This window comes from Mytilus galloprovincialis, chromosome 7 (assembly GCF_965363235.1).
Source record: "Mytilus galloprovincialis chromosome 7, xbMytGall1.hap1.1, whole genome shotgun sequence".
NCBI lineage: Eukaryota > Metazoa > Mollusca > Bivalvia > Mytilida > Mytilidae > Mytilus > Mytilus galloprovincialis.
Window position 1 is genome coordinate 74,592,614 of NC_134844.1, and position 72,089 is coordinate 74,664,702.

Below are 72,089 nucleotides of genomic sequence, written 5' to 3' on the forward strand. Positions count from 1 at the left end.
TGTGTTTTATCTTTATATTTTGCTATCTAATTATGGTCGTTTCGTTTTAAATTTTCATGATCGGATTTCAGTATTTTTGTGAATTACCATTTTGTTCATTACTATACTAGCAAACCTATGATATACATAATCGTACTTAACAGGTACTGGAGTTGTATGACGTATGGTTGATTAAATGCTGACATCTTGTCGAGTAGCCGGACCGTTAGTGGTTTTGATATACCAGACAGATTCAATATGGAGTTACCGTCACATAAATAAGTTATCAATCAGTCAGTTGATGACAAACATGTTTTTACAGATAGATATATTTATATAAGAAGTATTTGAATATGAAACTACATGTAGCTCTGTAGTAGATGTAAACACGATAAGAAACATTTACAGATAAGTTTTAAGAGCAGTCCCTCGGTATCTCTTCCAGCTAAGCAATTATTGCAACTGAAAAAACATTTAACCTAAGGTTGCACTAACACACAAAACCAATATGCAGAGACGATTCAAACCAAAAAACTAACGGCATTATTTATATATTTTTTTTAAAAGAAAAACAAATATGTAACACATAAACATACGACAACCACTAAATTACAAGCTCCTGACTTGGGACAGGAACATACATATCAATTTTCCTGGATTTTGTGAGTACATTTGAACCACGAAATTAATGTACAACGAAGAGCAAGTTTTCTATAGGCTTGTCTACAGACTTCTCCAAAACCACCAGATCGAATATTCACGAATATGTAAGTTGTCCTTTATCCACGAACATTGATACCCGTGAACATAAATGAATCAACAGTAGTTGAATAAATATTACCAGAAATATTTAGTTGGGACTTAAATTTTGGCGGACTATATATATATATATATATATATATTCAGATTTTCAAACAGATGTTTAATTCAGAAAATTATAAGGGAAGGATGAAGACTTCTCGTCATGACTAAATTGTTTTCCTTGAAGAACTAAAATCTTATAAACCCTAATAGTGTTTTGTAGTATGATTTTGCTTTTCTCAGTTCTTTTTTTTTGCCACATACGTACTTCTTTTTATAACTTTATACAAACATTGTGCATTTTGATACTGAACGTGTTACAACAGGGAGAGCGAAGATATAATTTGATCCATTACTCCTATAAAATTCACGTTATCAGAATTATAAGTAGTATGTACGCACACTAATTAAGTTGAATCACCATTTTCATTGGAAAATACCGGTACCTGTATCAGTTATATTGCAGTTGATTTATCTTGCTCTGTTGATTGATAGCGTTTGATTTTTGTCAGTTTTAATGGACTTCCAGGTTTTGAAATGCCTAGATGTTCGGTATATTTGCTGTATTTTTCAATTGGAAAGTAAAAAAAAAACTGTTGCTTCCAAAACAATTTTTCATCATTTTCTTTCTTCTTTAGAGGCAAATCTTATTTTTAATTGTCCGTTTATAAATTTTGAAATTATTAAGAAACTAAGGTTTCAACTCCCTTACATGAATTTGGCTATCAATTTAAGGTATTTTTGTCATACAGCTCTTCAACGGTTTCGGTACTTATATATACTCGGATTTCAAATATTTGGCTTTGATGATGGTAAATCCGGAAAAGTGCTTCGAACGGATAGAAACTATTAAACGTGTTTTTTTCAGGTTTTTTTTTAAACATCTGTTGAGTAAAAACTGAACAAGCCAAAGGTTTTTGTGTGTTGGTCTTACAATATTCGTCTTTTGAATATGTAGATGTGTGATATTCTGATGGAGGTGTTAAATCCATTTCACTGCTGGATTTATAATATTGGCAAAATATATGTTACGTTTACTATGGCGGCTTCACTGACGAAAGTAACTGTGTCCATAGTGATCTGCTTTCATTTTCTATTACATCGATGAAATTTTCTCACTCAATTATTCAGGGTTTTGAGACTGCCGTTGATTGTTGATTGTATCTAAGATAAGATTCCGTCTACCTTCCATCTTGAATTACATGTAAAATTGCTGTTTAAGGATGGCTGAATACTAAGCGCAGGGTTTTGCAATCTTGATACGGTTTAAAGTATCTGCTAATGTTTCCTTTCACATATTTTCTTTCTTTTGCCATGCTGTTTATAATTGTTTTGTTTGCTTGATTCCTTTACCTATAACTGTGTATTGTCGCTATGTTCTTTTCTGTGTGTTATTCAAATGAATGCTTTGAAAAAACAGTATCAAAATACATAACATATTTATCTGACACACATTTGAACCTATCAAGGAATATAATCGTAGATATTTTCGACACAGGAAAAGTTTTATATTTTACTGAAAAAATTGACTTAACCTTTTGATTTTTTATATATTTGTGTGCAGTTAGGTTGCTGTCACACTAATGTATAACTTACGTTATTTTTGTGTCGTTTTATAGTTATACAAATTGTTTTGCTATCCTTTTGACATTTATCCTTTGTATCTTATTTTTCTCATAGTTGATAAAACAAATGATTTATAACTTTTATTGATTAAAATATTACCTAAATCTTAAAACATTTTAGGAATAACTAATATTTTTTTTTCTGTCTATGAAGAAAAAACCTGAAAAACTTAATCTCCAAACATATATGAATAATATATTTTTTCTTTTATTTAAGACTACACAATCAGATAAAATTAACTTATTCAGTTTTCTATAAGCATCTTTTTATATCACTGTACAACTCGATTAAATATCATCTGAAATCAATCCCGAACGATTTGTGTACATTACATGCGTGCATGCAATCGAAAGTTCATGACAGCTTAAACAACAATGATACAACAAAAGTCTCCTTGGATCATAATATTTCATTAGAAGTATGAAAATATAAAAATGTACGCAAACTGCTCTGAATTTGTTACTACAAGTTGATTCCTCACTCTGTGAAAGAAAATTGCTGTTGGTCTCTCAATACCATCTTCTTTGGTCAGTATCTGTTTGTACTGTTTTCTATCAGTAGATATGATCAACACCTTATATGAACCAGCAACAATAACGTTCCAATATATATCCACGGCTATTCCCCGCGGATACTCTAAAATATTTTTAACTCCAAACTTCAAAACTAGTGCTGCACTGTACAAATATCAACTTACTGTGTGATTATACGGATTGGTGAAGAGAATCTTGTCAGCATGTGTTGAGACGTATGACATCTTAGATGAGACAGTGTTAGGTATTGTAGTGATACTGTAGTCTGTACAAGATATCACATGTAAGTCTTTACAATTAACACAACAGATCTATGACTTACCGTCATAAGTAATTCCATAGGGACTAAGATATAAATCGATGAACTTCTTTGCCTTTTTCTTAGTCAGATCAACAATACTGACGCCTGACTTTTTTCTTAAATATACAGTAGATACAGCTATTGTAGAGTCATCTAAGGCCGCTACATCAAACGCACTGTATGGTTCTCTAAGGGGAATTATATATACAACTTCACCATCTGCATTAATTGCTATTACTTTTTCGGTGTTAACTTCGTAATTTGAGAACATAAACTCACCTTTTTTATTAATGAAACATCCAACAGGTATTTACAAGTTGTGTTCAGTGTTCGTTTTGATACAGATTTTACATCGTATATCAATTGTTTTGCTTTGGGAACTATTATTTGGGCTTGTCGGTCTTTTTTTCTATTTAGGTTAATGTGAAAAGACGGACTTTTCCTGACTTTTATGGAAGCAAATCCATCAACAGTCAGAATATCTTTTACCTTAGCATCTATTACACTTTCAATTGTGATTTTCTCGTGATTTTGATTTTCAATACTAGACTGGAGATGCTTTTCGTATTCAGTGGTATTCGCTGCAATGTCTTTTCTAAATAGAAATGCTCGCAGAGCTGATGTATATTTCTGCATGTACTGAATTTCTGACCTCATCTGGTGTATTTCCTTTTCTTGATCTTGAAGTGAAGACACAGTCGATCGAATCGCGTTGCAGCAATTAAAATCAATTTTGTGAAGTTATTTTATGAACTCTTGTGCGAGTTTCTCGACATGCTAAATGATCTCAGTTTTTAAGTCAAAAATATGTGCTGTTATTTTTTTCTTTTCATCTTTTAGACTTTCTATATTGTACTTTCTATCTTTACGAATTTGAATGATACTACCAATGAGGTCGTCAAGGCTTTGCTCTATGTCAACGAAGGATGCAGAAGTCTTGATGTCCCTTACTACCTCTTCAAGTGAAATTATTTCCCAATATTTTCCATGATCCTTTACGCACTTGTTACATATTGGACTCTCGTGCTTAATACAATAAAGTTGATACATCTCATTGTGATAAACGCAATTCTGTTTGATGTCGGTTACAACAGACGGTAATAAGTGGTAATCTAAGATAGCAATGGTTTTGTGATTTCTTGTTGCATTTAAAACATTATGATGTTCTCTACAGTCAGAACATAATGGTTCTTCACACACATTATAAAACTTGACTTCTTGATTGCTTCAATTGCGTTGTTCATTGTTAAAATGCATTAATTCATCAAACGAGAATAATATTGAAGAAAAGAAATCCATTAATACGCACCGATTCTAGTTCCTGAATAGCTTTAATGACTAGTTCATGTTTCATACTATGATGACTTCATGCGAGAGCTTCTGATGACGACTGAAAAGAAGCTACTATTATCTTGAAACTTCGCTTTCTACTATATATGTTATTCAGGTCTCAGACAGGGTATATACTGTGACATTCCCGGCTTAGAGTTTATATCCCCTGAGCCGAAGGCGAAGGGGATATAAGCCCTAAGCCGGGAATGTCACAGTATATACCCTTTCTGAGACCTGCATTACACATATATTACGGATTGCCCCTGACTTAATGTTATTTTCCAGTGCAGGTATTTGTTGACAACATATATAAGTTAAAAAACCCAACCTGATATGTTCGGCATACGTGAAGGATTTTCTAATTTGCTGTGAACATAATTTTATCGTGTATGTAATAATTTATAATAACACTTTTAACATTAAATTTAAGTATCAAAAGTGTTAATTGCGTGATTTTGTATCAAAAATGTATTATTGACTGAAGCACGTTATTATTTTCCCTTTGTGAGCCTCCGACAGTCTGATAGCTTTTGACTACGTCACATAGCAACCGGTGTTATGATGACGTTTTTGAGGTTCCAATTGGGGACAACAACGTCGTATATACCCCGGCAGTTTCTTGAATATATACTGACATCTCTGTGTTTTTATCCAATCACAAACCTCGACACATTTGTAATCCGTAATATTATAGATTATGTCCTCTCACTGAATAGTGCCAAATTTGTGACAATATTGGACTCGTTTTTTCCATTGAAATTGAAAATAAAAGACTAAACAGATATAATTAGTTTACTCCATCACGTATCTTGAAATCGACTGTGAGGGTTGGTTGAGAACAAGTTTTACGGCAAAAGAGATGAGATCAATCAACCCATGAAAACACTCCTGACTACCCAATTATAAACTTTACATTTCTATGTAGCAACATAATAGCAATTCCTGCATATCTAAACTACTAAAGGAGAAGACCGATTTCAATGAGCCTCAACTCATCTGAAACAATAAAAAGTCTGAAATATTATTGATATGACGTATCAATGAAGTGTTTTGTATTTCCTAAATTTGTCTTTGCATGCTCAGTCGACGAAACGCCCACGAAATTAAATAAAACTCTTGATTTAAACACTTTCCCAATCGTTTTCGCGGCATCTTCTTGTGAAGTATATATCTCGTATCTTGTGATACAATATTCTAGAGCTTGCATTTACTTTCACGATTTTTGTGATAGTGCGTAACTGCTGACAATGAAGATATTAAATAAAGGCAACTATAGTATACCGCAAATCAATAGTCATTAATCGATTTACTAGTAACTTAAACAATTCCGGGTCACAAACATAAGCAACAGGACATATGCCACATGTAGAGCAGAATGTGCTTACCTTTCCGGAGCACATGACAACCCAGGTTTTTTGGAGGTTTTTTTTTGTAGGGTTCTAATGGTACAGTCTTCAGTTTTCAACACAATACTGTTTTTTCATCTGATTTTTTTTTCATTTTTTTTGTCTTGACGTTGTCAGTTTGTTCTCCTTTTGGATTCTTTTCATGCTTTTCATGTTTGTATTATTAGCTTACAACACATGCTGTTGATTTTGATATCAACTCTCTTTTAGTAACCATACGAATTGACGAAGTACGAAGCAATGATTTGACACTATGTCGTTTAAATTTATTGGGATCTAACCGGGAATATTGTTATATACATTTTGCTATTTCTCAGTATTTCAGTTTTATGTCTTCTCCCCATTACACTCCTAATATCAGGATGGCTTAATTATGTTTCTTTCATATTGACGTACACACTCAATCTCTAACTATTCACATACATGTAGTTCATTAAACAAATGATACATAACTGTTCATACGAAGAACCATGTCAAGAGATCTATCTAACTAGTAAAATTTTATATAAATAGATCTTATATCACAATTTGCATTTGACCTCAGCAGAAATGTCCAAATCAAAAAGAGTTGTCGCCATAAACGCGATAAACATACATCCAACAGAACAAGAAGAAAGGTAATGATAGACATTTTTACAATGATTCGACAAAAGTCTCCTTGGTTGAAACTTATCTCACTTAGACATAAGACACGTCATACATGTATGCAAACCGGTTTTCATTTGTCACTAATAGCAGATTCCTCACTTTGTCAACACAAATTGCTGTCGGCCCATCAAGACCATCTTTCTTGGTCAGTATCTGCTTGCACTGTTTTCCATCAGGAGATATGACCACTACATTACATGAATGATTTCCAACCACAAAAATGACTCCATTGTTGTCTACAGTAATTCCTTGTGGACTTTTGATAACTCTTTCATCTTTGAACTCCCACACTAGTGCTCCACTATATAAGCAACACGTTACAGTTTCTTTATCCGGAGTTGTAAAGAAAATCTTGTCACCATGCGTTGAGACGTATGAATACCACGATGAAGCAGTATTAGGGATTGTAGTGATACTGTAGTTTGTACAAGATATCAAATTTAAATCTTCGCCAACAACACTGGAGATCAATGATTTACCGTCATAAGTAATTCCATAGGGATGATTATTTAAGTCAGTGAACGTAATTTCTTTTTTCTTGGTCAGATCAACAATACTAATACCACACTTTTCAAATGAATATCCAGTGGATACAGCTACGGTAGAATCATCTATGTATGCTACATCAAACGCTGTGCATGTTTTTTTAAGCGGGATAGAATACTGAACTTTACCTTTGAAATTAATTGCTGTTACTTTTTCATTGTTATATTCGTTATCTGTAAACAGGAATTCACATTTATTTGTAACACAGCACCCTACAGGATACATAGAAGCTGTGTTCAGTTTTCGTTTGAATTTAAGTTTTACATCGTTGATCAATTTTATTGGTTTGTGAAGCACTATTTGTGCTTGTCGGTCTTTCCTTCTCTGTAGGTCAAATTTTTTAGACAGACTTTTCTTGACGTTTATGGAACCAAATATATCCACAGTCAGAATATCCTGTATCTTAGTGTCTATTGTACTTTCTATGTTGATTGTTTCGTTGTACTCATTTTCATTACAATACTGAAGATCCTTTTCGTATTCAGTGGTTTTATTATGAATCTTTCTCATACTTAGGAATGTTTGCAGATTTGATGCGTATTTCTTTGTGTTTTTGATTTCCGACTTAAACTGATTTATTTCATTTGCCGTGTCTTGAAGTGTAGACACACTAACACGAATCGGGTCGCAGCAATTAAATTCAATTTGTTCAAGTTCTTTTATGAACTCCTCTTCTAGTTTATTGAGATGCTGGATGATCTGCTTTTTCAAGTGACAAACTTCTGCAGCTATTTTCTTCTTTTGATCTGTTAGACTTTCTATATTCGACTCTCTGTCTTCACGAATTTTGTTAATGTTTGTAAATAGGTCGTCAAGGCTCTGCTCTAGGTCAACGAAGGACTGTGAAGTTTTGAAATCCTTTACTATCTCATCAAGAGGAAGTATTTGTCCACATTTCCCATGATCCTTTGCGCACTTGTTGCATATTAGACTCTCGTGCTTACTACAGTAAAGTTGATAATTCTCATTATGATAAACGCAATGCTGTTGGATGTCACTTACAACAGTTGGTAATAATTGGAAATCTGATATAGGAATTGTTTTGTGATTTCTTGTTGCCTTCAAAACATTATGATGTGCCTTACAGTCAGAACACAATGGTTCTTCACACTCAATACACCAGTAAGCAGATTGTGTAGTTTGGTGTTGAAGATCGCACACCACGCACACTGATCTACATGTAGCCATTTTCAATGTCACTGTCAAAATAAAGTTCCAAATTAAAAAATGTGTGTTGTTACGACATGTACACAGAATTGAATAGAACTAAACGTACAAAATTAGAAAGTGGGTACAAGTATTTTTCGTATAATTTATTAAAGTACCAGAAAAGGAAAATTTGTGTTTGAGCTTTTGATTTTGCTATTTGATTAGGAACTTTCCGATTTGAATTTTCCGCGGCGTTCAGTATTTTTGTGATATAACTTTTAACATACTGTAATGGTCACATTTTACAAAGGATTATAACCTGTATCTATGTTACAGAACACTGTTTAATCTTCGAAGTTAACATTTCATGACCACATAAATGTGCATCATTCAGAACTCGTCTTGACTATAGACATATTTGACATATACGACATGTACAATTACAAATGAAAAACAATACATATTGATGTACTTTATGATAATTCCTGTATTTCCCTAATCGAAATAAAATGTTTAAACTAATATGAAAGTAGAAGTACATTAATAACTACATGAACTAATCCATGACTCTGATAATGAACAATGTTTTATTTAAAGCCGAGAAGTAAAGATACTCATCAACACTATGAAAACTCACACGACCATTACATATTATTAGTTCTGAAGTTTCGATTATTTATATGTGACGTTTTCTTAACATTAAAACCAAGATACTCTATAGAGCCTGAGTCGTTCAACATGACTTATCTGCAAAACAAATTCCGCGATGTCTATTTTGAACTTTAACTGTTAAATAACATAAAATCACGTAAATGTTATTTCAGTACTGCATGCAACGAATGTATCTATCAATTAAGTTGAATTCGAATTTAGACTCGACCATTCTAGTTGAAAAAGGCTAGGTAAGTGGCTTTTTCACGTTTCGAGAAGTTTTCACGAATTTAAAGTCACATTAAGTCTAATGATAAGTTCATATTGATATTAATGATAAGACAAATAAGCTCTAACAATCCTAATGCCAACCGGGGTCTCAGATCTTCACATCCGTCTGTGTTCATATGTCAATACAATATTTTAAATGAATTTTTATATTTTCTTAACACTGCTCATTCTTTTTTTATCATTCTTTATAGGTCTTTCCCAGATCAAGTAAAATCACAAATATATCAAGAATTACATGAATTATAATATACAGACCTTCAATGTAAACTAATAGTGTATTTATGATAATAGTGAGATGTTACATATAATCACATGACGTTAAACGTGTGACTGGTCATATGATTGATAAGATAACGTAATATTAGTATTGACCAAGGTATTGTTGTACGTTTACGGTCGTCCATATATCGATGTCAACAGTAAAATTACAAAAATACCGAAATCCGAGAAAAAATTTAAACAGAAAGTCTCTAAGCAAATGGCAAAATCAAAAGCTCAAACCCATCAAACGGATAGATAACAACTGTCATATTCTTGATTTGGTACAAGCATTTTCCTATGTAGAAAATGTTGGATAAAACCTGGTTTTATAGCTACATTTTGTAACTAAACCTAGATAAACTAATTATACATATCAAATGCTTGTCTTGGATCTAAAGGGATTAACTACATACTTTTTACTGCATAATCACTCAATCATTTGATGTCATGTGTCATATATGTATCGAACGTTATGACAAATGTCAATATCCAGGTAACAAAAAACCTCCTATTGCTCTAAATTGATAATTTAAAATGATTGCGAGTATATGACAACCATTAGAGCATGTAGAGTAAACACTGAACTGAAACAATATATCTGTTCCGGACCATATGAGTATTTGGGCCATACGCGTATGGTCATGACCATACGAGTATACTCATATGGTCCGACCGTACGCGTATTGTTGGATCATGAGTATATACTCGCATGGTTATTAACGGACCGGACCATATGAGTATTTGACCATATAGGTATTTTTTTCATATATGCATCAAAAACGTTTCAATAATACAAAAGACATGACAATGTATTAATTTAAAGGCTACGTTAAATTAAATATTGATGCCAAAGTTAATTTTCATCGCTTATTATATTCTTGCATGTAGGCTTAAGGTGACATTTACTTCCACACGGTAACATAACTTTTTTTGCATGTACATTTGCACGTCATGGTTATGCACGATACTTTTCAGTTACACATTTTGTTTGCAAGTGAAAAGATAAAATTGAGAAAGGAAATATGGGGAATGTGTCAAAGCGACAACAACCCGACCATAGAGTAGACAACAGCCGAAGGCCACCAATTGGTCTTCAATGTAATGAGAAAATCCCGCACCTGGAGGCGTCCTTCAGCTGGCCCCTTAAAAAATGTGTATACTAGTACAGTGATAATGGACGTAATACTAAACTCCGAATTATACACAAGAAACTAAAATTAAAAATCGTATAATACATAAATAACAACAGACTACTAGCAGTTAACTGACATGCCAACTTCAGGCTCAATTAAACTGATTGAAAGATTATGTCTTCATCATATGATTATCAGACACAATCCGTCCGTTAGGGGTTTAGTATAATACTATCATAAAATATATGAAAGGAACATAACCCGTGTCATGCCAACAACTGTTTTTTTAAATAAATATGCTTAGTTCCGATGCAAAGACCCTATAAGTGAATCAATATTGCTTTCTTTGCAGCTGCGTACAGTGATGTCGAGGTTTTGGGTTATTACGATGTATCTACGGTGTTGATGAAGCTCTAGATTTCAAATATCGTAACAAGACTACAGTACACCATATTCACAAAACAACTTAAAAAAAATATGTTCCTTGCAAGCGACTTTTTGTGTAACAGTTTATTGAGAATTTTTTTGGAAGTTATCTTTTCAAGTTGACATATTGCTATTCATTTGTATTAACAAATCGGTAATGAACATCGGTATACAATGTGTTTATTATAGTTTTGACTAGGTAGTAAAATTAACTATGAGGACCTTCCTATTTTAATTCAGTTAATCTCTTTATTATAATACTAGAACACACCCGTGGTCACGGGTCTGTGACTGAATTAAAGAATATAACTACATGTATGCGTAAGCCTTATTTTAGTATTGGTATTGTCATCTGATAACGTCATGCCGATTATAAGATGCACAGGTTCCCTGCTTTCAACATCTTTCTGTTTGAACCCGTCCACCTGGAACTTATCAATTATTGGTATTATTAATTTTATTTGGTAAAAGGGCCTGGAAAGTATTTTTTAATCAACAACATTGTCCTTTATGAGTTATAAATAAAGTTGAATTCTTTGATTCGCTGTTTTACGTCATTCCGGCTAACAAATTGAAAACTGTACATGCTGTACCTATATACGCCTTATTTTAGGTCCAGATTTTTATTATTCGTATTGTCATCTTAGAAAGTCATACTGATTAAAGTACTACAACCGGGAACAATGTGACAATGATTGAATTTAGTAGTGTCAATCCTGTGATTACGACCCGTGTATATAGCAAAATCCTTTTGGTGGTGCACCTGTCAGATGCGGAACGTACAGATACGGTAATAGGTAACAGGTGAATATACTATTGGTATCGGTATCAGATTCGACCCGGAACTTCTTAATTATTGGCAATATTAATTATGTGGAAAACAAAAGGGTCTGGAGTGGTGTAATTTTTAATCAACAGCATTGTACTATATTAGTTATATAAAAAGTTGAATTCTTGGATTCAGCGTTTTTACGTGATGACGGCTAACAAATTGGACCTCGTTATTTTAGTATTATAGATGATAATAAAATTACCTATATGATAGCGTATTTTTAAGGAACGGTCATACCATATGAAGAGTTTAGAACTAAACTGTATTAGAGTATTAATTACCCCGACCATACGCGTACGGTCGGACCATACGCCACACGAAACGAAATATTGAACCAAAATAGTATTGAATAAAACATACACGACCTGCAAAGGATTTTGACTTGGTACAGGCACATAATGAAGAGGGTTCAACATGTTTTGCAATGTCTCTTTGACACATTACCCGTTTCCATTTTTTATTCTAAAGGTACATACACTGTAAATGAACGGGAGTATGGTGTGCACTTTTTCAATGTTATGTTGATCTTTTTACGATTTTGTATTTAGTCTGTATAGAAAGTATTCAAAACGTTTTTCTGAAAGACAAACTATACATCAACTACAGTTTCTCCGAATTTAGTACATTTGCAACATAGACTTAAGGTAGCACAATACAAAGATTTTATAACTCCAACTCCCAAGTTTTAAAATGCTGAAACTTTCCTAATAATGCTTGAAAATTTATAAAAGTGGTAGTTTTAGATAGCTTACAGATTACTCTTTCAAATTAATGCAATGTTAGTATTATGCAACAATTATGTAACCAATTATAATGTTAACCGTGTCTAAAATATTTTTCACCAAATTTCCACTTTCAAATGAAATTAGCTTCTGCATAGTTATCCCTAGAGGGTTAATTTTATTATATGTTGTTCCTATGGCCATTATCTACAAAAGAGTGTCTCAGATTTCAGATAGAATGTATAGAACACACCTGATTAAACATTATCTTCTTTGATGTGGTTACGATGTTTACACTAATTAGAGATTTATGAGAGAATGAAATACTAGTGCAGCAAATGGACTGCAAACGAGAACTAACACCAAACCAAACATCTGGAAACACAGTTGCTCTCTACATGATAGCTTATGATAGTCGCATTCTAACTTTTTGTGATGTTTTGCAAAGAAAATAAACGCCAGAAAGAGAACTGGTGCGAAGGTAAAGGGCATCACCAATGCAAACTTCGAAGTTTGTCCAATCGCAATGTAGTGTAGGAACAGGAACACATCCGACAGAGTATCAAACAGGTACAGGACATATGTTAACAAAGTCAGTACGATATGAATAGTTGCCTTTATGCACGAATCATGATAAGGTTGGTTTCCAGAGCAGCACATTCGGTAGCAACCCGCATACAAAATAGTTAACGTAACCATACCAAAAATAGCACAAACCATACTGATTATTTTGATTGTTTCACTCGACGTTGACAATGCATCTGAAAAAATAATTTTACTCTTCATTAATGGTTGTACCCGTACCTCATGAATTTGGCAGGTCCTGAGTTTTTGTCGTATTACAAATATACAAAGAAACAACAATTTGATTATATTTGGGATGACAGGGGTTCTGACGTCAATCAAATACATTGTTTAAACCAAGAGGAGAAGGAAGAACAATACGTATGGCATAGTGAACACAATTTAATTAGGTTTTCAGACATATTGAACATATTTTGTACTATATTACATGTAGCCATGTTAATTAACCAACCACTCATATACAAGTTTCATAATAATTATGTCCATAGGTAAACTGTTGTTTTTTTTCATACATATTTTGCATCAGAACTTTTAAAGCAACGCTGTGTTTAATTAAGTGCAGATTTTCTTTGATCCACAGATTTTTTGTGCGATTGTTTTGTTTATTTCACAACTAAACATTTAACATTAAACTACTTTGCGTTAGGAGAAGAAATCCTATCAAAATATCTTATATTTGATATCAACCGTTTCCCTAAATCCTCATTATGACATAATTACAGGAAAACTTGAATTGAAGAACTATAAGTATTGACAGTTGCGTACCCGAATAAAAATTTATGAGCAAAGTATTTCTTTATATTCTTCCACTTTTCATTCCCGTTTTTGTGGATGCAGTTTGTGTTTCTCGATCTCAAGTTTTCTATGTATTATTATTATGTATTTGTCTTTTCGTCGTGTAACGGCATTCGTCATTTGGTTTAAAGTTTTCTTGTTTTTTTTAGTTAAATGTTTTCATAGTACCTTAGTCTTTTCTTGTACTGAAAATGTAATTTTGTTCAGCTCATTGTATTTCTTATTTTTCAACTACAAACTTTAATATAAACTTCTCTATGCTACAAAGTAGCAGAATAGAAATACGCATAAATCATTGCTTTCAAGTGTGTCATCCTGAACTGTTTTTTTAGGTTTAAGATATGTAATTTTATGATAACATTTACCATATGTCGTAGTTTCAAAACTCTCAAATGGTGTTGTGATAGTGTTGTTTATGATTGATGTCCCAGTTTTAGTACAGTTCAAATAGTATGGAGTTGTGGTGAAGTCCCAATTGGATGCAGTTGTCATAAACTCCATATCTGTAAGATTCATATTTGCATTTAGTAACAACTTTAAATTTAATATTACATTTATCACTCATTTTCCTTTATATTGTGTACATCATGACTTTCTCTTTTTACAAGTCATTTTCTTTAGGTTATAAAAGTTAGGATGGAAATGGGGAATGTACCACAAAGACAACAACCCGACCATAGAGCAGACACCATTCAAAAGACACCAATGGGTCTCCAATACAGCGAGAAACTCCCAGACCCGGAGGCATCCTTCAGCTGGCCCCAACACAGATATGTATACTAGTTCAGTGATAATGGACGTCATACTAAACTCAAAAATATACACAAGAAACTAACATTAACAAGCATACAAGACTGCCTAAAGCCAGAAGCTCTTAAATTATGACAGGTGCCAAAATGCGGCGAGGTTTGTTTTTCTCTTCAATGTTTCAACTTTACTTTCTTTTTTAATTTGATTATTATTGAAATGAACTTAAAGAGGTAAAGAAATAGAAGATAACGCCTTTCTATCTCTTGAAAATTATTGATTGAAAGATTTTTGTTAAGCATCTATGTAATATTGTAAAACGTGAACAATTGATACGAAAGTAAGATTTTACGAAAAAAAAACGACGTCTCTTACATCTGAAACGTGTAAAAATTGTGCAAATTTGATATTTCAGCTTGCCAATAACATATAAGAGTTTTTACCTCTCCGGGGAACATGAGATCAACAACGGGTTTGATAGAGCTAATGTTGCCCAGTCTTTACTTTTCTATGGTGTGCTTTGTATTCTGATGCTTCAGTATATGTTTCTTTTCGTTTTTAGCAATGACAATGTCATTACTTTTTCATGTTTAAGACTGATAAAAATGAATTAAAAATATTAAAAAAAAAAAAAAAAAAAATGAATTATAATGCTTTTTAACTATTTCCACTGTTCCTTACTCTCCTCACATGCTACACGCTAATCTTCAGTCCATGGGCACATTTTTTTACATTATGCATAGTACAACAGTTGCAAAGGGAGTTTTAATTTGGGGGAGACTTGGAAAGTTTTGGTGATTACACGATAACTTAAGTTAAGTATCAGACGGTAGTTATTTCGTGAGAATCAATTGAGCATGCATCTATACTACACATTTCACACGAAAAACAAATATATTTAAAAATAAAAGTATGTGAACAATGACTTTCTTTTAAACGATATATGTTGTAGATAAATGAAAAAAGCATATTTAAAATTGCTAGTTTGAATACTTTAAAAACTAATTTGAAAAGACAATTAAAAAAATAAGTTTTAAAAAGATTTTTACAAACTCACTGATTATTAAAACCTGTTGTCGACAAAATCCGTAGGAATAGTATTATTTGAACTTCAAATCTTTAGAAGATAGATAACATAATCTGTCAAGATATCAGTTGATCTTGTCCTACTTTGTGAGCATGTGCACTGCATATCAAGAAGATAAATAATGTTTGTTATTGTATATCAAATCAATAAATATTTGATTTAACATGACTATTCTGCAATGTATGATACAATTCGATTTATGGTTACAATACCAAAAAAAATACATTCTTTTCCGTGACATATACTGTCAATAGGTTTCATTGTAGTATATGTAAAATGCAAAGAGACAGAAAAGATCTGTTTTCTTTTACTATATTTATATACACGCAAATTGGAACTCATAAAAATAAATAATGCATCCCTAACCAATATCAATACTGTTAAATTAAACTCTTGCTTAACATATTAGATACATGTTATTCTACTTTTTCTAAATAAACGTTTAAAACCTAGCATGATAATATTACTGTTGGGAATATAATAATATTCAAATTTATTGGAAAAATAAAAAAATAATCTTTTAATCTGGCAAGATATCAGTTCAGGTATGTGTATAACTTTGTTTACATGTCATCCGCATATCAAGAAGATGCATCATAATTTTTGATACAATCGATAAACCAAGTTAGATATATGGACCTGTTCAGATTATATTGACCGAGTAAAAAGTCCGAGTGTCAATATAATCTAACTGGTCCATATGCATCGCATTGACTGAGGTAAAGTCCTTTATTTCTATATTAAATGTGTACTTAATGTAGTAGGAAAATGGCGTTCAATGTTCTTACTGTGTATGTTTAAATTGTATTTTTGATGAATTATAATCTAAAATACTATTTTGGTCTGAGAGTTACTGATGAGTCTAATGTGGACAAAACCCGCATCTGGCGTAATGAATTATAATCCTGGTACCTGTGATCACTAAATATATAGCATGTTATTGAAAATATCATTTTTTTTAACAACTTCATAGCTTGTTACATTAGTCTCCTTGTAGTCTTAGCTTCTGCATTCAACATAACATTCTTGAAATATCCAGTGAAAAACTTGGAAATTTTAATGTTGGCTGCTGCGGCGCTTCCTTCCTAAATTTTATGCGTGACGTAATGACGCCATAAATCTTTTGACAACACATATACATATAAATAGAAATACAGCGTCGATACGCGTAAAAAAAGAAACAAGGCTATACGTTAAATAACCTTTGAAATACGTGATCTTAATATCCAATAAAAATAGTAGAATGCTACATGTACACCATATGTTAGATAGTGCAATATTGACCTTTTAACAATAATGTTGTGAGTTCGTATCCCGCACTACGATTTGCAGTTTTCTGTCAAACGTTTGTAGTTTTCTCCGTACACACCGACTTCCTCCACTAATAACAATTACTACTATGGAATAGCACAAAGTGTTATAGTCGTATTAAACATGTATTAACCAATCTGTCAATTCTACCCTTTGTATTCCTCTAGCATGTTTAATATTCGTAACACAACCATACATGAATGAATGGGATTTTTTTTACGTAAAAGCAATTGATGTATCTTGTTTTAGATATGGGATATATTTTTGTTATACATTTTATATTTTTAAGATCAATTAGGAAATGTTTTATAATCCGAAACACCGATTGTTTTGGCCATCTTACTATCTAACAGTTTGCAAAAGTTAAACTGCAAATATTACGCCAATAGTAAAAATATCAACATGACAAGATATCAGAAAATTTTCCGAAAGAGATGTCTGTGTTCTTTTTATGTAGCTGAATTAAAACTTTCGTTTCCTCGTTTATCGAGGAAGAAATTTTGCAGATGTCTTTGCAATTTGCTTTTTATAGTCAAATGCACTCTTGGTATTATTTCAAAAAGCGTATACATCAAAACGTTTTCATTGACGTGGTCAGTTTATTTGGAATGTCCCTTTGATATCTTTCGCCACTCTGTTCCTAACAGTATCGTGTTTTAGCTAAAAATAGTCAATATTGTGTTTAGTCTCGCTACACTCAAAAAATGTTTTTTAATTTGATAGAATACCAACTATGTATTGGCTTCCAAAACTACACAAAACCCCTTACAAATATAGATTTATTTCGTCTTCAAGCCATTGTTCAACTACTAAATTGTCTATTCTTCTTACCAGCACACTTGGTACAATTAAAAACCTTATAATAAATTGTTCAAATAAGGCCTTCGAAAATAGTGAAATAAATTACTTTTGGAGTGTCAAGAACTCGTTGGAAGTACTTGATAAATTGCATGCTCATATTGGTGATTTTGAATCTGTTCAAAGTTTTGATTTTTCTACCCTGTATACCACATTGCCTCACATTCTCATTAAGAAAAAATTCACACACCTAATTAAATGGGCATTCAAAAAATCAGAATGTGAATATATATGTTCAAACTCTTTTGGGTCATTTTTTAGTAGCAATAAACAAAAAAACTATGTTACATGTAATTGGACATGCTTTGATACTATATATGCCCTTGAATTTTTACTAGATAACATTTTTGTTCGCTTTGGGGATTCCGTATATCGGCAGATTATCGGAATTCCAATGGGGACTAACTGTGCACCACTTATTGCGGACCTCTTTTTGTATTGTTATGAGTTACAATTTATGACAAAAATAAGCAAAGACCCATCAGAACAACATCTGATAAACAAATTTAATAATACTTTTAGATATTTGGATGATATTTTGGCTCTCAATAATGACGACTTCAGTATGTATATTAATGAAATTTATCCTGCTGAACTTACTTTAAATAAAGCTAATACTAATAATGACCACTGCCCTTTCCTCGATCTTGATATCTATATCACTAACGGAAAGCTGAATACTAAAAATTATGATAAAAGGGATGATTTTTCATTTCCTATCGTTAATTATCCGTTTTTAGATGGTGACGTTCCCTTGTCACCATCTTACGGTGTTTATATATCTCAACTTGTTCGATTCGCTCGTGTTTGTAACAATGTTTTAGATTTTAACGAGAGAAATTTATGTATTACTGAAAAATTATAACACCAGGGTTTTCGATATCACAAACTAGTCAAAACTTTTACTAAATTTTATCATCGGTATAAAGACATCATTCGTAAATATAGCTCAACATGCAGACTTTTTATACGTTCAGGTATTTCACATCCATTTTTTTATGGAAATATTCTTTATAAAGCACAAAGGTGTCAGTATTCAACTCAGAAACTTACAAAACCTTTAAATAGACTGATTAAGAAGGGATATAATTACGATACTGTTGTCAAGTTATTAAAGATTGCATATTTTGGCGTTAATATTGAGTCACTGATAAGGTCTTTGCGTCGGAACTAAAGACATTTATTCTAAAAACAGTTGTTGGCATGACACGGGTTATGTTCTTCTCATATATGTTATGATGGTATGATACTAAACCCCTAACGGGAAGGATTGTGCCTGATGTTCATATGATGAAACCATAATCTTTCAGTCAGTTTAATTGAAGTCTGGAGCTGGCATTTCAGTTAACTGCTAGTAGTCTTTTGTTATTTATGTATTATTGTCATTTTGTTTATTTTCTTTGGTTACATCTTCTGACATCAGACTCGGACTTCTCTTGAACTGAATTTTAATGTGCGTATTGTTATGCGTTTATTTTTCTACATTGGTTAGAGGTATAGGGGGAGGGTTGAGATCTCACAAACATGTTTAACCCCGCCGCATTTTTGCGCCTGTCCCAAGTCAGGAGCCTCTGGCCTTTGTTAGTCTTGTATTATTTTTATATTAGTTTCTTGTGTACAATTTGGAAATTAGTATGGCGTTAATTATCACTGAACTAGTATATATTTGTGTAGGGGCCAGCTGAAGGACGCCTCCGGGTGCGGGAATTTCTCGCTACATTGAAGACCTGTTGGTGACCTTCTGCTGTTGTTTTTTATTTGGTCGGGTTGTTGTCTCTTTGACACATTCCCCATTTCCATTCTCAATTTTATCTTAAATATCTACATGTAGGAACCGACCCTAAAGGTAAAAATGGATTTGAACTGTGCAGTATATCTGAGGTAGTTAATGCACACCTTTGCTGTGCATTATCCAGATTATACCACAGTAAGAACAAAGAGATTTTACTCATGTCATGTGTTAAGTATATAAGGGGATGCGAGAGAGATCAGAGTAAAAGAAAATAGATAGATTGTTAGTTAGAAGTGTTGAGAGTAATATTGTGTTATTGAATTAGGATTATTGTTCAACTGTTTTATTATGTCAAACTGATATATACTTACAGATTACATAGTGATTTGATCTGAAACTTTGTGTTGTGGTTTGTTTTCCTTGTGCCATTTGAAAATGGATTTTACGTTATTTACGCTACCAAAATACCACATCGACAAACACGAATCCTATAAAAACGACAACGCTACAGTGTATACAAAAGTCATATAGTTACGTTTTGTATATACGTTAAATGGTACCAGTAGATATCTTATCAGAACTATTCATCATACAAGTATTTATAACTCTCTTTGCATTTATTCCTAATTGGATACTAGAAATTTTGCAGATATGTGACAACCCATATACTTACACTTAATTGTAGATGCGAAGAAGCTTCCAATATTACCAGACACATTGCCATGTGATTTTAAGACCTTGCCCAGATCATCGTTTGCCTCTGTTCGTTTAATGAAGCCATTCATATAGAAGGTACATGTATGTCAATATAAAAAAGAAGATGTGGTATGATTGCCAATGAGACAACTTTCAACAAAAGACCAAATTGACACAAACATTAACAAGCATAGATAATACAAGTAAATTAGGACAAACACTATGATCTTGATCAACCTCAACATCTATATTTATCTTAAGCCTCGGTTACACCTTACCGGATAGCTAGAACGGACGCCTAACGGATAACTTTTTTCAATCCGTTCTTATCCGTTAGACGTCCATCCATATCCGTTGCATGTCCGTTAAGCGTATGTGTTATCCGTTGACGTCCGTTCTGTTCGGTGGAAACTTTGAGCATGTTCAAAACTTTGAACGGATGAAATGTCCGTTGAACGTCCGTTTTGTACGGTACTCGTCCGTTTCGTTTCCGTTTTGTATCCGTTACGTACGTGTCCGTTATACATCTGTTGGAGGTCTGGAAGATAAATTCTTCAACCGACATCTACCGGACGTTTAACGGATAAAACGGATGTTGAACGGATGAAAAACGGACTCATACCGGACGTATAACGGATAAAACGGATGATGAACGGATCTAAAACGGATAAATGTCAAATGAAAATTTTGCGTTTGAAATGCTAATTACTAGTATTGGTATGTCAGACTTCTAAAGGTTCGTGAATTCTTAATATTCATAATCGATCTTAGAGTATAGGCACGTCTTAACAATCAAGCAGCTCTTATTCAGGCCAGACACTGCCCTCTGGCGGAATTTTGAAGACCAATTCAAAATTAGACAGAAACATTTTGAATATTTATGCGAATTACATGTATTATTATTGTCGCCTTTGATTTTTCCGTATATCTTGTTCGTCCGTTTTATCCGGTTCGCTTTCGTTAGGTGTCCGTTTTATGCGGTACTCGTCCGTTGGATGTACGTTCGACATCCGTTCTGACCGGTACGTTTCCGTTTCTCGTACGTTGCATATACGTTGTGTGTCCGTTAAACATCCGTTACGCGTCCGTTTTATTCGGTCAGTACATTGTACATCAACGGACTCACAACGGATAACAATTTTGTCAACAGACAACTTTTATTTTCATTCGTTAGGTGTCCGTTCGTGCTATCCGGTAAGGTGTGACAGAGGCTTTATAAACAAGGCATATTAAAAAATTATTAGTCGAAATCAAACTGACAATTTGATGCCACGGCGAAAAATTGAGCAAAGAGAAACAACAGTACACAAAACACAGCATAGAAAATAAAGCGTGAGCTGCACGAGCCCCTATAAAAATCCGGAATTATCTCAGTTGCCCTGAGTTGCCAACAGATCTTGCCAACAGTTAAAGACTGAACTAAAAGAGGGACGAAATATACCAAAGGGACAGTCAAACTCTAAAACAAACGGACAAAGCCATGGCTAAAAATGAAAAAGACAAACAGACAAACAATAGTACACATGACACAACAAAGAAAACTAAAGAATAAACAACACGAACCCCACTTTTACTAAATGTTCGCTGAGGCGAGACAAGCTTTTCAGAAGTGTTTATACGTGTACAAAAAGTAACAGTTGAAACAAAGACACCAAGACATGTCAATATGAACGAAGATTATCTGTGCTAAATAAACTCATTTAAGTTTCGTTTGATGCTTTCTAAAATTAATTATTTTGAAAGTTGCACCACACGCAGTAAACGTAGCCTTAATGCAGCATTCAGAACATGAAAACTTGTCCTTGTTACTCTATGAACGAACTTTTCTGTATTACTCCTGGCATATTTGACTATGGAAAGAAATTCGCAATAGTCAGCGCATTTAGTTTTGTAACCTTTAAAATACATGTATATGTTAACATTATACTTAATCAATACACCATACATGCAATCTTCTCATTACCTTCATAACAACAGATGTACATGTATTGCTAGGCCGTACAGTCTACATGTATGCATGCTAATTTCAAGCATAGCTCCATATACAGACATTATAGTGACTTTTTGTTGTGACAACAAAAGAATAAAAAGGTAAGCCATTTCATATTAGTTCGAAGTACACCATTTTTGTCCTTCGGGAATTTTGACTTGTTTTTGTTTTCTTGGACATTTTTCTAATACGAATTATTTTCATCACTTATTCTATTTTTCCTCTTTTTAACATTGACTCTCTGAAGTTTCCTCTTACATTAACATACAAAATCAACGTGTGTATGCGTTTATAATAGTTTAAAGGTCACTGTACATTTGTACATGACTAATAAATTCAAGACAGATATATTTATTCTTTGGGCAATGCATCAAATGAAAAAGGATGAAAAGTGAAAAATGTTGTTCATAAAAAAAACGTAACATCATTTAATGTGATGTTTCATATGTGTCTTCCTGGTAATTGATAGAATAATTGCGCTTGAACTTCAAAAAATTGCAAACTGCATACGAGTCAGAGCAAGGATTTATACAATACAACTGACATTATTTAATGTGCGCCCTCGGTCAGAGTATCAACATTTAACATTTTACGAACAAATATAATAAAAGAAGGTGTGGTATAATTGCAAATGAGACAGCACGACACACAAACTAACAACTATAAGTCACCGTACGGTCTTCATAAATGAGCAAGACCCATACCGCATAGTCTGCTATATAAATGGCCCCGAAATGACTATATATGAACTGTATTTGATTTACAGGAAATAAGCATTCATTTGTATTACACAAAGTAACTGACATAATTTCTTTTTATAAGATGTTGCTATCAAGAACTATTATTATGCTTTTGATATACTTTTTGAATTTGGCCATCTCGATTCCACATTAAAACACAACCCTATTCGATTTTTGATTCTGTACTATTTACATAAATTTAACACTTTTTTTTTATTAAATATACGACATTTGTCCGATAAACATAAATACATCTGTCTTGAATTCATTAGTCATGTACAAACTGAACATGAACTGAACTGCTTTAATCCTTCAGTGGGATAAACAGCCGCAACAACTGTTACATTGTTGTGAGTCTTTCAGATCAACAAGGTCTGTACCTCAAGTTGTCGCGGCGTTCCATTTTTTTTTTATCAATTTTCTTATCAATTTGAAATTGAATGACTAACCATTTTAAACGTTGAGTAATTTGAATATACTGCACTAATTATATTAACTACAAAAACAAATAGTATAGAGAACTATGCAAACATTACTTTTCTTCCTTAATAAAACATAAGTATACATGTACGCATGAAAACAGCATCAACAGAATGATGGATGCCTCCCTTGTCAACCATTGAGTCGTAAAGCTCTTTTTTAAAGTGTTGAATTGACAGATATTTAAGAATGTCTTATGCATAGTGTTTATATTTGTTATGTAGCAAACATGCTCCTGTCAGCTTTGGTAGTTGTTGTAACAACAAGCTTGGTCCTTGTGCAATGTCATGATTGTAAAGATTATGACTTATCGGCATCTGACCAGTCTTTTCTAATGAAGCATTATCTTCGTACAACTAGAAAAGAGGAAGGCATTTCAACAGGAAAGCCGGTTGCTTCAGGCATGAACGTTTAATATGTATAACCTATGTCAAGAAAATAGATTTAAAAAAGGATAATAAAACAAAACAATACAATACAAGACAAAGCAAGAACGAGAGAAAGAAAACAACAAGAAAAAAACGTATACACAATTTTATACAAAAGATTGAAACATAAAATTAATGTAAAAAGAAAAAAATGCACAAAAGATATTGCATCTTTTCAATAATAAAATATATTCTTTTAGATGATGACATAATGCAGCTGAACAAAACAGCTTTAATTTTATGTTTAAAATTAAAAAAGAAAAGGATCAATTTACAATCAAAGATCACCCACCGATACCAATTCCTGCCAAACAAATATTTTTTTGAATATCCACTTTGCTTGTGAGAGGAGGAGAGACATACAAAGTACATGAAGAAATCATCAAAAAAGTGGTATTCGTGCTTTATGAATCTGGTTGTGCATGCAATTTCAAATTTAAATAATTTCATTTTAATCAGATCAGCATAATGTATCATAAGCACGTAATTTTGAATTTTGAGGCGAAATTAATGATATATTTTGCAAATCAAAACACTTAACTATAACTGTTTATTTACGTACATTTGTAGGTGTAACATATATACGTTGGGGTAAGAAAGGATGTCCGAAAGGAGTAGATATGGTTTATACAGGTAAGCAAAAGAAAATAAATACATAATATACAGTTCTGATACAGGACCTATTTTCACATCTTTGTTAATCCATTGGGAAAATTGGGCTGCTAAAAGTATCAAGATTAATTTATTTTAACTAGCCATAATTTGTGTAAAAAAAAACGAGACAATAAACACTCGTTCATTTTGATTCTTAAAACGTCAAGCTGTAGATTAAACATGTAATCATGACCATTTTGATCTCGTTTTTATGAGGAAGGGGTCACTTGGTGATAGGTGGCATGGGTGACCCATTAGAACATGTCACTTTTTAAAGTTTTATAATATGTCATAAAGTCAAAAAATAAGATAAAATATATGACAAGGTAGACTGAATCATAAGCAACTGACAAATATTTTATGTCGATTTTTATTTCTAACATGAGACTACGACAGTTGAAAATGCATGTCGAGATATTTGTCAAATATATGTATCTGCCCTTGAAAGTAAGATTGCAAAAGGTATATCTTTTGTGAAAAAATAAATGATAGGGTATGCATTTGTGTTTTTAAAAATGTTTTGAAAGAATTATATATGTACTTAATCTCTAAATTGTTTACCCCCCCCACTACATAATGTACAACACGTTTGTATTGTTAACCGCCTCAACCCCCCTTTTTCTACCGTTCACCAAGTCTTTACTAAATTCATATATACAAAATTAATGTCAATGTTACACTACAATAGTACTGAATTATTTCGATGTTTTGTACTTTTCTTTTCATAATGAAAAATTGAACACATTTCTGTAACGTAGGGCAGGTTGGCGGAAATTACCATGGAAACAAAGCTGGAGGTGTCAACTATCTATGTCTACCAAATGACCCGGAAAATGGAGAGTCACAGAAAACTGAAAACGACCAATTATATGGTGCGGAATATGAGTTTGGTTCATCATACAAACCATCAGGAATGAAATCGGATATGCAAGAAAAAGAAGTACCATGCGCTGTTTGTTTCCAAAGAAGAAGATCGGTTCATGTGATGATTCCAGGTATAGTTGGATTATTTATTTTGCAGTTGATATTATTAGATTTTATTGTTATTTCTTGTCTAATTTTGTTTTGCAGTGCATCATATGTTTGTGTTTTTTTACCATTTTAAAATAGTCTAAATACGATTTAGATAAATAAGTTTATCAATGCTCACCACTTTAACATAAAACAGACAAAAAAAAATACAACAAAACAAAATCAAAAACTAGAAGTTACTGTACCTGTTGATTAGTGTTATCAGTAACACAAAAAGTTAAAGCTCCAACTTGAATAAATTTTGATAATCAAAATAATTGATAAATTAAAGAAAATTAGTCATTTACATGTGTGAACGAAGCAAAGCAGTGTTTAAAAAATCAGACGAAGAAATATCTGGCAAAAACGAACTTATAGCAAACACAATTGTTGTCATTACAGGAAGGCAAACATGCTACAAGGGCTGGACATCGGAATACAGTGGTTATCTTATGACGGATTATAAAAGTTACAGCAGTAAGGAGTATGCATGTGTTGACAAAGATGCCGAACCTCTCGACAATAAAACTGGAGACGAAAACGGGGCTTTATTCTATGGAATCAGAACCAAATGTGGCAGTTTGAGGTGTCCTCCATACAAAGATGCTACAGATGTACGATGTGTTGTTTGTACAAAATAGTTAATAAAATCACATAAACATATTAAATGTTTTCTTTTTATTTTAAACATTATACTGTTAGTATAAGACGATTGGTGAACACCATGACCAACTTTGAAGTCAATACAACTGGATGTTTCAAAGAAGGGCAACTTTGCTGTAGTTGATATTTAATTCTGAGTACAAGTTGTTTAGGAATGATTCTTAATTTACTTTTGTATTCAATGGTCATTTATTATTCAACGACTATTTACACGATATTCTTTGGTTATTTACAAATCCCCATCTTTAGGTTGGAAAATATCTCAGAAAAAAATAAACAAGAAAATAATGTGCACATTAAAAAGCTAAAAAACAACCTACCTGTTTATCAATGCAAAGTACAGCATCATTTAAAATTGAGGATGGAAACGGGGAGTGTGTAAAAGAGACAACAACCGGACCATAAAAAAAAAACAACAGAAGGCCACCAACAGGTCTTCAATGTAGCGAGAAATTCCTGCTCCCGGAGGCTTCCTTCACCTGGCCCGTAAACAAATATATACTAGTTCAGTGGTATTGAACGCCATTCTAATTTCCAAATTGTTCACAAGAAACTAAAATTAAAATAAAACAAGACTTGAGACAGGTGCAACAATACAGCGGTGGTTAAATATGCTTGTGAGATCTCAACCCTCCCCCTAAACCTCTAGTCAATGTAAAAAAATAACGCATTTGTCTCTTCATATGACGTAATTGATCATGCACATCATCCAATAAATCTCAATCGAGTTGTGTTCCAACAACACAGATATACAAAAATGCACTCATCAAGTTTCAAAATGTAAACATGCAAACAAAAATACAAGAGAGAAAATGTATTTCCTTTTTTAGTTAGAGATCTTTGATTTCAAGTAAACCTATAAATATCAACAGTTCTTAAGGTGTTATTTGAATATTTGTTGAATTGAAATATAATATTGCAAATATATTCTCAAATGCAGACAACTTTAGCATTTGATAATTCATTGATAACATTCTGGCGTATCACAAACAAACAACTTGTTACGTCTCTTTTCATTGGCCGAAAGATTTAAATACAACAACAATGTAGTCAGTGTGCACGTGAATTGACAGAGGTGACCAACAATGGAATTTACTATGTTACTACGAACGTAAACACAATAATTTGTATAGTTTACAAACCATTGGTCAAAAGAATTAAATAAATGTTTTGTTAACTTCAAATAGTGGGGTCGAAATATTATACTGATATTTTGTTTTAAGTAATATTCTAAGTTCTTTATGGATGCAGCAACTCAATTATCTTGTACCAATTATCTTGTACCCGTGATGATGAGAAATATAAGGATAACATAAAATACATGTGCCGCTTTTATACGGATGAATATATGAACCACTTTTAATTTCTTTCATACTGACGATAGGTTATAATCCTAACAATGTCGTAGTCACTTATAATACATGTAAGTATCTCATAATACTGATCCGTTACAATAATTAATGAGGGGGTGCACTGACATTCCTCTTTTATTATTTTCATGCTATAAAACATACACACAGTAGCTATAAGCGTACCATAAACGGAGAAAATTGTCCCCCAAAGATAGAAACAAAATAACTTTAAACGTATCATTTGTGCACCTGAATGAATTTAGTGAAGGCATGTTGTTGTAATAAATTGAAATGTTACATCGGCGAAAATTATTTCTTTTGCATGTGTGGAACTAATTACATAAAAATGAACGATCCATTCAAATAGTATCCCACTCCCAGGGTAGTTCCCCAGATGAAAAGGACAAGTGCGTGAACTGTTTACATTCCTTCTCTCACCTAATCTTCCTATGCCGGTATAAAATATTTGACAAGCAGTTGCATCCAAACTGCACACATTAGTTCCACATCACGATATGACGAAGAGACTTAAATCGGCGTACTTTTTTGGTAAAACGCATTTGTCTGTCTTGGCAGCCGACCGAGTCGTCCATATTTGTTTACCATAACTTTTGTTTCCGGATTTTCAAAGTTGGACAATTCATAGAAAAAATGAGCATTTACTCTATAGTTAATGGAAATATTCTTTAATTAAGCCTTTCTGATATTCTTATCATCATTTTAAAATCAATAACTTTATACTTTCGCTTACTAGGCAGAAAATACCGAGGTGTTGAAAAATTTGACACCTCGGTAATCTCCGGAAAATTTTCCTTAAACCTTTATTATGGGTCGGATACCTTAATTTGTATTGAATACACATAAATTTTATAAGTATCCATTGAAAACATGAATTTAAAAGAAGCGATTAGGAATTTTAGATTGCACTATATATGTGCGCGGACATATATTTTTTATACCTCGGATATCATTCCAAAACTAATTATTTTCTTATTCTTGCCCTCAAACGCAAATAAAGTATTTATGAACAAAAACTCAAACACTTATTAATGTTAACTTTTACCGCGACTGACCAGTCCGTGCTATCATACAAAGAACTTTAAACTCTTAACTTTGTTAAGGTGACTCATTGTTATGCTAAAATAATTTAAATATTATTGTAAACATAAACACATGTTCCCAACATAACAACAAAGCCATGTGCTATCGATAGTTAATAAATACATTTATATATGCATATATCCTTGTATGAATATTCAAATTAGGCGGAAAATTAGGCGATGGCAATACACCCGAGGTCCTGACGGTCCTCTGATGTAATAACAATGATAGTCTATTTGTGGGGTCAATACAGGATATATTGACCCAAACAGTTTATGGACCTCGGACTTCGTCTTCATTCAATATACTTCTTTTTGGTAAATACAGGATATATTGACCAAAATAAGTAGATCGACCGCGGACTTCGTCCTCAGTCAATATATCTTTGTATCGACCTCAAACAAAGGCTATCATTGTATAAAATTTAGAAAAAATAGTAACTGATCGACGCACTGCGGGATAAAAACAGATACATGTTCATTTATATTTAGAAATCCATTAAATGACTTGAATTACTCTGATTTTATCTATTTTATGTACATTTGTATCTTATTATTTGTTTCTTAATTTTGTACACTTTTTAACTGCAGTTGTAATACATTTTTGTTTAATTGTGATGTGTTTTATATTAGCATAAGTAGCATTGATTTTGAAAGTACTTTGGTTTTTATATTTTATCATTCCTAATTATGTATGACCAATTTATTGATTGTGAAAGTAGGTAGGTCACCGGAATTTTTGTTTTGATTGTTGTTTAATTATTTTTAAATATAGATTTTGTCAGAAGTTGAAAAGGTAAAACATAAATGTAGTCTTCTCTATAAATAAACAGATGATCGGTCGAACTTGGTTAAATACCATTTTTCTGAATATGGTATTATTCATACACACTTAGGTGTTTTCTATTTATAAGAAAATAAAGGTTACAAAGAATCATGGCGAAAAACATAAACTGTTGTTTTGCATTCATGTGGATTATTTTATTTGGACAAGATAATTTACTATTTGGAACATACTTAGATCGAAAGACAAAGACAAATTTTTAGGTTTTTTTCTGTCTTTCTAACACAAATTATATAATCAAAAGTTCTCAAACTACCACAATTTGTAAAAAAAACACAAAAACGACATCCGTTTTAGCTTTCAACATCCACGAATCACTACGAGGTTCCTAATCGTGACATATCAAAATGATATACTATAAATTTTATGCGATTATAACTGTTATTTACTTCCATGAAGGGTCGACCATTCAATACAAATGGAACTTCCCTAATCTTATTAGCATTGAATCTTAGCTCATTTTCTTATGCTTGGTCGCTGCTTGGCAGCTTACGAGAGTTTGGTTTGTTAAAGAAAACTCAGCTGCAGAAGACTGCGTAACAGGAGCATATTATGCACAATATAAGTAACAATATAGTTCATAAGACAAACAGTATACATTTTTAATAATACATCTTCAGAAATTAATCTGTGTGTATTACAGCTTTAAATTACACAAGCATCTTCTCTACCTTTAGTATAAAAATTGACAGCTTAGACAGCACATTTCTATTACAATATTTAAGCATGCCAAGTACTTTTTTTTATTTGGATATTTTTTAAAATATCGAGGTATGCACGTCCGCCTTGAATCATCAATTTCACAATAAATACATTTTCATATATAGTGGTATACATACCCAAAACTAGCGTTACAAAGAGGACAAATTATCTCATTTCGTGGTACATTTCTCTATCTTGCTGTTTCGATGAGAAACTTTAATACCCTTAATTTACATGTATTTACTCCATGACCCCGCCTTAATTTAAACAGATATGGTTCTAAGCAAACCTCTTCTTTAAAGTGTAAATACCCGCCCCCTTTTGAAGAGTTGTTTATATCAGACAAACATCAAAGTACTGTAGTACTGAACACCGGATGACCGCAAGATCTAGTGGGTGGTCACAATTAACATGTCTAAACCTGAAGGGGAGGTTAGTGTATTTTTTTGTTTATTCTGAGAAAAGTTCGTGCGTGGATGATAGATAAATGACAGGGAATTCAATCTCATCTTGTTAACTATTATATTACAGTGATACAAATCAGTATATTTTGGTTTGTTATCAGATGAGGGTAGTAATGCCCTTCACCATCAGGTTCAAACGTTCATATTTTTTACATCGTTAGCGTCATATTGGTTGAAATGTTACCGTGATTCATAAAAATATCCTCATTGTGATTCGTCAGCGGCTTCAAATTATTATCGTCAACATTTTATCGTCATGCACCAATAATGACCGTTAACGTCATTCGGCAAGAATAATCACAAATAGGCGACAGCAAAACATCGGAATGCCCTCACTGTCATCCGATAAAAGAAAGAGCGAGTGCGGAATTAAATTTTAATTAGACTGTCCGTCCACACAAAAAAACATTTTAAAATTCAGTTTCTTTATTCTGACACTGAAATTTTAGTTATTGACCAAACAAGTCGATTTATAAGATTTAATCTGCACTGGTCGGATGACCCTATTCAAACCAACAGACGTGGAAGTTCGGATTAAAGGGTCATCCCGATTTGATTTGCCAATAACTGCTTTAACACATGACGTCATCAATTTACGTCAATATTTTGGAAATATGCGGACGATATTCCGCAATCCACGGCTCCTAGGAAACTTTCCTGTAAGGCAAAGAAAGGGGAAATACGTTTTTATGTAGTTAAAGATTGATAAGTATTAACATTAAATCATTACTATTTCGTTATATTTAGGCTTTTTATTACATGATTTGGAGAATTGGAATTCGATGTTTAAAAGTGGTGTTAAAACGCCAACATTCAATCAATCATTTCTTGGACATAAATTAGGCCGATAGTTTTTTTGTGTGAAAAAGTTTATAAAGAATAGAGAAAAATGCATTAAAAATGTAGAACATGGAATTGGAAACTGAACTGGAGGACCCTCATTCAAACTATTTCGTACATTATGTGTTTAGGCTTTTGAAAAAGTACAGATAATGCCCTAGAATGTTAGATAGCATATTCAATTTGTCCATTATTGAAGAAATTATATTGAGCTTTCTGATATTATAAAGCACACTGTTTCTATTTTGCATCAGTCAACGTTGTGGAATATGGAAGTAAATGAAATAACAATTAATATGTTGTTTTTGTCTAGGATACAATAGATAGTATCTATGAAATTCTAACAATATCAAATGACGATTTTGATACAAATATGTTCGGAAATTCATAATGTGACAATTATAGTTTATTTATGAGTTCAATACAGAATATATTGCCCAAAGAAGTATATCAACCTCGGACTTCGTCCTCAGTCAATGTACTTCTTTTTGGACAATTTGTCCTTACATTATTAATTCGTATATTTTAATAAATTTTATTCGTTTAGGAATAGTCATATGTTTAACTATATTTTGAAAGGTAGAGAGAAACGGAGGATAGGAAAAAGCATATTGCACGGTTAATTTTAGAATATCTTAAATCCGATATACTTTGTGACGTCATTTAATGAATTTCTGGATATTGTTAAACGAATTGCCTTTTGATTTTTGATTTTCCTTTTTGAATTTTCCTCGGAGTTCAGTATTTTTGTGTTTTTACTTTTTGATCGATTATTTGACGAAAAAAAATTTCAAATACATAAGATGTCAAACAAACAAACAAAAATGAAATAACAACTAACATTTTTTTATTGTCAAGGAGACAACATGATATCTATAAAACTCCTACAAAATCAAATGACGATTTTGATACAAATATGGTCGGAAATTATTAATATAACAAATATAGCCTTTGTATGAGTCAATACAGGATATATCTATCCAAAGAAGTATATCGATCTCGCACTTCGTCCTCAGTCAACATACTTCTTTCTGGTTAATATATCTTTGTATCGACCTCATTCGAAGGCTGAATTTGTATAGTATCGACCTTAAACACAAGCTATAATTGTATGATATTTTAGAAACATATCAACTGATTGACGCACTGGGATAACACATATATGTACATGCATTGAATGACTTGTTTACTTTCAATTTATCTATTTTTTGTACATGCATATCTAATTACTTGTTTCTTATTTCTTTACACTTTTTACCTGCAGTTGTAACACATTTTTGTTTGATTGTTGTGTGTTTTATGTTTAATATAATGGCATAAGTGGAATTGATTTTGAAAGTATTTTGGTTTTTCTATTTCATCATTTCTAATTATGGTTGACCAATTTATTGATTGTCAAAATAATTATGTCACCTGAATTTTCGTTTTAATTGTTACTTAATATATAAATATAGATAGATGTTGGCATAAATTGAAAACGTAAACAGCAATGCTGTCTGCTCTTTAAACTAGCGAATGATCGATCAAACTTTGTTAAATACCATTTTCTGAATATGACATGATTCATACAAACTTATGTGTATTTTATTTGTAAGAAAATATAGGTTACAAAGAATCATGGCGAAAAATATAAACTGTTGTTTTGCATTTATGTGGATTATTTTATTTGGACAAGGTAAGTTACTATTTGGAACACACTCAGATTGAAAAACAAAGACACATTAGATTTCTTTTTCTGTTTTCTAACACAAAAGATATAATATAAAGTTCTCAAATATAACAAAAACATAAATGCGATATCAGTATTAGATTTCAACATACAAAACGAAATAGTCCAGAATACACAATAGTGTCGCGATAAATTGCTAAATAAATTCATTTAATGTAAAATACCGTCATGTATCAAATAGTATTTTTTTTTGACACCGTTAAGGTCAAACTGGTTACAATTTTACCGAGAATCATCAAAACCAGTCGATTTGTTTAATCGTCTAAATGAAAATGTATATTTTATCGTCATGAACCAAAAATAACTATGGACGTCATCGGCAAAAAATGTCACCATTATTCGCCATGATGGTACCCCCGTCACTACCTATAATATATATTATATTAATATATTACAGTTGCTTGTACAATGTTGTATATACAATTTTCATCCATTTGTATAGCATTCTATTCTACTATTTTAATTATAGTGAAGTGCATGGTGGACACTCTTCTATAATAATTATTTTTTTCTGATAGATTTGATTTTAGTAGGCTTTTCTCTTGAACTGAATTTTAATGTGCGTATTGTTATGCGTTTACTTTACTACATTGGTTAGAGGTATAGGGGGAGGGTTGAGATCTCACAAACATGTTTAACCCCGCCGCATTTTTGCGCCTGTCCCAAGTCAGGAGCCTCTGGCCTTTGTTAGTCTTGCATTATTTTAATTTTAGTTTCTTGTGTACAATTTGGAAATTAGTATGGCGTTCATTATCACTGGACTAGTATATATTTGTTTAGGGGCCAGCTGAAGGACGCCTCCGGGTGCGGGAATTTCTCGCTACATTGAAGACCTGTTGGTGACCCTCTGCTGTTGTTTTTTTATTTGGGCGGGTTGTTGTCTCTTTGACACATTCCCCATTTCCATTCTTCTCAATTTTATTCATCTTTACTGTTGCAGAGATAACGGTCTTTGAGAAAGAGCGTAGACCAAACACTATGCATAGGAGATTGCAAGTTATTGAGATATTCCTCCGCATGCATTAACACACTTTTTTTCTGTACGTGTTCAGAGATATATATTTCTAACAACAAAACATTTTCATATTATTGATGTATGTTCTTTAAAAATATCCATTGAACAAATGAATTTATAACAAGCGATGATGAATGTTATTTTGCTCTCCATAATGTATGGGTATTTACCATGTACAATCCCACCACGAAAATTAAGTGAATGAAGTTACAATTTAATTAAATTGTCCGTTCTCTAAACTAAACATTTAAGAAAATCAGTTTCTTAATTCTGACACTTTAATTGGAGTTATTGACCAAGCAAGTCGCTTTCTATGAATTAATCTGCACTGATCAGGTGTTTTAATTTGACCTGAACGACGTAGGAGTTCGGTTTACATGCCTCAGACCACAAATAATTCCCTTTGTTCGCGGTTTTTAGTTCCCAATTAGTATATGGGGTATTTCCTCCTTAGTAATATGTCTACTGTTGTTTTTTTATTTTTATTTTTACTATTCAAGTAGTCCTGATCAGTTGCATATATATTGAAATAAAATAAAACATGGGGGGAAAGTAATTTTTGAAAGTGAAAGAAGTGATTTGGCCGAAATGAAAGTAGGGTAAACATTAACTTTCATTATTAATTCAAGATTCAAATCGTAGCATTGGCATGTTAATAGGGCTCTTAAAAGCACTGATGAGTTGCCCTGGGACAAGCATATTTTATTAGACTATTAATGGTCAATAAGCAGTTCAACTTATTTCATGATTGAAACGGTGCAATTTGACATTAACCAAACAAAGCATTGTTGATATGTAAAGTCAATGCACTATTATTGTCTATGACGACTCTAGTTCTATACTTATCAAAGAGTTATATAACATTGTATTTGTTAATAATTAAGGTGGATCCCTACAGATAAAGCAATGTTTTTTTTCCCCATTGAATTTGTCTTATGAAATTTGAGTTAAAAGAAATATGTCACCAGACTCGTTTCCATGGTAACGGTCACCAAAGTTGGTACATCACGTGTATGCATAAATACATACCTGATGTAGAAACTCTGGATTTTGTTCAAGCCTTTGAAAGTATTTTGAAAGGTTTGTTCTTCATTTTATTACAAAATTATTTTTTTAAATGTAAATCTAACACAAATAATTGCAGTTTTATTCATTTCCATTGATTTCGGCTCCAATTTTATCAACACTGCTCCACAAAAAAAACACAGATTTTGTTAAAATTTCTATTTTTCTTAAAATTCCAAAAAAATGGTCCAATGAATATTTTTTTTAAATTTGACACAAGATGGTCATAACAATGAGCTTTAAAAAGAAAAAAAAGAAAAATATGGGTCACCAGACTATTTTTTGCCCGAAAAACGTTTTTGTGACCCCTAACGAACAGTGATCAACAGCAATTTTTTGTATATCTTTCATCATCGGTGATCAAAGTGTGACATATGTTGTCATATCCTTTGTTAAACTAACACAGAATAATAAAGTTTCACAAGGCAATCAAATGAAAAAAATTTTGGTTTCTATGAACAACGGTCATAATGGCAACAGGACATGAAGTTGGAAAATTCAAGTTTTTGCATTGTTCTGATGTGCAAGAGTTACAACCTAACAGACAATAGCAGATCAAATACCATGATTTCAATGCAACAACACATGGCTTCCATGTAAATGTAAACAAATATGATGATACATTGTAATGCAGCTTATATTAGCATTACTGTGGTCTTAAATGAGCAAAATAAATTACTCAGAAGTTAGCGAAAATCACCAAATATTTTTTTTTTAAATTATCGACTCATAGGTAACAGGAAAACATAAAAATGATGAAATTATTACTTGTTCAAAGGTTTTTCAACTTTCTTTATTTTGAATGCCTCAATAATCAAGCAAACATATAACTGTTATATTTAAAAATATGTAAATAATTTACTCCAGACCTCTGATTCAGTCAAGTACTGATTGATAGTCATAGCATAATTAGAGTTCACTTTGTTCTCAGTTAAAATTGTCAATCCTTCCATATTGAATAGTACATTTTGCTCTCATTCAATTATATCATATTACTATTAGTGGCAATTCTTTTCTTTTAAAATCTTTGTTTTCTGGATATCAGTTTGCCTCTCTTATTTCTTATTCATACTTTCCCAAATTTTCGGCGTAACTTTTCATGGGGAACATTATGATGCTGCATTAACCTGAAAGTTTAATTTATTTATTTGTAATGCAAAGTTGTAATGTATACTAATAAACTACTAAAACTATATAATTGTCGAGATTACCGCGGGATTACGACGTTCCTAAGTTTGTAGATCTTTGTACATTACCATTGGCGACGTTGGCGACTTCAGTGACGTCGCCGTGGCTCTTTGAGTTGTTATTAAAAGTTATGGCTGAACAGACGTATTTGTTTATATTAGCGAAAATATCCTACTTTTAACCTCCACATTTATGGTACCGTGACCAAAGGATTTAAGCAAGCTCAAATCGATAAGATCCGGGAACAGAAGTGCTGTTACAAAACTTTTTCGGAAGATAGATGCAGCGAAGCAAGACACAGATTTCGATCCAGAAGAATTGACAGCAACATTTGAAAACCTTCTTCAGAAGCAAAAAATACTGAACAATTTGAACGAGCAGATACTCAACCTAGCGGAAGCAGAAGATATTGAAAGTGAAATTATAGATTCAGATGAGTATTGCATAACGTTAGAAACCAAAATCAGACACATTAGAAATTTTGTTAGATATACTCATACCACACCAAAGACACGTCAGAGTGAAACTTCATCCCAGATATTAAATGTTGACTCTCAACAGTTCGTCTCAGCAAACCTCACAGAAAACTCATGCACGCAGTCGTCACAAAATCCGTTCTCTCAAGCTAGTAACCCAGTGAGTACTAATATAAATTCGTATACATCCGCAAGCAGTCAGAATCACTACTTACCAAAACTCTCACTTCCAATATTCACAGGGAATATATTAGAGTGGCAAAATTTCTGGGATTCGTATGAATGCGCCATACATTTAAACCCTTCATTGACCGATGTCCATAAATTTAATTACCTCAAAGCGCAGTTACAAAATGAAGCTTTACGCACCATAGCTGGTTTTGCGCTCACCAATGCAAACTATGCGGACGCCATTATTCTATTAAAGGAAAGATTCGGACAAACACACAAAATCACGCAAGCATACATACAAGCATTATTAGACATTACGTCACCACGAAATCATCTTATTAGTTTGAGACAATTCTATGATCAAATGGAATCTTTGGGCCAGTCACAAGACTCGTATGGAACATTACTTGTACCAATTTTTTTGAAAAAATTACCGAGAGAAATTAAAAAAAAACTTGCCCGTGAACATGGAACAGAACACTGGTCATTACGAGACCTCCGGAAAAGTATTTGCAATGAAATTAACATAATTGATGCGGGACAATTTACCAAGTACATCATCTTTCTTTACCGGAACTAAATCAACAAAACCCCGCCAAAATCAAGCTCTAAATACAAGAAATATACGCCAGAATTTAGACACTAAACCTTGTGTATTCTGCCGCGATGTACACGCACCAGCGCATTGCGCGAACATATCGGATCCAGCAGCACACATGAACATTGTAAAACGGGAGAAATTGTGTTTCAACTGCCTTGGAACACATCGTATACATGAATGTAAGTCAAAACACTTATGCCGAAATTGCAACAAAAGACATCACACAAGTATGTGTACTGTACGCCAATTTAACAACAAGAACTACGATAATGACAGAAGTAGACAAAGCGTGCAAAATACAAATTACAGCCAACAGCATATGAATTTTCATGGTAACAATGGACAAGCTATTCAGACATCTGTACATTTGGTAAATGACACGAATCAGAAGGAGGAGGACACGTCAATTTTATATTCATCGTCAGTCGAGGTACGTACAAATGTTCTTTTAAAAACTGCAGTAGCACCTGTATGGTCAGACCACTCATGTAGAGACACCCATATACTTTTTGACGAGGGAGCACAGAGATCATTTGTGACTGAAGTTTTAGCAAGAAAACTTAATTTACAGTCAGAGGGATCTGAAAATCTACAGTTATCATCATTTGGAGATAGAAACAAAAACGTAAGACATTTAGATAAATCGACAGTGTCCGTAGAAACAGATGCAGGACAGAAAATACCGATAAACGTTCTAATTGTACCAATGATTGCCGTACCTTTACAGAACAATATTCGCCACATCAACAGAGGACTGAATTATATGATCATACGGGGGAATGGTCCAACCGCCGTGAGGTCAAAGTTAGGTTTTTTACTTTCCGGTCCAGTAAGCGACAAGAGGGATAACTCATTGATGGGTACTAGCATTTTTAATATTCTTATTTCTCATAAAACGGAAGAGCATGATATAGAAACATTTTGGAGATTGGAATCTATTGGTATTAACTCAAAGGAAACAGACGAAGACGATACGGATTTTTTGGAAACATATCAAGACACTTCGATTGAACTCAGAGGTAATAAATACTTTGCAAAGTTGCCATGGAAACAGGAACATGACGAACTACCATCAAACTATACAGTCACAAGAAGAAGAACAAAGAACGTTATTAAGAAACTTAGTCAAGATCCTGAACTACTAAAGAAGTATGGAGATATAATCGCCGAACAGGAACGCAGAGGATTTGTTGAGACAGTAGATGAAAAAGAACAAAAAGGCGGGAAAATTCATCACATCCCACACCACCCTATACACAAGGAATCTAGCACAACGAATACTATACGAATAGTATACGACTGCAGTTGTCGTCAACCACCAAGTCATCCAAGTCTAAATGATTGTCTTATGGACACACCACCAAAATTAAATGATTTGACAAAACTCCTAGTACAGTTTAGAGCCAACCAGTTTGCTACATGTACTGATATTGAGAAAGCTTTCTTACATGTTGGATTTAGCGAAGAAGATAGAGATGTTACCCGATTTTTATGGCTTAGTGACCCTACAAATCCAGGAAGTCAGCTGAAAACTTATAGGTTCAAAGCAGTGTTATTTAGAGCGACGTCTTCGCCCTTTATACTCAACGCCACAATACAGAAACATTTGAAACAATTCGGAAACAGTGAAACAGCTAAAATTCTAGAAAGAGATATTTACGTTGATAACATATTGTCTAGTATGAACAAAGAGAAAGATTTACTTACGTATTTCAAAGAAGCAAGAAGCTTGATGGCTTGAGCTGGATTCAACTTAAGATCATGGAGTTCAAACAGTGCTAAATTACTAGAATTAGCTAAAGAAGAAAACGTCCTAGATACGGATAAGTATACCAAAATACTTGGAATGTTGTGGAACAGTCGTAGCGACGAGATTTTGTACCCTAAGCGTGATATTCCTACACCAGAACTACTTCAACATGTTACTAAACGAGAAGTTTTGAAATATTCTTCAAAGATTTATGATCCACTAGGCTTACTTAGTCCGGTTACAATTAGAGCGAAAATCCTGATACAAGAGTTATGGAAACGTGGATTAGATTGGGACGAACTAATACCAGATAATTTAAAGACTACGTGGATAGATTTTACCAAAGATTTGGAAAAGGCAATACAATTCACTATTCCTCGATATTATTTTAGCAAGCCATCAACATCAACAGAATTAGTACTTCATGTATTTACAGACGCAAGTCCAAAGGCGTACGGAGCAGTGCTCAGCTTATTTGAGTAACGAAAACGAAACAACTTTAGTAATGGCGAAAACCAGAGTAGCACCAGTTAAATGCTTAACCCTCCCATAACTTGAACTTATGGCAGCAATCATCGGCGCACGACTAGCTGCACATCTTCATTCAACACTTAATTATCCAAAAATTGTATTTTGGTCAGATAGCAGAATCGTTCTTCATTGGCTAACATCTACGAAGACTTTGAAACGTTTTATAGCTAATCGAGTGAAGAAAATAACAGAATTGAAGCATCCATACAAATGGCGGTATTGCCCTACTGATAACAGCCCGGCAGATCTTCTTACAAGAGGACTTACAATTGAACAATTTGACCAGAGTATACTTTGGCGGAAAGGACCACATTGGTTAACAGATAGTACAAAATGGCCAGAACTAAATAGTGCAACAAACACCGTTTTGACGTCACTGGTAGATGACAGAGAAAATGAAGAGGAATTGGACAACTTGAATATGACGCACCAAAATAGTCTAAGCAGTATAAAAAACATATTGGATATTTCGAACTATGGATCTTACATGAAGTTATTACGTATTACCGCGTATGTCATCCGTTTTATACGCAACTGTAGACGGGATAGGATTTCCAGAAAAGGCGGACCACTGGAGGTCAATGAATTCAAACAGCAGTAAATACTTGGATTCTAGATTGTCAAGAGTCTACGTATACAGATGAAATATCATACCTGAGAGGAGCACAACACAGAAACACAAATAAAGTACCCAGAGTCCGACAATTGGGACTTTTCTTAGACGAAACCGGTCTTATTAGATGTAACGGGAGAATACACAACGCACCAATACCAGAATCAGCGAAATTTCCGTACCTTATACCGGCAAATCATCCGTTAACTAGACTAATTGTATTGGACGCACACGAAAAATTACTGCATAGTAGAATGAATGCTACAGTCACCTATAGTAGACAAACGTTTTGGATACCAACTATTCGACAGTATGCAAAGAAATTACTCCACAAATGCGTTATTTGCCGCAAAGTGAATGGACAATCGTACGTTGCACCAGACCCACCACCTTTACCGAAAATCAGATTACAGGAAGCACCCCCCTTTACAGTCACAGGAGTGGACTTTACAGGAGCATTACTTGTAAGAGACGAAAATAGAATTTTAACAAAAGCGTATATATGCCTGTTTACCTGTGCTTCTACCAGAGCCGTTCATCTAGAGGTGGTACTGAACCTAACCGAACATTCGTTTGTTCAAGCTTTTAGGCGTTTCGTAAGCCGCAAATCAATACCTAAGACACTTATATCAGATAATGCAACTACTTTCATCGCAGGAGCAGAGGAACTAAAAAGATTATGTGAATCGGCAACACTAAAAGAAACGTTGTCTACACGAGGAATAGAATGGAAATTCATACCAAAACGCGCACCGTGGTATGGTGGATTCTGGGAGAGACTTATTGCGCTTACAAAGACAAGCTTGAAAAAGACACTTGGACGAACTCAAGTTAGTATGGAAACTCTACAGACTGTCGTGACAGAAATAGAAAGAATTTTAAATGACAGGCCAATTACATATTTTTCATCAGATATCAGAGATAGCGAGACGTTAACCCCAGCTCATCTTTTGTATGGTAGAAGAATATCAACGCTGCCATATCCGCAAATAGACATAGAGGAGTTCAACGATCCAACCTATATAGAACTCAACAAATGTGCACAAAGACAAACTTTATTAATACAACACTTCTGGACCAGATGGAAGTCCGAATACTTAACTTCATTGCGTGAATTTCACAAAACTTTAGGAAAAAACAAACAATCTATTCAAATTGGAGACATAGTTCAAATACATAATGAATCGCCTAGAGTCAATTGGAAACTAGGTATAGTTAATGATATGAAATGTCAGTCTGCACATGTTTTGATTAATTAGATAAACTTTAAACCATTTAGACTTGAGTTCATAATTTTATTTGGAATATACAATTGATTTTTTTCAATTTATATTTATATAAAATGATTGGGAATTCATGTATACTTTTTTTTCTTATAGATCACATACTCATATTTATTTCTTATAAGGTGGAATGAGGGTGGGTGCCCTCCCCTTCTTTATTTGCCTTCATGCATTATCCGGCATTCTACACATCATTCTAGGTCTTTTTAAATGATTTAATATGTAAGGTATCAGACCACTTGGTCTCTAATCACATGCAAAAGATTACTTTATATGAAAATTCTGATTATAAAATAAAGAAAACTAATATTTTGAGTTTGTAAAACATTATTTTTATGAATGAATCATTGTGACTGCATTTGTTTACTTTTTCAATCCTTATTTTATTTATTGTTATATAATTGCTACCAAATAAGTTTTTTCAAAATAATCCTCCCCTTTTGGATGCAAAAATAAAAAGCCCCTTATGTAAAGATGTCTTTGTGTTCATTGCAAAAATTATACATTTTTGGCCAAATTCAAGTCCAGCTTCATACAAAATTTGGGCAGCACTTCCCCTTAAAATAAAGCTTTTTACCCTCAAACCACATCAACCCCAGACCATAATAGAGGGGAATTGAAGTCAGAAAAAGAGAGGTGTGGGGCAGGTTTATTTATTCCACACATGAAACCATACACCTTTTCCACCCAGTAAAATGTGTAAAGAGAATGTATAATAAAGAGAAAATTGAACTCTCTTACCATGTGCAGCTTTTGAATTGATAACAAATTCACCAGTTCCATTTCTTTTTCTCGTTTCTACACTGTTACACCTGTATGACATGCAGGTTACATGCACTGCAGCTACAACGATATGGTATGTACACTCTGAGTATGAACAAAATGCTCCACGGCCTCCACCTACTGGTCCAAGCCTTGAAGGTCGTATTTCCGTTCACAGACAGTATCCGCAGGGGACAGTTTTACATCTTAACGAACATATTCTGCGCTAGTAGGTGATCAGCTAGAGCTAGCCGTCGACCTTCTTTCCAGGTTCCGTCAAACGAAAGATCACTGTCTGTGATCGGACGCCGAATTTCTCCAACATACCCACCCAAAACTTCTTTGAATTCACCTGTCTTACTTTCATAGTTTCAACCAGTAACATACATTTGCCATTCTGCAACAAAACTAGCTTCAACCTAATAAAAAAAAGTGGAAACAAATATATATAAATGAAAGTGCATGCAGTGTTCAAATACTATAGCTACATGTAAAACATATTACATTTAAAATTAACTGGAAACTCAGGCTGTTAACAATGAAATTTGTAATAATAATATGTATAAAGGCTTTCAAAACTAAAAAAAAGGTTTCATTAAATTTGTTGAAATTATACACAGACAGTATCCGCAGGGAACAGTTTTACATCTTAACGAACATCTTTTGCGCTAGTAGGTGATCAGCTAGAGCTAGCCGTCGACCTTCTTTCCAGGTTTCGTCAAACGAAAGATCACTGTCTGTGATCGGACGCCGAATTTCTCCAACATACCCACCCAAAACTTAAAATTTATGAACACGAAATCCAATAAAATCTCCGGGTGGGAAGAAGATTTTGACCCCAGAGGATTTTTCAAATATGAATGTAAGTGTGCATTAAAATTCTTTATTGAACAGCTGGTGACTAATTTGGCCTTCACAAATAGTTTTTATGAACATCCATACATTTTACTTGTTTGATAGGCTATTTTTTTTTTACTGTCTGTATTTTCCGTATGTATAGAAATGTTTGTAGTATGAAAATAAAAAGATGTGGTATAATTGTCAATAAGACAACTCTCCACAGAAGACCATATGACACTGAAATTAACAGCTATATGTCACCGTACAGTCAAATGTTTATAAACGCCCTCAGTCGCAGCGGGTGATATAAAAAATCAACGTTTTAATACTGAAATTGTACATACCCGACCAATGCCCGACTATCACTTCGACCTCTATACGATCAAGCCGATCTGGTCTGGCAGAGATAAGTCTGATATCGAGTATAGTTGATTTGGTCTAGTTAGTCGAGTAAAGATCGTGAATTGGTCGGAATCATCGAAAATGTATTCAATTAGTGGTCGGGTTGGAATCGTGATGGATTCATCAAGCAGTTGTGAATGGTCGAGTTAAGTTCGTTTACAGTCGGATAGCAGTCGGGTATAAGTCGTAAACAGGCCAGATCAAGAATTTTGTTATGCTTGGTCGTAGAAATTTGGACAATTGGGACTTGCGTTGATCTGATCGACAGTATGAACCTAGCTTAAATTGACGTTAAGTATCTTTTTTTTCTAGGATACTCCGATTTGCAATTATTTTTTACAAAAAACATCATATATGGTCAAGATTATCTGTACGTCCAGTTCCGATCCGTCCAAACATTAACGGATGTTACAGTCAACAAATTGATTGTTCAAAAAAACAATTCAGCAACTTTTGCTGACATCTTTGAAACAAATTTTAACAGCATTATGTGGAAAGATAGTAAAATGCAACAACGATTCTGTGTAGAAACATGGAGTGGGGTATGTGCCAATGTTACGGATATGCATATATCCAAAGACAACGTTAACTGTGAAGATACTGGCACATATAGAGGAATTTTAGAACTCTCAGATGGATCAAATATAACAGAACTGGCGCAGTTGGAGGTAAAAGGTACGTGTGTACGAATTTTAAGAATCAAATTTTAATGTAAGTGAATAATCTTTTAAGATTACAGAAGAACTTTATACACTTATAATTTTTTCATCCCGGATCGCCATTTTGTCTTTCATTTATATGATCTATAACAGTCTTAAACGAGTGTCATATCGAACAAATATTGGAGATCCTTTCAGTACTAATGCAAATCTTATTTTCGAACAAAAACGTGTTATCATTCCGAGTAACTAGGTGAATTAAAATCCAACACATATAATTGTTAACAGTAAACCTTATCTAAATTAACGTCCTACAATCTATAATCGATGCATACGTTTGAATTGTTAGACATTTGTTATGATTGGGCTTTTATAGCTCTATGTGGTATCGACTTTGCTCATTGCTGAAGGCAAAACGATTCATTATATGTTCTAACTTTTATTACATTTGAATGTAGATGTCTTATTTGCAATCATCATATTTAATTATTAGCATTGCCTTATCTTTGATGTTCAGGATTTTTAAATGTTTTTTTGTTTAGTTGTGCCTGATAGAATAGAACCAATAGAATTGGTTAGCGGTCAGAATGATTCTTTGCCATTTCGTGTGCATTCTAAACTCGTCCTCCTGTGTACTGGCAGTGTAGGAGATCCACCAACGGACATCCACTGGTGTATCAAACGTTCAACGGAGGGATTTTCAAAACTGTATGATATCCAAGAAGATATCAGCAATGGAATACCGTATCTGGTTGGTTGCCAGTATATCCAGACATCAAACATCACATATGTAGTTTCAAACAAGGACAGCCACACTCTTCTTAGATGCTATGCAGGAGATTCTCACCAATGTAATAACAATCTAATACCGTATGAGGAGTTCTTAGTTAAAAAAGGTATGATTTTACTGTTTTTTAAAAACAGTTTGAAAGATACGAAGCACTACAAAAAACAATAATTAAAAAACTGATAGACATCACTCCAACACAATTTGGGATGAACTCATGTGATCTAGACCAGTCGACAATTTATGTTCCTAACATGACACCCTTTCAACCCAGTATACACCCGCTGATAAGTCTCCTTTAGGGATGTCACAATCGAAGGAAAAGAAGTCGAAATTACAGTTAAGACTTTTGAAACTTATTAGTGGTCACAGATATTTCATAACGGTCAATATATTAGTTGGCTCCGTAATCTGTCTGAATTGGGGACCGTTAATTTTACTAATAGGACGCCTTGAAATAAGCACGAATAAACATACATTTACTGTTGTATCTGTAATATATATGATGTATACAAATTACGGCATTCTTTTGTCTTTTCTTTAAAGTAAAATGATTTTATATGTTTTTATCTGTTTTACACAATTGAATAACGTTTTGTTTGATCTGTTTTAGATTCTACCAATGCTGGAAACAATATTGGTATGATAAACTTATATTTTTTACAGTTTTCATTTCTTGTTAAATTGTCTGGGTTGTACCGTTTGGTGGATACCTAAATGTGTACCGAAACACAAATTGAACTGGGGTGCTCGGGATGGTTTAATAGGGCCTGTTTCACATATGATACCCGTCATGTTGCTTATATGAGTATATACCCGGTGATGATTTAATTCTGTAGATCATATTCAAGGAAAAGAAGACGGCGGATTTTCTACGTCCTCACTCAGCCTTTTGTTCATCACAATCGTCAGTGTTTGAAAATTAGAGGCTGTACTTGCTGTGTTTCATTAGCTTGTAATTGACGCCGACAACATATTTCTTTTTTTTTTAATATGATACAATTTGTCAGTTGTTTTATTGATGTATTGTGAATTTGTATTCTAGTATAATACATTCGATCCTACAACTAATGATTGTCACCTACATTGTTAAAACTAGTACTGAAAATACATTTTACACTTCAAGACCGCGACAACACAGAAAATACAAGAACCGTAAGACACACACATAAAAGTGTAGGCGTGTACATGGTAAAGGCCTTTTCTAATTGACCTGAGCATGCAAGCAATGTCAATCTACTAGGATTAGAAAAAGATAACAATTGGTGTATAACAAAGAATATTAGTGTAGTATTTGAGGTTTTTCTTTTTTTATCTCGTTTTCATATCTTCTAACAATAATGGTTTAGGTGAAATATTTTGTATATTTTCTATTCTTTTGTTTTATAGATACCACCTGAAATATGGTACAAAAATGAAAAATCGAACACGATATTATCATAATGCTTTACTTGTATTATGAATCCTTGTATTGATTTTAGCTAAGCACTTACACAGTTATTTCAGTCATCCACTATCATATACACTTCTAATGTACCTGTATTTATTTACATACATGCATATCTTTTATTTCAGAGTTTGCACCCTTAACATTTGTTATGTGCATATTCGGCATGAACTTGCTGAAACAACTTTAAAGAATCCAGCTCGTTGTGTCGTGTACATGCCATTTATTGTGTTGGTAGCAACAGACATGAATTAAGACAGTTATAATGCAAATTGTCTTTAAAGACTGCATAAGTAAAAGTAACAATTGACGCTAAAGAACATTTAACATTTTGTTAAAATGTATTGAATTATTATTAATATGTATTGTGGATTAACAAGTACTAATTTTACCACTGGTATGTTATATACTAACATTAACGAAGATAAGGCACCGGTACTTTGTGTATCTCTAACAAATGTAAAATTCAAAATCAAATTGTTATCGTACATTAAAATTATGTATTGCTATTATTATAATTGCTTATATCAATTTGCAACTTTCCTTATCAGATCCCTATAAACTCGTAGTCCCATATTTTGGCAATAAAAACGTATGTGTAAAGGTTTATGACATTGCACTGTCATGTTTCCTTTTCATTAAAAAAAAAGATGTAGTTTGATTGTCAATGAGACAACTCTTCACAAGAGAAAAAATGACACAGACATTAACAATTATAGGTCACCGTACGTACGACCTTCAAATATGAGTCAAGTCAATGTGTACTCTGCTCACTGACTCATTGCGAATACGCATTCCGATATCTAAATAACTTTCAGAGTTGGTAAGTTATGCATTTTGCTGGTATCTATATACATGCAGCTAAATGCAATAAAGGGAGAGTTCCAGATCTAATAACTTGCCTCGCATTTACACATCTTTTTAGCTAACCTAGCCCAAAGAGCCAAGTAATCTTTCTTATCGTCCGTCTTCGTTTATTGACTGTAACACAAATCGTGTCCTCTGAATCTACGGGGCAAAATTCAAAACAAAGTTGGACGCAATACTTATTAGGGTTTCTAATTTTTTTTTACATACTGCCTTGATTTCCCCGTTTTTATACTAAAATGGCCAGCATTGCAAAAAAAAAAAAAAATATAAGGGTAAAATGATTGCTTTCTTCTATTATTTAAAAAAAAAAGTTAAATTACAGAAACATAACTGTTTATAATGTTGATCTCCCTACCAATTGGCCATACACGTCAATCTATCAGTGGTCTTTTTATTTGAAATATTGCCATTCATTTTTATTTCAAATGTAACCATTTTTTTCATATTTACCTATTATCTTTAAAACTATAATCATCATCATGATCATAGATAAAAACTTTACATTTAAACATTGATCAGCAAGATAAGTTCTATAATTAAGTCAAGCATCGTCAAAACTGTCAGTCGACTCAGTTTTAAGGTTATTGCCCTTTGATGACGTTTTTTATTATTCATTTGTATTTGCCTTGTTTGGCTTGGATTCCTGGTGATGGACAAGGCCATTAGTTATTTCTAATTGGTCTAAATAGATGTTCGAACACCGTATGAGCTAAGGCGTTGGGGTGCTGGGATAGGCTTTGTCAACGTTTTATTGAAATATTTTGGGAGCAGCTAGGGACGTTTGTAGGTATTAGGGAGTGCAATGCCATTGGAATTGTTTGGGTATAAAGCTCATCATAATAGAGAAAAAGCTCATCATATTAGAGACAAGTCTTATCATAATAGAAAAAAAACTCATCATATTAAAGAAAAAGCACATCAAAATAGAGAAACAGCTGATTATGACAGAGAAAAGCTCATCATAATAGAGAAAAGTCTCATCATAATAGAGAAAAGTATCGTCTCATTACAATAGAGAAAACCTCATCATAATAAAGAAAAAGCCCATCATAATAGAGGAAAAGCTCGTCATAATAGAGAAAAATCTCATCATAATAGAGAAAAGTCTCATTATAATAAAGAAAAACTCATCATAATAAAGAAAAAGACCATCATAATAGAGAAAATGCTCATTATAATAGAGAAAATTATCATCATAATAGAGAAAAGCCTTATCATAATAGAGACTATCTCATCATAATAAAGAAAAACCTCATCATAGTAAGGAATGAAGTACTATACGGCAGTTACGGCGTTTCAAAGCAACTTGTTTAGCAGTTGAAATTATATATCATTTACCTTTTTTTGTTAAAGTTAAACCCTGACGGATTGAAATGCTAACGTAAACTACATAAGGTAATACAATAAATGGAAACAAATATGCTATACATTGCCAAATTGTAGCTTTACTATAAGTAACTTATAAATCTATTTTATTTTTCCAACTTATATTTTTTATATTTGTTGAGTTCTGAAATGAATACTTTTTCAACAAAAAATTTAAGAATACACAACCCGTTTCTGTAAACGATACCAACTACAAATAAAAATTAAAAAAAATAATGTTTACACATTTATATTTTACCTGAGTCTAAATATAAATTCAAAGCTCAAACCTTACAATCATATCCTACCTCATGACCTTTCAAATTATGTTACACAATCATAATATCATATCTCAGTAATGTGTTACTGATACATGTATGATTTTTATTTCAAATTATAGTTTTTGTAATATTTGTCTCTCAAATTGATCAACATCGAGCATCATCATGAAGGTACTACGTAATTCCACCTCCAAACCGTAAACAAAAGAACGATGTGCATAGAAGTAAATTATTTTAAGATAATGAATACACTTAGGTACATTCATTAATATGTTTTCAAATAGAGATGACTCGTATGGATATTGATACTGTGTGTATGTTATTTCTTAAATGATCAACTCAGGGAACGACCGTTCAACTTCAAGATCAAAAAGGGGGAAAGAGGGGGGGGGGATTAATTATCATGAATTTGTGCATGAAAAAACTATTTTGAACCTGAATTTGCTGAAACAAATGGGGTCAAGCAGACAACAAAAAAATATCTGAATCCAGATTTTCAAAAAACCTTCATTACAATGTTAAATTTTGAAGAAAAAAAATAATTCGATTGAACACGTCGAAAAACAAAAAGAAAGTGTTTTCTGACTTAGGTAAACAAAAAAACTTCTCTTTTGAAATTAAATGGTTGCTCCATAACTAATTCCACCTTTTTATAAACAATGGTTACCTGTTTAACCAGAGCTGTTAAACTGCATCTACTGATATATCGATACACAATGTATCAATTATTTTTTGTATAAACACCATTTATACATGATAAAACCACACTATGTCATCCACCTTTAGTTATTGTCTCTAGTTATAATAGTCAAATTGTCTCAATTGTCTGTTATCTAACTACTATAGTATAGAAAGTCCAGAGTGCAGGTGTACCACTCAAAATAATGTTTACTTTAAATAGTGACAATTTGATATTGAATGCGGTAGATAAAGGCAACAGTAGTATAACGCTGTTTTAAACTCAAAAATTTATGGACAAAAAATCAAAACCGGGGTAACAAACATAAACCGAAGAAAGACGCATTAAATATAAGAGGAGAGCGACACAACATTCAAATGTAACACACACAGAAACGGACTAAGCATTAGACAAAATCCGATGAGAATACCAAACATAACATCAAAACCAAATACATGAATTTGGGATAGAAATACCGTGACACATCTTATAGTAATGTGAATTTACACTCAAATATAAGAGAAAATAAACGACACAACGGAAACAAAACGTTAAAACGTAACACACACAGAAACGAACTATATAAATATATATAAGTGCCTATAATTTTGTGTTGGTCTTTGTAATGTATCCGGGTTTAGTTTTCTGTAATTAATTAGTACTTATGTTTTATCATGTATATCTTTTATATTCATTTGATAAAATTCACTATTTTCAATAGCATAAATTGTTCTAAATAATAAGGATGTTCTTATCCCAAGTAGTAAACCCTAGACGTATTTGGCATAACCTTTTTGAACTTTTGATCTTCAAGGCTATACAACTTTGTACTTTTATTGACTTTCGAACTTTCATATCTGGGCGGATGGGGTCAAGCAGACGACAAAAAAATATCTGAATCCAGATTTTCAAAAAACCTTCAATACAATGTTAAATTTTGAAAAAAAATAATTCGATTGAACACGTCGAAAAACAAAAAAAAAAACTATTTTCTGACTCAAGTATTACAATGTAATTAATTACAGAAAACTAAACCCGGATACAATACAAAGACCAACACAAAATTATAGGCACTTACATATATTTATATATATCTATATAGTTCGTTTCTGTGTCATTTTGTTTATATAAATATATATATTTATATATATAGCACAAACAACATTTTCCAAAAGACCAAAAAAGTGAAAAAGTATATTTAAACAAAACGCATTTGACTAACAGGTCGAACAACTGATGTTCTTTAACCCTGCTGACTGCCATTGGCGATTGCCAAATAAAATTGATCACAAGATGTAATAAAATGGATCTTAATATAAATTTAATACTAAACAGAAAAACAAAAAAATTGTTAACTTGTGGCCACGATGTTATGCCACAAACATTAGGTGTCAATATTTCTTTAGTACACCATATCCGGATTTCGACAATAAATGTCTCTTCAGTGATGTTAGGGATCGAAACGGTATTTGGAAGGCCATAAAAAAGTACCCTCATTTTTAGAAAAAGTACCCTCAATTTTAGATCAACTCTTGAATTTTAAGAGTCAAATTAGGATGAACGGATCATATAAACCGGAGGGAAAATATGATACATGCCCAAACAAAAAATATAAACGAGTCTAAATTGAAAACTACGTTCAAACCTATGATTGCGTTGGATAAAAACCGCAATTGTTATACGTGTGCATGTCAAACAAATTTCGTTGTAGAAGGGTATAAAAACAGCACAAACAACATTTTCCAAAAGACCAAAAAAGTGAAAAAAGTATATTTAAACAAAACGCATTTGACTAACAGGTCAAACAACTGATGTTCTTTAACCCTGCTGACTGCCATTGGCGATTGCCAAATAAAATTGATCACAAGATGTAATAAAATGGATCTTAATATAGATTTAATACTAAACAGAAAAACAAAAAAAATGTTAACTTGTGGCCACGATGTTATGCCACAAACATTAGGTGTCAATATTTCTTTAGTACACCATATCCGGATTTCGACAATAAATGTCTCTTCAGTGATGTTAGGGATCGAAACGGTATTTGGAAGGCCATAAAAAAAGTACCCTCATTTTTAGAAAAAGTACCCTCAATTTTAGATCAACTCTTGAATTTTAAGAGTCAAATTAGGATGAACGGATCATATAAACCGGAGGGAAAATATGATACATGCCCAAACAAAAAATATAAACGAGTCTAAATTGAAAACTACGTTCAAACCTATGATTGCGTTGGATAAAAACCGCAATTTTTATACGTGTGCATGTCAAACAAATTTCGTTGTAGAAGGGTATAAAAACAGCACAAACAACATTTTCCAAAAGACCAAAAAAGTGCAAAAGTATATTTAAACAAAACGCATTTGACTAACAGGTCGAACAACTGATGTTCTTTAACCCTGCTGACTGCCATGCTACTGTGATATCGTGACACCAAATCGCCTGCACTGCAGCCGTCCCGCTAGACCATACGAACACCTGGCGGGCTCTCAAAAAAGAGCATTCGGTGGCCATATGTTACATTTCCACGTCAGTTTTAATCTAGCGGCGTACTACAGTACATGATATATAAGGCATGAAGATGTTATTGTTACAGATCAGCTAAATTATCTATAGTAAAGGATCCTACAAATTAATGTAAGATACAGTCACAGAAAATAAGTACGTCTGAGTCAGTGACAACCCTACAACAGATGTATCCATCGGATCGCCATCAATGATGGTGATACATGGCTGTGTACATAATGTATATACAACTCGTCTAAACATCAACCCAACAATGTTAGATCTGTAAATTTGCTTTCGCAAATATATATATATATATAATATGAGAAAGGCGCTACCTTAAATGCCAGCTTTATACTAAGGCAATGTCCTATGTATTGATGGTTGTTTGTTGTTTAACATCCAGTGACAAATATTTCATGCATGTTCAGAACGAATGTCGAAGGCTACATTAACGTATTGTTTATGTCTAAAAGAAAGTTCAGATGGAAAATGTTTAGGGAACAAACATAGAACTTGAAAAGGCATGAGGGGTTATGGTATTTTTCCTGAAAAAAATTCTGATTCCAAAATTGATGAATAAAAATTCTGTTCAAGCATAGGACAAAACAAATATTTTGAATCCAGATCTTTACCAAAAATGATTTTATCTTTCAGGTATGCAAAATAAATTTAACTTTTATATATCTAAAAACATGAAAACTTCCCAAACCGCACATATGTCAGTCTGTACACAGTATTTTTTTAGGTGATAATTATTATTAAGGCCATATTTGCCAATTTGACTGTTATGATAAACCTTAATACTAGTGTTAAATTTTGACTGAATAATTTTAATTGATATCGCTGAAAGGTTTCGGTAATAAAAATCTGACTCGAATAAAAACCATTTGTATTTCTGATCATCTCAATTTTGTGAGTTCTACATAAATATCATGTACTATTAAATTCAGAGTCGGTTTTATGGTTTTATGTCATTTCTTGCATATATTTGTTTTTGTTTATACATGTACATGATGTAGCTTACTTTTCAAGTTCTTATATGACAGCAAAATAAAATTGAGAATGGAAATGGGAAATATAAGCATGTCAAAAATTTTCTTTCCAGTAATGCTTAATCATGTCATATTTGTTTTCAAGAAGACACATTTGGTTTTAGACAATAACTTGAGTATAAGATAATGGATCTCCATGAAATTTCACTAGGAGGTTCAATACACAAAAGGGGATTAGAATTGATTTTGGGGTTATGGTACAACATTATTGGGGGTATTTTTTTTTTATTTTGGGTTTTTCTTCCAAAAAATACCTTATTTACATTGATTATACTTATCTAGTATATATATAGATGCAACAAATACTGATTTGGCAGGAGATGTACTTAAAATAGGGTGTTTTAAGTATTTTATCTGTAATTTGTGTATTTTCCCTATGATATGTACTTCTTGATAATGTCTCTGTGAGTATCAAGATAAAGAAAATATATTTGGTAAGTATATATTCACAATTGACATGCGCCAGTGCGAGGCAAAAGGATCTTCTTTCCCTTTAATTCCAAATATTGCACAAGATTTTTTTTTCTCACAAAAACACATGAGTGGTAAATAAAACACTTGTCATTGTTTGACGTTTTCAGCAATAAAAATTTAGTTTAGCCTGTTTAAATGTTTCACTGATTGTATGAAAATTATAACAGAAAATGTACAAAACTCTTGATAAAGTTGCATTATCTGCAGATTTATTGATAACTTTCCTCAAGATATATTCACAAGGACATAGAACCAACATATTGCATTGAAATTGAAAGGGGGGTTCCAGGAGTCAGAACCCCCCTTTTTTGGCCAATCAATGCATTTGAATGGGGACATATAGTAGTTGGACCCCCTCCCTCCTTTGTCCTGTGTTGGGAACCCCCTTTTTAAAAATGGCTGGATCCGCCCCTGTATTGTCCATGCTATTCTGATCTGAGTTTTTATTCATACATACATGTATACTGGCATGGCTGGTGCTGTTTCAAGTTGTCTTCTTTTTCTGTTTCTTCAGAAGTATTTGTTTAACCTGTTCGGTCACTATAAAGTGTTACAATTCTTATTTAGACGCAACACATAAATAGTGACCAAAAAGGTACTGCTTTCACATGAGAGAAGCTACACAAAAAATAAATGTACACATTTTCAATATTTTTGTAGGACTTTTTATCATATGAAATTAAGAAGATATGTAGTTAGAGGCTTATGCTGAATAGAAATATGTGGATTCACCTTATATCTGTTTTCAAATTAGTCCATATTGAAGTTTAAAGGATCAAAAATTAAAATATGTTTGATTTCAACTGACATAAAAAATTTGGTGTTTTTTATATGCTTAATATACATCTGTGGTCCTATCAGGCTATGCATGGCAAACATTTTATTGCCTTTAGTTTTGTACTCTTTTTTTTTTTGTCATTAAAATAAATTTGTAGTTCTGTTGTGCAGTTGCTAACATGAAAATACCCAAATTGCACCTAAATTGTCACCAACTTTTTTTTTTATGTACCAGACAAAAGTTTATTCTTTGCTTATTTTGTAGACTCTCCTTGTTTACAATATAGTTACACCAATTTAATTTTGAGTCCATGTAGATTCATTGAAAAATAGGTTTGAAATTACATCCAAACAATTCATCATGATGATACTGTAATGAGGTCATTTCCCAAATTCCATACATCTTTACATGTATGGTTAATTTCAAATCCTTAAAACTGGGATACAAACAGATTTTGTCTTATTTCTTCAAATATTTTGAACAATTTGACATTATTCCATGCTTTAACTATTACTTTTTGAAGAAAAGGATGCTGGTAACAAATTTAATTTGCTCATTATCAAAAGATGATAATAAGAGAACTCCACATGGTGAAAGAAAACTTGCAAGATTTTTGAAATTTATTTTTACTAAAAAGGTGCAATTTGGTTTCTGAGTACAATTTTGGTACTGTGATGTTATATAACCATAAGTGTGTATTGCTAAATATAAATATAGGTTGAAATATAATGAAAACCTGATAGTGATATAGTGATATTAAAAGTACTTGGTAGAGTGAATTTTTTTATCTGACAGGTTTAAACTGGTGCATAAAATATGCAGGTGACTAGTCTGCTGCAGCTAGATGTACCCCACACACTTCCAAGTAACATACCCTGTATATACAAATCAAAGTCATGGTATTCTCATTAGTTATCATGGTATTCTCATTGTTTTTCATAACTCCATCTTCCATAAAATCCAATTTTGGACAATATGGGAGCATACCAAATATACAGTAGTCAGTTCTAAATGTACTACTCAGACTCAAGTCTCCTTTTATGATTAAACTAAGAGAGAGAAAACAAAACAGTTTCCATCTCCTGGGATTGTATAAGGTGTGACATACATTTTGTAATCAATTAAAAGATTTGTTGAGAGTTTGCCAAAGGAAGTACAGAATAAGAAGATTGTGAATTATTTGAATATTCTTTTATGTTAAAAACTTTTATTAAATTTTAAATTAGTCTGTGGGCTACCAAAGGATCAAGAGGGGAGACGGTCCCCCCTTTTCATGGGAAAAAGTTGTTGACTCTATAGGGAATCACTGAAGGCAGTGAAGCATGACTAGACGCCCCGTCAGCAGGCCCTCCTTGTGAAAAATGCTGGATTCGTCATTGACTACATAAATAACAGTGATCACATTCAACAGTATACTTATCATTTTTCCTTGATGTGGGGAATAATGTGGCAGATGAACAAAAGTATTCAACCAGTGCACCGGAGTTTACCCCGCATGCGGCATGGCCATAACAAAAAATCCGAAATGTATTGCCTGCAGAAGTTTTTTCTGTGTTCCCATGCCTGGACGGAACTTTTACGTTAAATATGTAATCGTTTACTATGATTTTGTTACTTTTAAATGAAGTACCTGTGATTATTTAGGTAATTTGTTTTGACCTCACTGATAATGGAATGTTGAAGCAGACGAAACATGGCGTCAGATGTTGTTGTCCTAACTTCGGTAATTTCCGTGGTACAATAAAATTTAAATAAGCCACACAAGTTACCAAAATTTCTGAATTCTTGTTTTATCAAACAAATAAAAAATAATGTCGTAGTTAACATTGAAATTATTCCGATCTGTTCCGTTTAGTCAAGATCGCGTTAAAACGTTAAATTTGGCCGCCATTAAAAAAAAAATAATCGTACGAGATTTTACGAGAGTGACGAAACTTTTCAGATGGGTCGTCTAGCAAGAGTTATCGTTCTATGTCCCAAAACGATGCTTCTACCATAAGTGCCAGCATAGCTGGCATATAATATAACAATGACCATATTCATGACTTAATACAAGACATGTTTAAAGAAAAAAATGGTGGGTTGAGCCTGGTTTTGTGGCATGCCAAACCTTGCAATTTGATTAATAGCTAACAAAAGGCATCAGGTTTTAAATTCAATACGTCAGAAACGCGCCTCGTCTACACAAGACTCATCAGTGACGCCCAGATATGAAAGTTCGAAAGTCAATAAAAGTACAAAGTTGTATAGCCTTGAAGATCAAAAGTTCAAAAAGGTTATGCCAAATACGGCTAGGGTTTACTACTTGGGATAAGAACATCCTTATTATTTAGAACAATTTATGCTATTGAAAATAGTGAATTTTATCAAATGAATATAAAAGATATACATGATAAAACATAAGTATTAATTAATTACAGAAAACTAAACCCGGATACATTACAAAGACCAACACAAAACATAGACACACCGGACATAGTCAATTCCTCAACGCAAAAAGTGAAACAAGTGACGTCACAAACTAAGGGACGAAAAGCCACAAAAATTAATAGGGGATAGGTCAGATTAAACAAATAAAAAAGGCAGTACTGAATAGAGTGAAAAACAAAAAGACAGGAAAGAGATTACAATTAAAACAAAAATGTGTCCTCAGTACACGAATGCCCCACTGGCACTATCATTTTCCATGATCAGTGGACCTTAAAATTGGGGTATAAACTCTAATTTGGCATTAAAATTAGAAAGATCATATCATAGGGAACATGTGTTGATTGGACCTCAACTTCATCAAAAACTACCTTGACAAAAAACTTTAACCTGGAGCGGGACAGACGGACGGACGGACAGACGGACGGACGGACGGATGACCGGACAAACAGACGAACGGACGCACAGACCAGAAAACATAATGCCCCTCTACTATCGTATGTGGGGCATAAAAAGGAGAAGGAATCGGACAAAAATCATATAAAAATAGGGAGATTGATTACTAAAAAGCATGAGAGATTTGTCATTTTGGAAGGGATATGTATACAGATATAAGAAGACTTTCCGCTATATAGATGACGTTCTTTCACTAAACAATTCAAAATTTGGTGACTATGTGGAACGCATCTATCCCATCGAATTGGAGATAAAGGATACTACAGATACAGTTAAGTCAGCTTCATATCTTGACTTACATCTAGAAATTGACAATGAGGGTCGGTTGAAGACAAAACTTTACGACAAAAGAGATGATTTCAGCTTTCCAATTGTGAACTTTCCATTTCTAAGTAGCAACATTCCAGCAGCACCTGCATACGGGGTATATATCTCTCAATTGATACGATATTCCCGTGCTTGCATTTCCTATCATGATTTTCTCGATAGAGGGTTACTGCTCACAAGGAAGCTATTAAATCAAGAGTTCCAAATGGTGAAGTTGAAATCATCCCTTCGTAAATTTTACGGACGCCATCACGAGTTGTTTGACCGTTATGGAATAACCATTTCACAAATGATATCGGATATGTTCCTTACGTCGTAACTACAATCCCCTTCCCTTTCATGAATTTGACCTACCGAATTAGACTATTTACCGGATTTGTAATCATATAAGCAACACGACGGGTGCCGCATGTGGAGCAGGATCTGCTTACCCTTCCGGAGCACCTGAGATCACCCCTAGTTTTTGGTGGGGTTCGTGTTGTTTATTCTTTAGTTTTCTATGTTGTGTCATGTGTACTATTGTTTTTCTGTTTGTCTTTTTCATTTTTAGCCATGGCGTTGTCAGTTTGTTTTAGATTTATGAGTTTGACTGTCCCTTTGGTATCTTTCGTCTCTCTTTCAATGAGACAACTCTCCATCCAAGTTACAATTTGTAAAAGTAAACCATGCAGGCCATTATAGGTCAAAGTACGATCTTCAACACGGAACCTTTGCTTACACTAAGCAGTAAGCTATAAAGGGCCCCAAAAATGACTAGTGTTAAGCCTTTCAAATGAAAAACAAATGGTATAATCTATATTAAACAATAATGTGTCTAAAGTACACGGATGCCCCAATCGCACTATCATTTTCCATGTTCAATAGACCGTAAAAATGGGTAAAAAATATAATAAGGCATTAAAATTAGAAAGATCATATCAAAGGGAACATTTGTTTCAAGTTGATTGGACTTCAACTTCATCAAAAACTACCTTGACCAAAAACTGTAAAACCTGAAACTCACACTCTCATTTTCTATGTTCAGTGGACCGCGAAATTGGGGTCCAAAGTTTAATTTGTCTTTAAAATTAGAAAGATCATATCATAAGGAACATATGTACTAAGTTTCAAAATGATTGGACTTCAGCTTCATCAAAAACTACCTTGACCAAAAACTTTAACATGAAGCGGGACAGACGGACTAACGGACGGACGAACGGACGCACATACCAGAAAACATAATGCCTCTCTTCTATCGTAGGTGGGGCATAAAAATACAGGACACATCTTTCATCCTAGCATCCCCCTTACAAATCAAATGGTAGCTCACGAAAATGCTATAGTCAAAAGCTCCGTTGAAAAGTTGTACTAACACAAGAAAACACTACAGTTTAAATCCCCACAAATGTCAATGTCCATCATAAGTCATGAAAATCGTTGATGGTTTCCTCGGTCTATGTACACAATTAACATTATGTTTCTACTCCCTCAGAGAAAACTAGGATAGTTGAAATAAACGTAAATACAGGACAGGCGTTTTCAGTAAAAAAAAAGGTCAGGATGAGCAACTTCGCAAACATAAAGCAGGGTGACAATTTATGTAAAACTAGTCTGGTTAAACTAATAAAAAAAAGGCAGGACCGATTACAGTGAGAGAAACAAGAAAGGACAACGATTACCATGATTACAAGTAAAAACAAATGCAGGACATTTTTTTTCAATCAGATGTGATATCAACTAAAGTTGACTATAGCATGTAAGGGATCTACCTCTTGATTTGTAGGGGTAGGATGAAACAAAGTTTTACCAGTGTTGTCAAGACAAACATTGTTTTCTTTTTACTGGTTATTCGGATAATCTTTCTATCGATTAACTATTTAACTGGTAGTTAAGTTGGCGTTTGCAGGTGTTATCTATAGTACCAAACACATGCACGTATTTATACGATAGATTAAAGTTTATCCTTGGGCTATATGGCTAGGCTTTAAGTATTATAATCACTATCACTAATATGATTCTACCGTATATACTTTAAGGTTTGTATGAACTTCATAGTCAGAAGAGGAATATTTCTAGACAGGGTGGTCGATTTAACAATGTCTAAAATCGTTGCCAGAGTCTCAGAAAATGATATGGAGTGTTTCAATGTGACACTATGGAACGCCAACACTGTCTTGTTATGACCATGTTCATTATATGATGTGCACTTATCATTATATGATGTGCAAAAACCTTTATATGATGTGCAAATATCCTTGTTTGAAGTGCAAATATCCTTACATGATATGCACACATCATTATATGATGTGCAAACATACTTATATGATGTGCAGATATACTTATATGGTGTGCAAATATACGTATATGGTGTGCAAATATACTTATATGATGTGCAAACATTCTTATATGATGTGCAAACATTAATATTTGATATGAAAATGTACTTATATTATGTGCTAAGATCCTCATATGTTGTGCAAATATACGTTTATGATGTGCAAATATCCTTATATGATGTGTACATATTATTATATGATTTGTTCATATCATTATATGATGTGTACATATCATTATATGATGTGCAGTTTCCCTTATATTACGTACAAACATCTTTATATGATGTGGTTGTGTCATTATATTATGTGCTTGTAATCTTATATGATGTGGTTAGGTTTACTTCATAATATGATGTCGAAACGTCATTATATGATGTGCTTTCATCGTCGTTATGGTCAATTAACATGATTACGATTATAATGATTTCTGTCTACGTCATAATTGATTCCGTTCTGCTTCTGTAAACTTTTAAACCAGCTCAAATATGAGTATATCACTAGCGAAAGTGCAATTTATAGGGGAAATGAGACAATGCAATTTAACAAAATCATCGTTTCAAACATTTCGGTGGAAGATTAAGATCAGTTAATACAGGAGCTAGATGAAGACATTCCCGGCTGTGGAGAAAAGATTAAACAAATGTTGGTGCTCTTTATAGCTTGCTATTCGGTTTAAACTTAGGCTCCGTGTTGAAGGTCGTGCTTTGACCTATAATTGTTTCCTCTTACAAATTATGACTTGGATGGAGAGTTGTCTCAGTGGCTCTCATACCACATCCTCTTATTTCTATTCATTGCAAAAGACACAATTGAAATCAGTCAGTTTCAAAAATATTTCATAACAATAGCTACAAAATTATCTACTCATGCATAATATGGCGAGATGATTTATAAAATGTTATTGAATAATATTAATCTGTAAATGGTAAGATGGATAATGTAGTATTGAATATGTACAATGATATTTAATCAAGTATATCATATAATCTATGCTACTAAAGGAAGAGACCGATTTCATTGAACAGCAGCTCCTCTAAAACTATACAAAGTCGGAAATATTTGTGATATGACGTAATCATGTAGTGTTTTTTACTTCTTTAATTTGTCTATGAACCAATCTTTTTTCCTCAAAAAACGCCAATTATGTGATAAAATACCCAATTTCGGAGACCGCAAGCTTAGTCGACGTGGTGCCCGCGAAATGCGAAATAGCTATGTTGGGTAATTATTAAAAAAAAAGAGGATGTGGTATGATTGCCTCTGAAACAACTCTCAACAACAGACCAAATGACACAGAAATTAACAACTTTAGGTCACCGTACGGTCTTCAACAATGAGCACATATTTGCATAAACAGATTGTTTATTTACAACTTATTTTAATGGATATTTTTTAATTGTACATAAAACTCTGCAACTTGAGTATGTCAACAGATTTGGAGTTGCGACAACGATTTCTGAGATACAAGGGGTTGATTCCTGATGTAGTGTTTTTTTCGTCCGATTAGATCGGATTTTCCCATATGTCAACGGATTTTACGTAGGTGATACAGTTATTGAGTTAAAAGGCTAGAGGGAAAACACTGAAAATCACACTTTGCCACACTTTTTCCAATTTAGGGTATTTAATATTTTTATTTTCCAACCGAGATAAATGAGGTGACGCCCGTCTTTTGCATTTTGTTCCTCTTTTTCGTCTTTTAAAAAAACCCAGAATAAAAAGCATTAACCTTGTCATTACTGTGTCATCACTCTTTGATTCACCACTCGCTGGCATTTCCGTGTATCATCGGTATAGCGGATAAAGGTACTATAACCAAGCGGTCGTCATCGATTTTTTCTTCTGACACGGTACGGAAATCTTTGTTTTGTTTGCATAATATCAATGTGTACTTCAATTAAAACATAATTGTTGTTTTAAGAAATTATTTGGTCGTATGTTCACTGTGTCTAAACCACACCGGCAAAATTTGTTCGGACTCGATGGTATCTAACATCCGGCACAATGACGGAACATTAATAGACAGAAGAAAGCTAGGTTTCTCCTTATTTTTTTAATTTTTTTATGATATTGAAGAATATATATACATATACAACTATTTTCTATTGTGAGATGCAATATTTTCTACAACCGTTCTATATTAACGGAGAAATAAGTCAAAATGCATGTCAAAATGACGAATTGAGTGAACCTTGCCTCGAAATTGTTTAATTTCTCGTTAAATTGTTCACATTGTACGGAAAGAAAGGTACGGGAAGATAGATATTGACACGGAGATTGCAAATTTAGTTATAATGAGCATCTCCATAATTGTATCTTTGTGTATGGAACGAAAGAAATGGGTCATGTCAAAATGGAACTGGCCGGTTTCGTCAATGTATACAACCCGGTTTCGTCATAGATTTCAAAATGCATAACCCGGTTTGGTCAAATAAAAAAAATCATAATCGCATTACATTATAATTGATTATTTAACTTCAGCGTTCAAAAGGAGTTTTGTGGGTCGTTGGAAAACAAGTTCGTTCACCGGACAACGTCTTATTATTTATATGAGTCTCAGATTCAAATAAATAATAAGCAAAAACTTGAATTCCTACTCTTATAGAACACAAATATTTTAATTTACTTTGCATTCCGAAATTTTTTAACAGCATATTGAGATTAAAGCTCTCTAAATATGCGTTTTCTATATGAGTTATGGGAAAATATGTTGAACATGTTTAAACTTGAAATTAAAGTTTACGGTCTTAAAAATCGAAACACACAATTGATATGTGATTTTCTCGCACAAAAGGATGGACACCTTTATAAGTAATCTAATCATTCTATGTATGTAATCTTTTCTACAATCGTTAAAAATAAACGTTGATAATAAGACAACTGTATATGCATGCATAATCGACATAGAAAATGAATGTAGGATTACAACTACCATGCATTAAAATATTTTTTTTTATCCCTTATTGTAACTATACTGCTATGTCCAAATTAGTATAATAGTCTCAGGTCATCGACAAAATTCAATAATAATTATTTTGTTAACATTACTAAAAAAAAAACGAGTCTGTACTGTCGCCGTTGTGTTATGATGATCGTACACTGACGTTGGTCAATATATTTTGACAATATATACGGACAGACGGATTCAGTTTATTTCAAAGTGGACGTAATTCGAACAACTTTTACATACCGCCGAGCGTAGCGAGTCGAACACTATTATTTTTTGCTTTACAAAATCGTTAAATACAGGAATCAATATAGTTTTGGCAACCAAAGGTGGGGTCGGGGCGTGCAACCTATACGTCATCTAGATTCGCCACTTATCTTATAAAGTGTATACCGAATTAAAATATTGTAAGAAATGAGAAAACAGGGACACCCGGGAAATCGGATTATGTGAGTTGGATTATGTTTATTATAATAAATGCCGAATATCAAGTTCTTTTTATCGATTTCTATACATTTTTTTTCAAATATATATAAAAGTTATATAGCAAAAATGATAAGGCAGACAAATATACAAATAAATCGACTTGACCGATATCCTAATAAAACTTATTGACCTTTAATTACGAGTTTTTTTTTCATTTCTTTGCGTTTTTACACGCCCGTCCCAATTTTGACAGGACGTATTATTGTATACACCCGTCTGTCCGTCCGTCCGTCCTTCCATCCGTCCGTTCCTCCATCTATCAGTCATTCGGTCCGTCCGTCTGTCCGTCTATCTATCCGTCTGTCCAGCATAAACATGTCGCACCGTAACTTCAGGACAGCTTATCTTAATAAAAAAACAACAGATTATTTAAAAATGTCTATCAACATGAAAAGTTCATACAAATTCCAAGCGACAACAACCCGACCATAGAGCAGAAAACAGCCGAAGGCCACAATGGGTCTTCAATGAAGCGAGAAACTCTCGCATTCGGTGGCGTCCTTTAGCTGGCCCCTTAATAAATATTTATACTAGTTCAGTGATAGTGGACTTCATAGTAAACTGCGAATACATGTATATTTATTATATTTAAGGGATAATTTTAACTATGATACAAGTTTTGGCACACATCGCGCATTTACAGTACTATACAGGCTCTGTCATCGGACGAGTTAAGGTTTTTTCATCATTTTTTATTATTTGTACTTTTGTTGTACTGTTTGTGTCAGCGACAACACTTTGACTCAGTCCATTCCCGAATCACACGCTTGTAATTCCATGGTTGTCTTTGGTTGCTTTATACCATACGCGTTTTGAACATAAAATAGGCAGGTTGTTTTCTTGTTTGAATTGTTTTACATTTATGATTTAGGGCCCTGTTATAGCTTGCTTTCATGCAGTTTGTGTGTTTTTCTCATTGTTTAAGGCATACGCTGACCTAAACTTGATTAATTCAACATAATTTTTGTGTCTAAAAGAAAGTTGTCTCATTGTCAATGTCTATGGGATAAGTGGTTACCGTCACTTCTTCTTAATAAGACCTAGATATAAATGACGGTCGTGTTTTGCAAACCAACTTTTATTCACATTGAAAATACAAAACTGTCTGATATTGTTTTCGAAAGTTATCTTGAAGTTTCAATTGAATTTGAACTGTACAAAAAATGAATTTGAACTGTAAAAATAATGTGAAAAACATGCCTACCAGAAACGGGGAGAAAGTTACAAATCTCACTGCTATGTTATGGATGCTTAAGTGTGAAAACTCTCTTTAGTGCGCAAGTAACACAGTATATATAGTACCAGAAAATCTGGCAGGACTGAATGCATGATTAATTTGTGCAGAACAGTATAGACTATAGTCGGTTTGGGACTGTTCGTCAATGATTGAATGCATAAATGTATTGACGCAACGTCAGATATTGCTACCATTTAGTGTAACAGAAAAATGACGTTAAATTGAAAACGCACACTATCTAATTCTTCCTGCTTTCCTTTTTTGGTAAATGCAAAGTATAACACACAAATGTAAATGCCGTGAGAAATTAATCCAATATGATTTTATAATTAACATAGGAAATGCAATTTTACTGCTAGTAATTATGTGTTTTTTGAGGAATATTGATGCATTATATATTAATCAACCCGAGTATGATTTTATTCAAGCAGCAACATACAATAGCTTATACATGTAGTTATGATACTGAAGTTTTCTTACTTTTTGATCGTCTTATAGATGTGTATTTTTGTAATGTGTGCATCATTTCGTTTTGTTGAAAGCAGGACATATATAATTAGTGGAGGAAGGAACAAGCGAATGCAGTTTATGCCGTCCCTTTAGCTAGCATAACGCTTCTGGCGACGTCAAATTATGATAACGGACAAACTTGCAAGACATTTTCATTAATCCGTATTTTTTATCAAGAACCCTGTAATGTTAATGCTTTTTGGTGTACTAACTTCAACTTTAAAAGTACTTTTTATTGGTATGGTTATCAAAGCCGAAAAATAATCTTCACGAAATCAAATCTCTGTTTTTTTGGCCGTAAAAGTTTTGTGAAGGCATGAAAGTTTAACTCGGACATTTCCACAAGACATTGCAAATCTATTGTTTTGAATTGAATATGTAGCTCAATTTATTTTTCAATTCGAATTTTGGAAGATTACACTTAGTACAAAACGATCGTGCTTACAATTTAATGAATTTTCTGTCAAAATTTTATTTTTGAACTGAAATTTTTGAAGTTTCCAAATGAAATTTCCGATGGGACATTTCCGTACATCATATTCTTTTGAAAATATGTATGCAAATTTTAAATGGAGACAGCCATGTTAACCAATACTGAAATATATCACGTCATAGAATGTTCATGCAAAATTTCTAAGAGTTGCGTGAACATTTCGCGATTTGTGCGAGTTTTATGTCCCGAGTTTGCATGTTACTTGTTACATGGGACAACGTTAAGTAAACGTTTTTTTGGATAATCTGTGTCTTCCTAAGCCTATGAATATTATATTTTTATTCTTTCTCTATCATAATGTGAAAATGTAAGAACCAATCTTTATTTTCATGTATAATTTGAAATATTTATTTCAGCATTTCTAATAAAATTTTCCGGTCAAATATTTACTTAACGCTATTGTTCGTGGTAGTAGCAATATCTAACGTTGCGTCATTAATAATTGATAGTAAATATTGTAAACTAAGTGTATTTAATATAGTATAGTAAATTAAAATTATGGCACAATCAAAACACATCCTTTTATTTTTCATCTTTACATACTAATATTATAAACAAAGAAAATATAATAATGTTACAAAATAGTTAGTTACCAGTGTTTGCTATTCAGTATTTATATTCCATTTAAAATTAGTTTGAAGTTAAGTGAAATAAGGGATACGCCTTTCATTAGGAAAATGTGTATTATCATAATTAACTATGTCCAAAAGTGCCCGTTTAAAATAAATTTTAACACGCCAAGTTTACTTTACAATAAATATATATTTAAATTCTCGAAAGACAATGTTCAGATCTGTGCCAAAGTTTCTTTTCATAAATTGTTTGTTAAAAAAAAAACAAAAAAAAAACCGGGTGATATATATAGACGAAACCGGGTGATTGTGTAGTAACAACATTGACGAAACCGGTTTATTTTAATTTGACATGACCCATTTCTTTCGTTCCATACACAGAAATACAATTATTGAGATGCTCATAATAACTAAATTTGCAATCTCCGTATCAATATCTATCTTCCCGTACCTTTCTTTCCGTACAATGTGAACAATTTAACGAGAAATTAAACAATTTCGAGGCAAGGTTCACTCAATTCGTCATTTTGACATGCATTTTGACTTATTTCTTCGTTAATATAGAACGGTTGTAGAAAATATTGCATATCACAATAGAAAATAGTTGTATATGTATATATATTCTTCGATATCATAAAACAAATAAGAAAATAAGGAGAAACCTAGCTTTCTTCTGTCTATTAATGTTCCGTCATTGTGCCGGATGTTAGATACCATCGAGTCCGAACAAATTTTGCCGGTGTGGTTTAGACACAGTGATGTTGTTAATTAGATAAGTCTTACTATTTTCCCAGAATCAAGAAGGATAACTAAAAATATGTACAAATACCTGTCAAAGAAGTTGGCACTCGTCTCATTCGATATAATTCTATATTCATTGCAACTCTTTTTAAAAAAAATAGAAGGCCACTGTTTGTGCGTAATAAGTATAGCTGTTTCAATAACTGGCATTGAAATCTTTTATACATATGTTATGTTTCGATAATTTATTCCGACAAGAAGTGTTGTGTACGGTGTATAGCTGACACATAAATTTTAATCATTCTGTACGGTACATAGGTAAATGAATGTACGGTATATAGTTTTTCACGCTTCAAAGTACCTATAAAGCTATATCGGCTTTACCGATGATACACGGTGGTAATTATAACTCGGACTACTTTGCAATTGCTTGCTTGTGACAATGGTGTTCGACAAGGTGAACACTTATCACTTTTACTATTTAATTTACTTTTGATTGACTAAAATAATTTAATAGTGACTAAAAATATTACCGGACTTAACAGAACTATACCAGAAGATCTGGAAAGAGAATTAGAAATATATCTGAAGTGTCTTGTTATATATTGTTTGCAGATGACACGGTTTTGTTGGCTGCAACAGCACATAACCTGCAAACGCAACTCAATGCTTTCCATGATTATTGTAAGGCTTGGAATTTGAAAGTAAAGTTGAAAAAAATTAAATCTTAGTGGATACTTTGGACGGAAGCTAAAAAATCTCCGATTTTCTTACATTATTACAAGTGGATTATCGGATTTATCCAATCGTGATAGTTAAATTATAAATTTTAAAGTCCAAGCCTTGGCAAGGACTTTAAAATTCTGAATTTAACTATCGAGATGGATACATCCGATTATCCACGCGTAACTATGTAATAATCTGTTTCTCTGATGATTAAAATATAATTTTTCCTTTTTTCTAAAACAAAATCCCCTTCGAGTGCCTTTTACTTTCCACGGAGTTGTCAAATCATTCACACCTGGGCCGCGTTCAACATCGTAACTACTACATAGTGCTACGTAGTTGCTACGATTTTGAACTCAACCCAGTTAGAACATTCAGCTGAGAAAGGTTATCACCCTTTGACTCAGCCAATTATCTTCTGAGATCACCAGCGACCACACGTTGATTAAATTTCTGTTATACAATTGCTTATCCAAAATTCGACAAAAGCTATTATTTACAATTTAAAAAAAAACAACAGGAATTTGAGGATTACTTTAATATTTTGAACTTTAAACACATGAAACATTCTCGTCAATTTCGAATGATTAATAACAAATTGCCTATAGAAACAGGAAGCCGGCAAAATGTATTAAGATAAAACCATGTTTGCCATCAACGTTACAATCGACAAATTGGAGACGAATATCACTATAAAAACGTAAAGAGTAGTTTTTATTAATTTTATACAACGACATGCTACAGTACAGTTAAATTCTTTGAACTTATGTCGAGTACTCGAAACCCAGTCCTAAAGAAGCTTTGTTCATTTATAATAAAACAAATATATATAAACACTTGCGTTTGCCCTCCAGTTTGCTTAGTAATTTTGAAAACACTCTCTCTTGTTTTGTATATATTGTAAATAGTTATTATTGTTATCTCTGTACACTGATGTCATACATTGACTCTGTGAGAATGAATATATAGATTTAGAGGCCATAAGTATACCGGTATGGATGACTGATTGACTGTTATTTAGCGCCACTTTCAACACTTTGATGCTATTTCGAGGCGGTGAGTATAAATTGCACAATGTCCTGTTTTTCTCTGGCTGTTTATGACGTCTTTACACTAAATCCATTGGATGTTGGATGTGTACGGATTGATTGTTTAGTCTCAGATGCCTGATTTTTTTATATGTTGTTTGTGGCTTTGAACTGGCTGTCAGATAACTGCGAGTACTCTCAGATCTGTTAATTGCGTCTTTTTGTGTCGGGAAGTATAAGAACCCGGCCACGTCCACTTGTAGTTTTGTCCATCTGATGAGTTTACCTTTTTCAACTGATTTGTATAGTTCGTTCTTATGTTGTACTATTATACCACTGTCCCAGGTTAGGGGAGGGTTGGGATCCAGCTAACATGTTTAACCCCGTCACATTATTTATGTATGTGCCTGTCCCAAGTCAGGAGCCTGCAATTCAGTGGTTGTCGTTTGTTTATGTGTTACATATGTGTTTTTCGTTCATTTTTCTACTTAAATAAGGCTGTTAGTTTTCTCGTTTGAAGTGTTTTATATTGTCTTATCGGGGACTTGTATAGCTGACTGTGCGGTATGGGCTTTGCTCATTGTTGAAGGCTGTACGGTGACCCATTATAGTACCATTATAGTCATTTTGGTCTTTTGTGGATAGTTGTTAATGTCATTTTGGTCTTTTGTGAATAGTTGTTAGTGTCATTTTGGTCTTTTGTGGAAAGTTGTTAATGTCATTTTGGTCTTTTGTGAATAGTTGTTAATGTCATTTTGGTCTTTTGTGGATAGTTGTCTCATTGGCAATCATACCACATCTTCTTTTTTTATATAACATTGGTGGAGAAAACAGAAGTGCCCAGAGAGACCCCCGAGCTTCGTTTGGAAAACAGACAATTCTGGTCAATTAAGATTGGAGTCTTATAAAAAAGAAGATGTGGTATGACTGCCAATGAGACAAATCTCCACCAGAGGTCTAAAGGAGATATGGAATGAACCTGAACTCGGTGCATCACATTTGCGCGCAGCTTTTTATTATGTTTTTGTGCATATATTTTACAGTTTCAACTATAGATGATTATGGGTGGATTCTTGACGTCCAGCGGCAGATTGATATATGCATATTCGTACAAGAACATGTTAATGTGATATGAATATTAACCTTGCTTAGTACTAGACCGACACCCTGAGCCGGATTTTTAACATGCTAGTTTAAAAGGTAACATTCCTAAGGAAGACATGTCACCTTTCCCGGACACATTATTCTGATTCCAAGCCGACCAGCTTTTGCTCTCAATCCTTAATCCCATGTGCTAAGCAGGGAAGTAGCATGCAAATATGAATTTTAAAGTCATTGGTTTTGACTCGGCCAGGGTTTGAACCCACGACCTCCCTCACTCAAGGCAAACATGCTACCACGAAAAGCACCACCACTAGACATGCAGTAACCCGCTTCGGGGGAAGCCGCTCATTGACTAGTATACACCTGTAACTCTATGAAACTGGGCGAAATGATTTTTTTGTGAGTGGTTTTTTTAGGGGGAGAGCAAGTTTTTTGGTAAATGTTTGATTTTAAATTCTTGAAAGAGATCTATTTCAGAAGGGAAGCGAAATAGTTTGTTTCCATTTAAATGGGGGGGGGGGGGAATAAATCAATGATTAAATTGAAAAAAAAAATAAACCTTGTTATTTTTATAAATGTCGAACAAGGAAATACACGTGCTCCTTCCCACTCTAGAGTCGGTGTCTAATACATTTATTTATTAATTTATAATGTACAGATCATCTGTTTAAGCTTTGAATACAAGGATCTGACAACACTTCGTTTTACTTTCTGTCGGTATGTATGTTGGTCTTTGTTGTTGTAGCAGATCAGTGTTTCTGTTGTTTCCCTCTAACAGTTGATGTGTTTACCTCGATTTTTGTTTGGCCCCAAAATGAGTCTTCGATATGACTATTGAACAGCAGTATACTTTCGTTAACACTTCATAAACATAATTAGAATTAACGCTCATCATTTTTCGAGCTACGAAGTGAATTAAAAATGGCCTTCTGTCATCTTAAAAACTTACTGCACCCCATGTTTTTTTTTATTATCATTAATTTGTAGGGGGTCTTCTTTATGTTTGGCAAAGGCGTTTTCTGTTACAGTTTTGATTGCGTAATCTGTTCTATCAATTGAAAAAGAATCCAGTAAAGTTGTAATTGTATGATATTGTGTTATTTCTATATATATACATGTACTCAAACCGAGATAACGAATTCGCATTATTTTAATCCAAATATGTGTCCTCTGAAAAATGAAAAATTACAGACACAAAGGTATTTTTCAATTACAATGTCTTCGTTGATTTAATAACAGCTCTAGCTAGTTAGCCCTAAAGACAAGTACTTGTGTTTAGAATCACCAAAAAATATATACCATATAATATATAACAAATACATCGCTTCCTTGCATAATATACTGCTTATTAGTTACATCTAAAAAAAAAAAAACGACATTGCCGTCCGCAAGGTCATGGGTTCATTCCCACTTCACATTTAACCTTCACATTTATTGCTTTCGTCTGGGTAAATAAGTTGTTTTTACATTTTGTTTTTCAATAATCAGAATGTTACATACTCCCATACGCTACTACTCTGATAGGCCGACACGAGAACGTTTTCTTTCTATTGGATTATTACAAATGATAATTAAATTTAAGGTGCTTTTTCTGTTCCATTACAATAGCACGACTGTATATGGTAACAACTATTGTAGCCAAAAACTTGGCTCAAAGTACATAGATTTTGTTTTCATC

The 72,089-nt window shown here is 33.1% G+C and overlaps 3 long non-coding RNA genes across 3 annotated transcripts; 2 read left to right on the forward strand and 1 right to left on the reverse strand.

Moving 5' to 3' along the window:
• Nucleotides 1-12,423: 12,423 nt before the first annotated feature.
• Nucleotides 12,424-15,892, reverse strand: LOC143081949 (uncharacterized). The gene is made up of 3 exons (XR_012980173.1): nt 15,822-15,892; nt 14,383-14,520; nt 12,424-13,398 (listed from the first exon to the last, which is right to left on the reverse strand). It is a non-coding gene; the product is annotated as an uncharacterized LOC143081949 (long non-coding RNA).
• Nucleotides 15,893-23,882: 7,990 nt separating this feature from the next.
• Nucleotides 23,883-26,290, forward strand: LOC143081950 (uncharacterized). Its single transcript, XR_012980174.1, has 4 exons — nt 23,883-24,059; nt 24,657-24,719; nt 25,499-25,735; nt 26,154-26,290. It is a non-coding gene; the product is annotated as an uncharacterized LOC143081950 (long non-coding RNA).
• Nucleotides 26,291-33,269: 6,979 nt separating this feature from the next.
• Nucleotides 33,270-45,482, forward strand: LOC143081951 (uncharacterized). The gene is made up of 3 exons (XR_012980175.1): nt 33,270-33,391; nt 44,455-44,817; nt 45,344-45,482. It is a non-coding gene; the product is annotated as an uncharacterized LOC143081951 (long non-coding RNA).
• Nucleotides 45,483-72,089: the final 26,607 nt, after the last annotated feature.